The sequence below is a fragment of the Ziziphus jujuba genome, chromosome 6, assembly GCF_031755915.1.
Source record: "Ziziphus jujuba cultivar Dongzao chromosome 6, ASM3175591v1".
Lineage (NCBI taxonomy): Eukaryota > Viridiplantae > Streptophyta > Magnoliopsida > Rosales > Rhamnaceae > Ziziphus > Ziziphus jujuba.
In genome coordinates this window covers 6898274-6955701 of record NC_083384.1, presented here as the reverse complement: position 1 = coordinate 6955701, position 57428 = coordinate 6898274, and the positions used below count along the sequence as shown (strand labels likewise).

Genomic DNA, 57428 nt, shown 5'->3' with positions numbered 1-57428 from the left:
TTCACTTTTCTTTTTTTTTTAGATCTTTTAATCAATCTAATTTTATTTTAATAATAACAATCAATAAAAATATTAGTACACCAAAAATGAGATTTTTTTTTTTTTTATATAGTTAACAGGAGACTCATCAATAAGATTGTGGGTCGCCTGTTCTCTGTTCATTTTTTTTTTTTAATAAAATCAAAATAGGACCGTAACAAGAATTGAACTCAGAACCTCCTACACTCTCAAAAAATCACCACACCACCAAGTTAGTTTTTTTGTTCAAACATTTAAAAAAAAATAAAATCAAAATAGGACCATAAAAAAATTGAACCTGCTTAATATAGTGTTAGGCGATGAATTACTTAAAGAATGCATCGCCAAATAGATGAACAGGCGACGCATTGAAAAATACATCACCTATTCCTTTTTTTTTTTCAATTTTTTTGTTCAAACATTTAAAAAAAATAAAAATAAAAATAGGGACTTAAAAAGAATTGAACCCAAGACCTCCTACACTCTCAAGAAATCACCACACCACCAGACCAAATAACTTATATGTATTGATACAGCAAAAACTGGTTAATATAATGTCAGGCGACGCATTATTCAACAAATGTGTTGCCTGTTCTTTTTCTTTTTTCAATTTTTTTTATTAAACATTTAAAAAATAAAATAAAATCAAAATAGGGTCATAACAAGAATTGAATCCAAGACCTCCTATACTCTTAAAAAATCACCACACCACCAGGCTAAATGACTTGTATTTACTAATACAACAAAAACTAGTTAATATAGTGTTAGGCGACGCATTATTTAAAAAATGCATCACCAAATAGATGAACAGGCGAAGCATTCTTCAACAAATGCGTCGCCTGTTCTTTTTCTCTTCATTTTTTTTGTTTAAACATTTAAAAATAAATAAAATCAAAATAGGACCATAATAAGAATTGAACCCAAGACCTCGCCTGTTCTTTTTTTCTTCATTTTTTTTGTTTAAACATTTAAAAATAAATAAAATCAAAATTAGGTCATAACAAGAATTGAACCCAAGACCTGTACACTTTTAAAAAATCACCATACCACCAGGCCAAATGACTTGTATGTACCAATACAACAAAAACTGCTTCATATAGTTTTAGGCGACGCATTATTTAAAAAATGCATCGCTAAATAGATGAACGCATTCTTCAACAAATGGGTCACCTGTTCTTTTTTTTTTTCATTTTTTTTTGACGCATTCTTCAACAAAATCAAAATAGTGCCATAACAAGAATTGAATCCAGGACCTCCTACACTATCAAGAAATCACCACACCACCAGGCCAAATGACATATATGGATTGATACAGCAAAAACTAGTTAATATAGTGTTAGGCAACGCATTATGTTAAGAATGCATCGCCAAATAAATAAACAGGCGATGCATTTCATATAGTTTTAGGCGATGCATTATTTAAAAAATGCGTCGCTAAATAGATGAACGCATTCTTCAACAAATGGGTCACCTGTTTTTTTTTTTTTCATTTTTTTTTGACGCATTCTTCAACAAAATCAAAATAGAGCCATAACAAGAATTGAACCCAGGACCTCCTACACAAACAAGAAATCACCACACCACCAAGCCAAATGACATATATGGATTAATACAGCAAAAGTTAGTTAATATAGTATTAGGCGACGCATTATGTTAAGAATGCATAGCCAAATAGATGAACAGGTGACGCATTCTCCAACAAATGTGTCGCCTATTCTTTTTTTTTTAAAAAAAAAATTGAAAAAAAAAATAAAATCAAAATAGGACCATAACAAGAATTTAACCCAGGACCTCCTACATTCTCAAGAAATCACCAAACCACCAGGCCAAATGACATATATGTACTAATACAACAAAAACTCGTTAATATAGTGTTAGGCAACGCATTATGTTAAGAATGCGTCGCCAAATAGATGAACAGGCGATGCATTCTTCAACAAGTGTGTCGCCTATTCTTTTATTTTTTTTCAATTTTTTTGTTTAAACATTTAAAAAAAAGTAAAATCAAAATAGGGCCATAACAAGAAGTGAACCCAGGACTTCCTATACTCTCAAGAAATCACCACACCAGCAGGCCAAATGACTTATATATACTAATACAGCAAAAATTGGTTAATATAGTGTTAGGCGACACATTATTTAAACAATGCATCGCCAAATACATGAACAGGCAACGCATTCTTCAACAAATGCATCGCCTGTTCTTTTTTTTTTTCAATTTTTTTGTTCAAATATTTAAAAATAAATAAAATCAAAATAGGGCCATAACAAGAAAAATGACTTATTTGTACTAATACAGCAAAAACTGGTTAATATAGTGTTAGGCGACACATTATTTAAACAATGCATCGCCAAATACATGAACAGGCGATGCATTTTCAACAAATGCATCGCCTGTTCTTTTTTTTTTTTTTTCAATTTTTTTTAAACATTTAAAAAAAATAAAATCAAAATAGGGCCATAACAAGAATTGAACCAAGGACCTCCTACACTCTCAAAAAATCACCATGCCATCAGGCCAAATGACTTATATGTATTGATACAGCAAAAACTGGTTAATATAGTGTTAGGCGACACATTATTTAAACAATGCGTCGCTAAATACATGAACAGGCGACGCATTCTTCAACAAATGCGTCGCCTGTTCTTTTTTTTTTTTTTTCAATTTTTTTGTTTAAACATTTAAAAATAAAATAAAATCAAAATAGGACTATAACAAGAATTGAACCCAGAATCTCCTACACTCTCAAAAAATCACCACACCACCAGGCCAAATGACTTATATGTACTGATACAGCAAAAACTGGTTAATATAGTGTTAGGCGACACATTATTTAAACAATGCGTCGCCAAATACATGAACAGGCGATGCATTCTTCAACAAATGCATCGCCTGTTCTTTTTTTTCTTTTTTTTTTCAATTTTTTTTAAACATTTAAAAAAAATAAAATCAAAATAGGGCCATAACAAGAATTGAACCAAGGACCTCCTACACTCTCAAGAAATCACCATGCCACCAGGCCAAATGACTTATATGTATTGATACAGCAAAAACTGGTTAATATAGTATTAGGCGACGCATTATTTAAACAATGCGTCGCTAAATACATGAACAGGCGACGCATTCTTCAACAAATGCGTCGCCTGTTCTTTTTTTTTTTTTCAATTTTTTTATTTAAACATTTAAAAAAAAATAAAATCAAAATAGGACCATAACAAGAATTGAACCCAGAACCTCCTACACTCTCAAAAAATCACCATACCACCAGGCCAAATGACTTATATGTACTGATATAGGAAAAACTGGTTAATATAGTGTTAGGCGATGCATTATTTAAACACTGCGTCGCCAAATACATGAACAGGCGACGCATAACATTTAAAAAAAAAAAAAAAATCGCCATAACAAGAATTGAACCAAGACCTCCCACACTCTCAAGAAATCACCACACCATCAGACCAAATGACTTATATGTACTAATACAACAAAAACTAGTTAATATAGTGTTAGGCGATGCATTATTTAAACAAAATAGGACCATAACAAGAATTGAACCCAGGACCTCCTACACTCTCAAGAAATCACCAAACCACCAGGCCAAATGACATATATGTATTGATACAACAAAAACTCGTTAATATAGTGTTAGGCGATGCATTATGTTAAGAATGCGTCGCCAAATAGATGAACAAGCGACGCATTCTTCAACAAATGCGTCGCCTATTGTTTCTTTTTTTTTTCAATTTTTTTGTTTAAACATTTAAAAAATAAATAAAACCAAAATAGGGCCATAACAAGAATTGAACCCAGGGTCTCCTACACTCTCAAAAAATCATCACACCACCAAGCCAAATGACTTATATGTACTAATACAACAAAACTAACTAATATAGTGTTAGGCGACGCATTATTTTAACAATGCGTCGCCAAATAGATGAACGGGCGACACATTCTACAACAAATGCGTCACCTTTTTTTTTTTCAATTTTTTGTTTAAACATTTAAAAAAAAAATCAAAATAGGGTCATAACATGAACTGAACCTAGGACCTCCTATACTCTAAAGAAATCACCACACCACCAGGCCAAATCACTTGGATGTAATAATACAATAAGAACTAGCTAATATAGTTTTAGACAACACAGTCTTTTAAGAAAGAGTCGCTAAATAAAATAAAAGGCAATGCATTTGTAAACAACTGCGTTGCCATTTCACCCAATCAATTTTTAACTTTTTCAATTTGAAACTTATTTTTAGTAATTTTTTAGTTTTGCAAATATGCTTTTTTTTTTTTTTATTTGTAGGTGACCAATCAACAAAACTAATTAAAGATTAAAAAAAGAAAATGGAATAGGCGACGTGTTTTAATGGAATTGCGTTGCCTGTTCCTTCAATTATTTTTTATTTTTTATTTTTAAAAAGAAATTTAATAGATTTTCAATTTTTAAAAATAAGTAAACTATCAATGACCACAAACACATGAAAGTTAAGCTCATTTAACATACTTATCTAGATAAATTGGTCAATAAATGCTTGTTAAATTAGAATTATATATTCGGTACCCTATCTCAAATTAGGTCTTGAGATATTTGGTGTCTCATCTATACACATATATGTATAACTGAGAAGAGCATTGACAGAACTATTTTCTATTTTTAGATCAATGGAATTTATGTTCATTGGATTGCTATATGAATATATTTGTAGATGAACAATTAAAAAATTATTTAAAGATTATAAAGAAAATATAAAAAAATGAAACAGGCGATGCTTTTCAACCATAATACGTCGCTTGATCCCAAAATTCAAGAACAAGCGACCCTTCTTGAAGAGAATACGTCGCCTGTTCTCTCAATTAAAAAAAACAAAAATTTTGAAATACATACAAATTTTATAAAGCATAAAGGTGTACTTGAAAAACAGAAAAATAAATAGCAATTTTTGATATTTTGCTTTGCATTTTTAAGAAATATTTTCAGTTCTTATTTGTAGTTAAAAAATAAAAAATTAATCAAAGAAAAAAAATGCAATTGGGAGAAAAGGAGCGTTCTTGCCATTCTTTGAAAATTTTTGGCACGTTTTAAAATTTTTACGTGCTCCTTTGAATCCATTTTTTCTTTTTTAAAACTACATCAAGTACACTACCTAATCGATATTAGATTTGGAAGCAATCTAAGAGAGACTTGAAGAGTGAGATATTTCAGGTTTCATTTTTCATTTGCCTACGTTGTCGTCGGCCGAGAAGTTGGATTTCTCTATGTCACCCTCGTGATTTTTTGGTTTTTTTCTTTCTTTGTCTCCATTGTTTAGGTGAGTTCCTTTTTTCTTGACATGAGGTGGGTTGTTTTTTTTTTTTTTTTTTCATTTTAACTGCAGCTTAGGTTCCTTGGGTTTTATTAATCTTGCTTTTGTAGAAATTATGTTTGTGATATTGCTTAATATTATTTTGCTAAGTTCAACAAGTATTTTATGTTGAAGATCAACTTGATTCAAGATGGTCTATTATTTTAACTTCACCCCAAAATCGTACTTTTGTTGAAGAAGATGTTCTTGGAGATACAAAGATGGCTCACAATCCATTTGTCATATAGTTGCCAAATATCGATAAAAATGATAATGAGGATGAATGTGAGAGTGACTATGTTTGTAATGACTGTGAGGGGAGAAATGTGTCTCGTCGAATCTTAAGAACATTGGTAATATTCTTTAAATTTTCATTTACTAAATTACAAATTTAATAATGCTTAATATTTTATTTATTTTGCATAAGTTCTAATAACTTTTTTAATGTTTCCATATGCAGTATGAAGATGTAATATCGTCAACAAGAGGATGTCAACTTCCATCTCAATGAATATGCATTCATGGAAGTTTAATTAATATTAAATTTGTTATGAAAAATACAATAGCTTACAAATTATGTAAAAATATGTCAATGAGATGATATTTAATTTATTTGATAATTAATTTGTTATGACAGAATATTTATTTAAAATTTTTGTATTCTATTTATTTTGGATGAAGCTAGTTTTTGTTTTTTTGTATTTTAATTATTTTTATATTTTTACTATTTTAATCACTTTTCACAAAATTTAAAAAAAAATTTTAAAAAAAAAGAAGGGGCGACGCATTAACAAATAATGCGTCGCTAAAAATGTCAATGTGTCGTTAAATAGGCGACTCTATTAATGCATCGCCAAATAGGCGATTCTACTAATGCGTCGCTAAATAGTCAGTTTATTAATGCGTCGCTAAATAGGCGACTCTATTAATGCGTCGCTAAATAGTCAACTCTATTAATGAGTTGCTACAAGTCAATATGCATCGCTAAAAACTCAAAGATAGGCGATTCTCATACTGCATCGCTTGTTGTCTTATACATTTAGCGACAGGACGTTAGGCGACACCGTGCGATACATTGTTATTTATTTTGTGAGACGCATTTATTGCGTCATTTATCAACGAGATTCTAGTAGTGCTTTATTTCACATTTGATGTTTTCGTCAACTAGAGTATCATTTTATATGCAATGGATATAGTTCATTTTAACAATATATTAAATCTTCACAGGTTGAATTACTGGAGAAGCCTTGAGAAGAGACCAATTTATGGTCCTTCCCATCATTCTCAACATATTCATGCACAAAAGACATATTATGCACAAAAGATATATTAATTTTTTTACTTCCAACGTAACAATATAAATAATCGTTCTTGTTTTACAATTTATTTGAATTTGTTGCACTCGTTAATTAGGAATTTTTTATAACTTTTTTTGTCGTACTTTTGTATTTTTGAATTATATGCTTTATATGAAAGTGATGTTTGAATTAGAAACTTTAAAAGACTTATCAATGAATAGAAGGCTTTGGTTTCTAATTTTGCTTCAGTCTATTGTAATGTCAGTTATGCTATTTCTACAATGAATATTCGCCTTAAAGAAACAACATGCATTAAGTAGATGTACTTATCATAATAGTGTTACTAACATGTTTATTGCACTAGTATCTGCAGGAAACTGTTAATAAAGCTCCTAGTGGTGCTGATTCTGCATTTTAGAAGGCAGAGGATGTGGTTAGCAGCATGCTTGCCAAGGCCTTTATCTTTGGTAAACATATGGAGCCAACAAGTCAAACAACTTTCATGACAAACACCAGTCATCTTCAACGGCCTCAGCCAATGCTGGTTTCTTTTGGACCATTGGCTCACTGAGAAAATAAATGTTGGAACTTCATTGGTCAGTGAAAAAGTTCGAGAAGTGGAATAAGAAATTTAAGGGTTTTGGGAATAAAACTGAATTATCTTTGGGAGCTGCTTAGCAGATAGTTGGTGGTGCTGCAAGGAATAATGTTTTTATTGAAGCCTCTCGTGATACAGGTGCTTTCAACAAGGTTGTGAAAAAAGCCAGCCAGAAGAGAAAGGATAAAGTAGGAATGGTCAAAGGGGAAGAAAAGAGGGAAATGGTAAATAAAAATTCTGGAAGTTTAATCCCTTGCTATAGGCTTGTACTGTAAATACCCTTTTAACATCAACATTTAGTTTTAGTTTTCATTTAGTTTTTTTTTTTTTGGGTTTTTTGTTGTTCGTCCAACCTAAAAGTGTTGAGTTTAGGACATTTTTCCTCAAGCGGTTGGACATGTTTGTAGTTTGTCTAGACTTTTTTTGAGGTAACTTGATAATTCATCATCTAATGGATCTGCCAAAATATCTATATCAAGAGAATCTTTCATCATCTAATGGATCTGCCCAAATATCTATATCAAGAGAATCTTACTTCTTTATATTTATTCTTATTTTTATTTTTTGCTCAGAAGAGAATCTTACTTTTATTTAAACAGATGATAGACTCTAAGCAAATTGCAAAAATGTTTTTAAAATAAGAAAACGAATTTTGAGCAGCCAATTTTTAGTATTTCACAATCCACAATGTTGATTGGTTTCCAAATCTATGAGTATACATTGGTTTCCAAATCTTGAATTGTTACCTGATTGGCTTGGAAACTTAACGTCTCCTGAATCATTATCTATTTCAAGATGTCCCAAGTTGGCATGCCTACCGACTAGCATCCAACTCCTCACCAACTTACAAAGCTTGAAAATTTTATCATGCCCTAAATTAGTGGAAAGATGCAAAAAGTAATCAGGAGGAGACAGGCACAAGGTAGCCCCACATTCCAGATCACCATGTGTGAGTTCCAAGCTACCAACCGAAATAATAAGACACTGCAAATTGTTTCTTTGAGTTGAGGTATTCAAATATAACTCCCTTTCATGGTTTTCTTTCACGTTGTATTTGATTTTTTTTTTCAAGTACTGGAATATCATTATATGCAGTATATGTAGATCATTTAAACAATAATATTATATATTCCCATGTTGCCTTGCTAAAGAAACCGCAATCGGATAAACATTTGTTGTCCTTTTCTTCATTCTCGCCATATACACGCTCAGAGACATACCACCTGCTGCTTGGTTTACAAGATGATTTTACATACATATGCTAGTTGGTTTATGTCATCAGGGAGGTATAATAACTTTGGCGCCAGAGTATGAGCTGCCACCTGCTGCTTCTGCATCCACTTTAAGATTCTGTAGTGGAAAATTTAATTGCATACTTCAGGAACTGCCTCTTCAGCACCCTCTATAATAATGTTGAAGAATATTCAACATTGACTTGGGTCCCTAGAATTATCTATGATGTTTGATATACATGGACAACAAGTAAAGCTTTGGAACTGGTGAAGAAAATATCTAAGCTTGCAATGTGAAGCACCGACTTTGAGGAGAAATCCAGAAGCTTTGAGTAAGTGCCGCAACCGACATGGGCAAGCTATATAAAGAGAGGATGGGCTGCCCTGTAAAGTGAGCGACCTGAGTGAGCTCCAAGGAGGCTCTCGGTTAGTGTGAGTGAGAGCAAAGTTTTTGTAGAGTGCTGATATGTGTAAGTGGTGACCAAATATAGTGGATTAATGCGGGCCCGCTTTAGGATGTCCTAGGTGGCTGTAGCAACATGTGGTTATGCTATTTGTATGTAAAGGTCTTGTAAAATTATTAATATAATATAAGTGATTATTTTCCCTCAACAAATGTTATTAACCTGTTTGTTGCATTAGTATCTTTAGGAAATTGATAATAGATCTCCTCCCTGCAGGTTGTGCTGAATCTCCATTTAAGAAAGCAGATGATGTGATTAGCAGCATGCTTGCTATGGCCTTTATTTTAGGCAAGCATGCAGCCAACAAGACAGACAACTTTGACGACAAACATCAGCTATCTTCCACGACAGTCAAAGTTGCTTCTTTAGACATGGAAATTGGGTTCGCCGAGGAAATTAGCGTTGGAACTTCCTTGGTCATTAACATAAAGTTCACGAGGTGGAATAAGAAATTTCAGGCTTTGGGGAAAACAGAATTAGCTTTTGCAGCTGCTGGGCAGAAAGTTAGTAGTGGTTTAATGAAGGTCGTTTTTAGTGGAGCCTCTTGTGTTACAGGTCCTTTCAACAAGGTTCCAAAAGCAGCCAGTAGAAAGGCCGTAAGAATAAGGAGAAAGTTGAAATGGTTGAAAGGGCGCAAAAGAGGAAAATGATAGATTACAATGCTCAAGGTTTAATCCTGTGAAATGGACTTGTACCGTACCGTAAATACTTTTTTAACATTCATATTTTTTACAACTTGCTCTGTTTTTGTAGCATGAAAGTGTTCAGTTTAGGAAATGTTTCCTCAATCAGTGGGACATTGTTTCTTTTGTCAGTGTGGTTTGTCCTGCTTAAGGTCTTTGGTGCTCTATTGTTTGATTGTTAATGGTTATATTACTTCTTTCTTTAGATAAAAATCTGCAACTTTATGTTTAGGAAACTACAAGAACGTAGTCCACGAAAGGCATAAATTAATTTATCAGGTATTAGAAAAAGAAGATTAATTGAGAAAAAGAAGAGAAGAAAGATAAGCCTAAATTCTCCTAGCTTTACTACTATGCATTATCTGTGAAGTCCAGCCGCACCACCACTGCACCGACAGTGTGAAGACTGCACAGCCACCATCTTTGACAATAGCCATTGCTGCATTTAACACCGAAAATGGATTGCTCAACAATTGTGGGCTACTGTCAGAAGCTGTTGAAGATTGTGGCCATGCAACCGACTTTGTAAGCCTATAAATAGGCTCCATCCCGTTGCATGCAGGCAAGCCAAGAGAGCAAGCTCAATATTATCCCAAGTGAGGAATATTGAGAGAAAACTCCGAGAGAGAGAGTGTTTAAGTTCCAGAGAGAGCTTGAGAGAAGAGTGAGCAATTCCAGAGAGAATTTGACAGTGTAGAGAGAGGCTCCACGTGAGAATCTTCACGAGAGAAGTTTTTATTTTTGTATTCTATTTCCAAGAGAGTAATAGAATTCTTTTTTATTTTTCTTATCATATTTCTTCTCTAAAGTGGTCGGAGAACCACAACAAGTGGTATCAGAGCTCCAGGTCGAGAGCTTGGGTTCAAAATTTGAAGAAACAGAGCCACTGTTCTTCAGGTTGGTGTTTCGAAAAATTGCTCAAATAATTAATTTGACAATACCAGGTGAAAGTACCCGACGAGACGAGAACAACGAAGTTCACCGGAGAGAAACGCAGCGTCTCACGCGCCCGCACGCGCCGCCTGAAGTTTTCTGCAACAGTTCACGCGCCTCACGCGCCGCACGCGCCGTCTAGAGGTTGAAGACGACCACGTTAGCAGACACGTCAGCGCACCCAGCCATGTCATCTGCCACGCGATCCGACACGTCGTCAGCCACGTCATCTGACACGTCATCTGCCACGTGTTGACACGTCAACACAATCTGCCACGTCATCAGAAGTTTCTAAAATTACGGAACAGCCCCTGAATTGTTTGAAATTACAGATTGACCCCTGTAGTTTCTGTATTTACAGGTTGACCCAGAAGTTTTGTAAAATTACATTTTTACCCCAAAATTTCTGGTAATTATATTTTGATCCCGGAAGAGTCAAGTCCACCATTTTCGGCCGTTCCGGACACAACGGTTAACTCCGTTTTGCCAAATTCGGCTCCATTTTTGGTCAAGCCATAATGTCAATGGAAGAATCATCTTCAGGAGCTATGGTTAAGCTCACTGCCACAAATTATACACTTTGGAGACCTCGGATGGAAGATCTCCTCAATTGTAAGGATCTGTTTGATCCTATAGAAGCTAAAGGAGAAAACCCCGATCCTAGCAAAGAAGCAGAATGGAAGAAATTAAACAAGAAAACGATCGGTCAGATCAGGCAATGGATTGACCACAGTGTCTTCCATCATGTAGCGAAGGAAACGGATGCATATGCCCTCTGGACAAAATTGGAGGACATGTACCAGGCCAAGACTGCTCGGAACAAAGCCCTGTTGCTTAAGCGATTGGTAAATTTAAAATTACATAGTGGAACTTCTGTAGCCAAGCATACCAGTGAGTTCCAGAGCTTGGTAAATCAACTATCTGCTGTGGATTATCAACTAGGGGATGAGGATCAGGCCCTCCTACTTCTAAGCTCTCTTCCAGACAGTTGGGAGACATTGGTAGTCTCTCTCAGCAATTCGGCCCCGAATGGCAAACTTACTATGTCTATGGTTAAGGATGCCCTATTTAATGAAGAGGCCAGGAGAAAGGACATTGGCATGGATCAGTCACATGCCCTCATCACAGAAAGAGGAAGACAGCAAAGAGGTGGTCGAGATAGGGGGAAAGGCAGGAGCAAGAGCAGAGGCAGATCTACAGACGGCAGAAAATCATCGTATAAGTGCTATCATTGTGGCCTGGAGGGTCACATGAAGAAGAACTGCAGAAAGTTGTTGAGAGAGCAGAGACTCCAAGGTAATCAGCCGAAGAAGGATGGAGAGACACTAGTCACTGTTACAAGCGAAGTAGCGCTCTGCTCCACCGAAGTAAAGACATGCCTTCATATATCAACCCAAGATGTTGAGTGGGTAGTTGATACTGCAGCATCCTACCATGTCACTCCACACAGAGATTTCTTCAAAACGTACAAAGCAGGAGACTTTGGTACGGTAAAGATGGAAAATTCCAGTTTTGCAAAGATTATGGGAACTGGTGATATTCAGGTAAAAACGAATGTTGGTTGTACAATCACTTTGAAGGATGTCCGTCATGTTCCAAATCTTCTGCTTAATCTACTTTCGGGAGCAGCCTTAGACAAGCAAGGCTATGACAACTACTTCAGCAAAGGCACATGGAAAATGACGAAAGGTGCCATAGTTGTCGCCCGAGGACATATTTGTGGAATGCTGTACAAGACTCATGTGAAGATATGTGCAGATAGCCTCAATATTGCAGAAGGAGAGGCGTCTCAAAATCTGTGGCACCAGATACTCGGTCACATGAGTGAAAAAGGATTGTCCACTTTGGCAAGGAAGAAGCTTATCACTGTTTGCAAGGATGATGCACTAGATCCTTGTAGTCACTGCTTATTTGGTAAGCAACATAGAGTCTCCTTTAGTTCCTCTGCATTGAGAAGATCAGAGTTGCTTAGTCTGGTGCACTCTGATGTTTGTGGTCCCATAGAGGTGGAATCATTAGGAGGCAACAAGTATTTCCTGACCTTCATTGATGATGCTTCTCGGAAGGTGTGGGTATATTTCTTGAAGACAAAGGACCAGGTATTGGATTACTTCAAACTGTTTCATACCATGGTAGAGCGTGAAACAGGAAAGAAGCTGAAATGTCTCCGCTCAGATAATGGAGGCGAGTATACTTCCAAGGAGTTCGATGCCTACTGCAGAAGACACGGCATTCGACATGAGAAGACAGTCCCTCGCACCCCACAACATAATGGAATAGCCAAAAGAATGAACCGAACCATTATGGAAAAGGTCAGAAGTATGATCAGTATGGCTAAGCTGCCAAAGCCATTCTGGGGAGAAGCTGTTCGTGCCGCCTGCTATTTAATCAACAGATCACCGTCAGTACCGTTGAATTTTGAAATTCTGGAAAAAGTGTGGTCGGGTAAGATTCCCTCCTACTCTCATTTAAGAGTGTTTGGTTGTTTAGCTTATGCACATGTATCCAAGGAGCTCAGACAGAAGCTCGATGCAAGATCTACTCCATGCATCTTTATAGGATATGGAGATGAAGAATTCGGATACAGGTTATGGGACCCAAAAACAAAGAAGGTTATTAGAAGCAGGGATGTAGTATTCCATGAAAACCAGAAAATGGAAGACATTGAAAAGCCCAGAATGTCTCCTAATTGTAGTTCTAGTGCCGAGAATTTTTGTCCTAATCCAGCACCAGCACAAATAGCCACAGAGGATAATGAGGTGCATGAAGATATACCAGAAGCAGACCAGGAGGAAGAAGGGGATATTGAGCAGGGGGAGACTCAATCTTCTCAAGCAGCTGCAGGGCCATCACAGTGGTCAGATGATGGTACATCTCCTGAAACCAGTGGTTTACAAGTTCGAAGATCTGAGCGAGGCCGAATTCCATAAAAGAGATTTTCAGAATCTGAGTATATTCTGCTTACTGAAGAGGGGGAGCCAGAGAGTTTCCAGGAAGCTGTTTCTCATCAAGAGAAGGAAAAGTGGCTGCAAGCAATGCAAGATGAGATGGAATCCTTGCAGAAAAATCATACTTATGAGTTGGTTGAGCTTCCAACAGGAAAGAAGGCACTAAAAAATAAATGGGTGTTCAAGCTCAAGAAAGATGGCAGCGGAAAGGTGGTGAAACACAAAGCCCGATTGGTGGTCAAAGGATTTCTTCAGAAGAAAGGAATTGACTTTGATGAGATTTTTTCACCAGTGGTAAAAATGACTTCAATTCGAGTCATTTTTGGTTTAGTAGCAAGTCTAAACCTAGAGCTTGAACAGATGGATGTGAAGACAGCATTTCTTCACGGTGATTTACATGAAGAAATCTACATGGAGCAGCCAGAAGGATTTGAGGTTTCAGGGAAAGAAAACCTCGTATGCAAGCTAAAGAAGAGCTTGTATGGCCTCAAGCAAGCACCAAGACAATGGTATAAGAAGTTTGACTCGTTTATGGTGAGTCAAGGTTATAAAAGGACTGCAGCAGACCAGTGTGTTTATATTCAAAAATTTTCAGGTGGAAACTTCATTGCACTTTTGCTATATGTGGACAACATGTTGATCGTTGGACAAGATGCAATGAAGATTAGTCAGCTGAAGAAAGAATTGTCTAAGTCCTTTGATATGAAAGACTTAGGACCAGCTCAACAAATTTTGGGAATGCAAATAATCCGAGACAGGAAGAATAGAAGGTTATGGCTATCTCAAGAGAAGTATGTTGAACGGGTGATAAGGAGATTCAACATGGATAAAGCCAAACCAGTCAGCATTCCACTTGCAAATCATTTCAAGTTGAGTAAGAGATTGTGCCCCTCATCCAAAGAAGAGATAGAGGAGATGGCTTCAGTACTATATTCTTCAGTGGTAGGAAGTCTGATGTATGCAATGGTGTGTACCAGACCAGATATTGCTCATGCAGTAGGTGTTGTGAGTAGATTTCTTTCAAATCCTGGAAAGAAACACTGGGAAGCAGTCAAATGGATTCTTAGGTATCTTAAAGGTACATCGAAGCTGTGCTTGTGCTATGGGGGAGGTGCTCCAATCTTAGAAGGCTATACAGATGCAGATATGGCCGGAGACCCTGATAATAGAAAGTCTACATCAGGTTATCTCTACACTTTTGCGGGGGGAGCTGTGTCATGGCAGTCAAGATTGCAGAAGTGTGTTGCTTTATCCACTACTGAAGTAGAGTACATTGCCGCAGTGGAAGCGGGTAAGGAAATGTTGTGGTTAAAGCGTTTTCTCACAGAATTGGGCATCAAGCAAGAAGACTACAAGATACATTGTGATAACCAAAGTGCCATGGATTTGAGCAAAAACTCAATGCATCATTCCCGTACAAAGCACATTGATATCCGCTATCATTGGATACGCGAAGTAATAGATCAACAGTTGCTGAAACTGATGAAGATCCACACAAAAGAGAATCCAGCAGATATGCTAACAAAAGTTGTTGTTCAAGAGAAGCTGAAGCTATGCAGAGACATAGCCGGAATGGATGGCAGATGACCATCAGTTTAAATGCGGCTGGAGGGGGAGAATTGTGAAGTCCAGCCGCACCACCACTGCACCGACAGTGTGAAGACTGCACAGCCACCATCTTTGACAATAGCCATTGCTGCATTTAACACCGAAAATGTATTGCTCAACAATTGTGGGCTACTGTCAGAAGCTGTTGAAGATTGTGGCCATGCAACCGACTTTGTAAGCCTATAAATAGGCTCCATCCCATTGCATGCAAGCAAGCCAAGAGAGCAAGCTCAATATTATCCCAAGTGAGGAATATTGAGAGAAAACTCCGAGAGAGAGAGTGTTTAAGTTCCAGAGAGAGCTTGAGAGAAGAGTGAGCAATTCCAGAGAGAATTTGACAGTGTAGAGAGAGGTTCCACGTGAGAATCTCCACGAGAGAAGTTTTTATTTTTGTATTCTATTTCCAAGAGAGTAATAGAATTCTTTTTTATTTTTCTTATCATATTTCTTCTCTAAAGTGGTCGGAGAACCACAACATTATCCATACAAATTATGAAAAAACTTGAAAGGTTGAAATACAAAAGAGAGATTAGAAATATATATTTAAAGAAACCGTGGATTCAAGCAAACTGAAAAAGTGTTTCAAGGAAACAGTTTTAGTATTCCCCAAATCTACGATGTTCATGGCTTTTTCCTTTCAGACGATAATGGAAAAAGAGGTAAGGAAACAATGAGAATCATAAATGATACAGAAAAGAAGCTGCTTGGGATGACAAAATGCAGCTCCAATGAAATATGCAATTTCAGTTCCCTGTAAAGAAATCAAGATTAGCAAGAAGTAATTGCATTAAACTTTCTTCTTTTTGGATTTGAGCATCATAGGTCCAATAAATATGCATAAGCAATTAGGCACCACGCCAGCACACACAGGTATCAATATAGCATATTCTTGGAGCAAGAAGCTAGATGTCAACAACATGTTAATGTTACATCTGATATATGCAATATTTTCTCATTACCAAAAGGACCAAAAATTAGATCAGGATAGGAGGAAAATTAACCAGCATGATGTGGAACGATGTAGAAGAGTTATGGGGTAAGACATACTTTTTGACTTGTTAGGCTGATAAGGCAAACTCTTTTGCATCATAAGTTTAAAACTGTTAGGGGAAAATTAAATACTTCTAGATATTAATGACTTATACAACACAATTACATGGGCACAGCATAAAATATTCATACATGCAGCGGAACCCACACACATGATAACTTTTTAGACACTAACACATAAACACCTAGCATTATTTACTAACTCTAACATGAGAGCTCTCTCTCTTTATGAGCCTACTCTACTCAATTGAGTAGCTCATCAGGCATGGAAGCCAAAGGTTCCTTTTATACTTGCTATTGTCGGTTGCTTTAGTCGACTCTTACATCTTCTAGACTTCTCCACCATGCCTTGCTCTTATTCTCAATTTTAGATACTTTTTTCACAAATTCCAATGCTTTACTTGCCAATCAAGTATATCAAATATAATAGTTAATTCTAGAACCTTCTAAGTCAATATTGATCTTTCAATTCTGCCCCTCAATATTGACTTCCCATTCTTTCTTTTCTTCTTGAATGCTGATAAATTATCACATGCTTCCTTTGGTGTTTTGGCATCTCCAATAGGCTTCAATATTATCTCCTCCATGGTAGTCTTAATTGCCAACATGCCTTACCAGCTTTGATCTTCCACTTCATCAAAGCAGCGGCATTCACCAGGGACACATAATCTTGTTGCCTCGAACGAACTTCCAGAGATTCTATCCCTGCAAATAAGCCTCCATATGCAACGACCACATATATTGTAATCTATGCTATTGGGTTTTCACATACCTTCTATCTTTTGAAGGTCATCCATTGTGGTTTAGTGGTCCGCTCACGCACCAAACAAGCTTGGTTCCAAACAACAAGCTCCACAATCCCAGATTGTGCATGATCATACGAAGCTCCTCCAACAACGATTCTTGACCACCTTTTGCCACCGCAGTCCTAATTGTCTGCCATGCATCATTGCAATCCTTGATTGCCTCACAACTTCATGGTCCTTGACCATCCTCTGACATTGTGGTCTCTAACCGTTCACCATACGGTCTTTGACCATCTCCTCCAATATTGCGTTCGCCAATGCTCATGCTTTGGCTCCTAACAAACTCTTACATACCCCTCTTCTATACCAACCAAAACACCACAACTAACTTATTAGACCACTAAACTACTATTCCACTAGATTTAATTAGGCTCTGATACCAAATTGTTAGGGGAAAAATTAATCGCTTCTATGATATTAATGACTTACACAAAACAATTACATTGACATAATATAAAACACTAATACATGCAGGGGACCCACACACATGATAACCTTTTAGACACTAACACATGAACACCTAGCATTATTTACTAACTCTAACATGAGAGCTCTCTCTCTCTACGAGCCTACTCTACTCAATTGAGTAGCTCATCAGGCATGGAAGCCAAAGCTTCCTTTTATACTTGCTATTGTCTATTGCTTTAGCCAACTTTTACATCTTCTAGACTTCTCCACCATGCCTTGCTTTCATTCTCAATTTTAGATATTTTTTCACAAATTCCAATGCTTTGCTTGCCAACTAAGTATATTATAGCTGATACAACCAAAAGGTTTTGAAAGCAAAACTAATCCAGAGTACATGTGCAAGCTAAGGAAGGCACTTTATGGTTTAACACAAGCTCTGCGGGCATGGTACGGTAAAATTGCAGAGTTCCTCCTTCACAGTGGATATATAGTATCTTCTGCAAATCTAGTTTATTTGTGAAGACTGAAGGAACAAAACTAGCAATAATGCTAGTATATGTGGATGATTTAATTATCACAGGAGATCATGAAGAGGAAATCTCTCAAACAAAGAGAAATTTATGAGTTTGCTTCTATATGAAGGAACTTGGGGAATTAAAGCATTTCCTTGGACTCGAAGTTGACCGAACAGAGAAATGTTTATTTCTTGGTCAACAAAAGTATGCAAAGAATCTAGTATAAAAATTTGGAATGTTGGACTGTAAGCCAATATCAACTCCAATGGAGGTGAATGCTAAGCTATCTGCATATGAAGGAAAGGACTTGGAGGATGCTACTATGTACCAACAATTGGTAGGAAGTCTTATCTATTTAAAATTGACACGGCTAGATATTTCATTTGCAGTTGGAATTGTAAGTCGCTGTATGCAAAGTCCAAAGAAACCTCACTTGGAAGCAGTTCAACGAATATTAAGGGACGTTAAAGGCATTATACACATGGGGCTTCTGTATAAAAGAGGAGAAGAATGCAAGTTGCTTGGTTACTGTGATGCCGACTATGCCCGAGATTATGATACACAGCAATCAACTACTGAATACATATTCAGCCTTGGTTCAGGAGTAGTTTCTTGGTGCAGTAAAAGACAACCAACTGTATCTCTGTCAACTATAGAAATAGAATATAGAGCAGCTGCTATGGCAACCTAAAAGGGTACGTGATTAAGACAACTACTTGAAGATTTACATCAACAAATTGACTATACAGTACCCCTCCATTGTGATAACCAATCAGCAATACAATTGGTGAAAAATCCAGTATTTCATGCAAGGATAAAATATATAGAGATACATTATTATTTTATCAGAAAAAAATACTACTAGAAGAAATTAAAATGCAGCACATTAAAATGGAGAATCAAATACCAAACTTAGTTACTAAAGGATTCAATATTACCAAGCTTACAAATTTAAGAGAAATGCTCAACATGATAAATAGCAAATCAATCAATAAAGTCGATATTGAAGGGTAGTATTGATAAATATCAATGCCGACTCTTTCGAACAATTTACAATTGTCTTGATGTCTCTCAAGAGTGGTAAGCAGATGTGTCTAGGAATTGATTAAAAAGGAAAAAATATATAAATAAAATATTAATATAGAAGTCCAGAAGGATCCAAGCCACCGATTTTAACCTGTATAAATAGGTGAAAGGATGGGTCTTTTTCGTATCATGTCAAATAACAATAGAAAATAGAAAAAGAGAGAGTGAGTGCTTTAGGTGTGAGTGTGTGTCCTTTAACTGAGAAAAGTGTAAAAAGTGTTTTGTGTTGAGTCCTAGTGTGGGCCATCAAAATTAAGTGAGTGTGTATTAGTGTGTGTTGCTCATTTGTGTGAGTGAGTGTACAAATTTTTTATTAATTAATAAAAATTAATATTTTGGTTTACTCTATTAGTCCTTCGTCTCCAACAAAAACAACTTCGAAAATTCAGCAGTAATAAAGCTTAGGAAAAAAAGAATGCCGTTTTCCTTTATAATGGGGACCTATTCTACATTAATTAATATTGCCGTGTTCAATTTAGTCAAGGAGTGACCAAATTTAGAATCAGCTGCTTAGTTTGCCATACAGCTCATACCCTTAGAAATCTCTATTAGAACTATTAAAAATCGGTCTTTAAAAAATTTAATATATAACGAACAAACACCATAAGCAACCCATACTAGAGGAAGAAATAAGCAGCTTTCTTGATATTTTAAAGAACTTTCTTTGCATAGATTTCCGGAAATGTATGGAGGAAACTCTCTGTCTCTCTCTCTCTCTCTCTCTCTCTTGTGTTTTCTCTCACTCTTTCTCCCGGTTCCTTTTCTAACCAAGAAAGTGAGCCGTATATTCAAAGCAAGAAATCCTTTTCACACGCAAACCCAATAACTAAAAGACCACATGTCTTTTTATCACTGGACCAGTAATTTCTTGAATAAAACTTAATCACACCACATGACACCTGTCTAACTTATGAACTGTATAGCATCCTCTACTTTCTTTGGCTCGGAATTCAATTTACCATATTTCCCCAAGGAAAAAAAAAATTCAATTGACCACTTACAGGGACAACATGGCTGAAGCTGTAGTTACTGTTATGCTTGAGAATCTAAACTCCTTGATCCAAAAAAAGTTTGGATTGATTTGGGGTGTCAAAAAAGAGATGGAGAAGCTGTCTAGCATCCTTTTAACCATCTGTGCTGTGCTTGAAGATGCAGAGGAGAGGCAGTTAAGAGACAGGGCAATCAAGAATTGGCTGCAGAAACTTAAAGATGTTGCAGATGAGTTGGATGACATTTTGGATGAGTGTTCAATGGAGGCATCACTACTGGAGTACAAAAGGCAGAGCTCTATATCAACCCAAAAGGTAAGAGCTTCTTTCTTCTCCTGTTTCAACCCAAAAAATACTCTGTTTCGTTTCAGAATTGCAAAACAGATGAAAGATGTTTCAGATAGATTGGATGAAATTGCTAATGAGCGAATGAAATTTCACTTGCGTGAGGTTGTCCAGGAAAGACATCTCCAAGTAAGAGACAAACGCCAAACTGGCTCCATTGTTAATGAGAAACATGTGTATGGAAGAGATGAAGATAAAGATAAGATTGTGGAGTTTTTGGTAGATAATTCAAGAAGTTCCAAAGATCTGTCTGTCTATCCTATTGTGGGCATGGGGGGCATGGGAAAGACTACCCTTGCTCAGCTGGTGTTCAATGATGAAAGGGTTAGTAGGAGTTTTGATATTAAAATATGGGTATGTGTTTCTGAGGACTTTGATGTCAAAAGATTGATAAAAGCTATAATAGAATCTGCCTCTGAAAATGCTTGTGATGCTTTGGACATGGATCCTCTGCAGAAACGCCTCCAGAAGATGTTGGAAAGGAAGAAATTTTTAATTGTTTTGGATGATGTGTGGAATGAAGACCAAGAGCAATGGGAAGGATTAAGAAATGTAGTTGCTTGTGGACTAAATGGTTCTTCGATTGTAGTCACCACTCGTCTTAAAAAGGTTGCATTGATTATGGGAACAGTTCCAATGCATCAGCTGTCTGTTTTATCCGAAGATGATTGCTGGTTATTGTTCAAGCAACGCGCATTTGGTAATGAAAGTGAAGAGCGACCAAATCTTGTAAAAATTGGGAAGGAGATTGTGAAGAAATGCAAGGGAAATCCACTAGCTGCAAAGACTTTAGGAAGCTTAATGCGCTTCAAAAGTGAGGAAAATGAGTGGCTTTTCGTTATGGAAAGTGAACTTTGGAATCTTCCACAAGAAGAAACTTCCATCCTGCCAGCATTAAGACTAAGCTACTTTTATCGACCTACAGAATTACGGCGTTGTTTTGCTTATTGTGCCATATTTCCCAAGGATTTTGAAATAGAGAAGGAACAATTAATTCATCTTTGGATGGCTAATGACCTTATATCTGTAAAGGGAAACATGGAAGTAGAAGAGATTGGCAATGAGATATGTAAGGAATTATATTGGCGATCATTCTTTGAAGGTGTTCAGAGCAACAATGATGGATTTGACAACATTTATAGATTCAAGATGCATGATCTAGTGCATGATCTAGCTCAATGTATTATGAAGGACCAAGCACGTGTTGTAGAAATTGATTGCCCTGTTAATTTGTCAAGAGCTCGTCATGTGATATTTAATTACTCTGACCAATCATTTGACATGCTTTTTGCTTTTCACAATGTAGAATCCTTGCGTACTTTAATGTTGACAAGGCATTGTCCCTTCAGAATTGAAGCACGCAAGTTTCCTTGTCGCTTGTATTTTCCCTCTTTACGAGCTTTTGATGCAAAAAATTCTATGTTGACATCCATATCTTTTCTAACCAATACTTCCAAACATCTTCGGTATTTGAATATTTCACATACTTATATTAGAATCCTTCCCAAGTCAATTTGTTTTTTACAAAGTTTACAGACTTTGGATGTAAGTTGTTGTCTTAATCTTCAAAAGCTGCCCAAGCAAATGAGTCGCTTAAGAAGTCTTCGTCATCTTCATATTTTTGGTTGTTCTTTGTTGCGTCACATGCCTCCTAACATTGGGAAACTAACTTGCTTAAGAACTTTAAGCATTTTTATTGTTGCTGGGAGAAGAGGAAATGATGTAGATGAATTGGGAAATTTAAACCTTCATGGTAGTTTAAGTATCAAAAACCTTGAGGAAGTGAAAAGTCCAATGGAAGCCAAAAAAGCCAATCTAGCTGGAAAAATGAATCTGAAATGCTTGGAATTGTCATGGGACAGAAATGAAAAGTCTCAAGTGATCATAGAGCAGGTACTTGAATCTCTTGAACCTCCCCCAAGTATAAAATTTTTGGATATTTCAAATTTTGGAGGCAGGCATTTCCCTCAGTGGTTCAAGAATAGTGCAATCTATGAAAATTTAGTCAATATAGGTTTCACTGGTTGTAAAAACTGTATGGAACTTCCTACAGGCCTGGGGAAACTTCCATCTCTAACATCTCTTCGATTATCTGGTATGGATTTAGTGCGGTATGTAGATAATGAATACTATGGTGGAGAGCTAGAGGGAGGTTTCTTGCACTTACAACGTCTCTTGATTACTGACTCACCAAATTTAGAAAGGTTGTCCAAGGAGGAAAGAAGGACGGACTTTTCATGCCTATCTTCTTTGCACATTGAGAAATGCCCTAAATTGACATTACCCTGTCTTCGGTCAATCAAAGAATTGACAATATGGGGATGCAGTGAGGCACTGTTAAGAACAGTTTCAAATCTGCATACTCTAACATCACTTGAAATATGTGATAATGATGATTTGGCTTCCTTTCCTGATGGGTTCCCACAAAAACTTACCACTCTCCAGTCACTTACGATTAAAAGATTCAGCAAGCTTCAAGATTTGCAATCTGATATGCTAATTGGGTTAAGTTCTTTGGAAAGTTTAACTATTACTTCTTGCCATATGCTCGAGTGCTTTCCGGTGGAAATATTTCGAGGCTCATATAGTCTTAAAAGTATATATGTTGAAGATTGTATCAAGTTCAAAAGTTTGTCCACTAGTTTTGGAGACCTTACCGCCCTTGAGTTTTTGGAACTTAGAGGTTGTCCAGAGTTGGAAGCTTTCCCAAATGGTCTTAACAATCTTTCTTGCCTCAAAAGTCTGATGCTATCAGGGTACAGCACCTATCGAGATGATGGTTCACAAAATCTGAGTGTTCCTCATCCTAAGTTGACAACTTTGCCTGAGGCCTTACAGCATCTCCCTTCCCTCCAACATATGAGTATATGGGGGTTTCCAAATCTTGAATTGTTGCCTGACTGGCTTGGAAACTTAACATCTCTTCATTTATTCGATATATCTAATTGTCCAAAGTTGGAATGTCTACCAACAACTATCCAAGACCTCACCAACTTACATACCTTGGAAATTAGAAGTTGCCCTAAATTAGCAGAACGATGTGAAAAGGAAATTGGAGAGGACTGGCACAAGATAGCTCACGTTCCACGTGTTGCTGTATGGGATCTAAGCCACCAACGGCCAATACAAGAAGAGACTATGAATTGTTGCTTCAAGTTGAGGTATTTAAATAGAAGTCCCTTTATTTCACGTTTGATGTTTTCCTCACGTAGAGTATCATTTTTATGCAATGAATGTAGTTCATTATAGCAATATATTAAATCTTCACAGGTTGAATTACTGGAGAAGCCTTGAGAAGAGACCAATTTATGGTCCTTCCCATCATTCTCAAAATATTCATGCACACAGACTTACTAATTGTTTTACTTCCAAGGTAATAATCTAAACAATCGTTCTTTTTTAACAATTTACAAGAATTTGTCTTTTATAACTTTTTTTCCCCGTATTTTTGTATTTTTGAATTATATGCTTGATATGTGTGTCATATTTGAATTAGAAACTTTAAAAGACTTATCAATGAATAGAAGGCTTTTGTTTCTAATTTTACTTCAGTCTATTGTAATGTCAGTTATGCTATATTTACAATGAAAATTCGGCGTAAAGAAACAACATGCATTTAGTAGATGTACTTATCATAATAGTGTTAGTAACGTGTTTATTGCACTATTATCTGCAGGAAACTGTTAATAAAACTCCTGGCGATGCTGCTTCTGCATTTTAAAAGGCAGAGGATGTGGTTAGCAGCATGCTTGCTAAGGCCTTTTATCTTTGGTAAACATATGCAGCCAACCAGTCAAACAGCTTTCATGACAAACACCAGTCATCCTCGACAGCCTCAGCCAAAGCTGGATTCTTTTGGACCATTGGTTCACTGAGAAAATATGTGTCGGAACTTCATTGGTCAGTGACAAAGTTCGTGAACTGGAGTAAGAAATTTAAAAGTTTTGGGAATAAAACTGAATTATATTTGGCAGCTGCTCAGCAGATAGTTTAGTGGTGCAGCGGATAGTTCAGTGGTGCTGCAACAAAGAATGTTGTTATTGAAGCCTCTCGTGTTACAGGTGCTTTCAACAAGCTTATGAAAAAAGCCAGCCAGAAGAGAAAGGAGAAAGCGGGAATGGTCGAAGGGGAAGAAAAGAGGGAAATGGTAAATAAAAATGCTGAAAGTTTAATCCTGTCATATAGGCTTGTACCGTAAATACCCTTTTAACATCAATAAGTTTTATTTATTTGTTTATTTATTTTTATTTTTTGTTCTTCTAGCCTAAAAGTGTTAAAGAGTTTGGGGCATTTTTCCTCAACCGGTTGAACATGTTTGTAGTTTGCCTAGACTTTTTTTGAGGTAATTTGATAATCATCATCTAGTGGATCGCCAAAGTATCTATATCAAGAGAATCTTACTCCTTTATTTTTATTTTTATTATTAATTTATTTATTTATTTTTGACAAGAAAATAATCTTACTTACTATTCAAACAGATGGTGGACTCAAGCAAATTTCAAAAATGTTTTAAAATAAGGAAACAAATTTTGAACAGCCTACTTTTAGTATTCCACAATTCACAATGTAGATCTTTTTTCCCCCCTTTCAGATGATAATAAACAAAAAGAGGATAGAAAACAACGAGAACCGGAAATAATACAGCAAAGAAACTGCTTCAGACGATACATTGTAGCTCACATCAAAATTTATAATTTCAGTTCATTGTCAAGAAATCAAATTGGCAAAAATTAATTGCATCAAGCTTTCTTTTTTTTGGATTTGAGCATCACAGATCCAATAAATATGCATAAGAAGCAGAGAAGCACCACACCCGCAAATACAGGTATTAATATAGCATATTCTTGGGGTAGGAAATATTGTTGGATGAAGTGATCACTGTCTACAAATGGCTGAAACATCACATAAGAAACTAGATGTCAACAGCATGTTAATGAAGTATTTGATAGATGCAACATTTTTTCATTAAGAAAAAGACTACAAATTATATCTGAATAGAAGACAAAACTGACCAGGATGATGACCCAAAATGTATAATAAGTGAATATAGAAAGACTTGTAAGAGTTAATAGCAACCCAACTGCTCTGTCTGCTAATTCCATCTGATGCTAAGCTCTTCCACTGCCTGTTAACACAAGTGAATTCAGGTACGTATACGGTAGCAAACACTTGGAATAAACATTTACAAGTGAATAACATGCATCATATGCACAGGACAACCAAAAGCCATCCATCTTCCCTTAACTTTTGTTTGGTCACAAATAATAGGAACATGGTTTCTTGTATTGAAACCAACTCATGGTTGTATCTCAATCACATGGCATGCAGAACATTTCACTGAAAAGAGTAAATCTCCCATATTAGAGTTTCTTACAATTCCAATTCCAAGCAACCAAAACATCCTCTAGGAAATTAAAATTCAGAGTAATAACAGCACAAAATGCACATAGAATTATTATTAAGAATAACAAGGGGAAACAGAACTGGTGAGCACGAAAGGTGGAAAAAGAATCAAGCCATAACAGAAGAACTACAGCTGAGCGACCAAGGAGACTCAAGATAGATATAAGATTTGCTTCCTGGTAACTATCAATAACAAGGGGAAATAGAATTGATGTGCAAAGGTGAAAAGAGAAGCAGGCCATAACAGAAGAACTACATCTGAGCGACCAAGGAGACTTACGATGAATATAAGATTTGCTTCCTGGTAACTATCAATGCCCAAAACTAATACTGAGCTCATTCAGGCTTTTGACAACAGTTCAAGCATCTAACCAAATTGATATACTCCTTTACGTTGGCCCAAAACTCAAAAATTCTGAACTATTCTTAGAAGTTCTATACCATTCATAAACCATTGATTTGCTTCACATTCATCAGTAAACAAACAAGGGAAAATTACTTTAACCTCCCTTCCATTTGCAAAACTGCGCATACGCCTTTGAATTTCCAGAAGTTGCAAAACTTTCCCCTAAATTCCATTTCCATTTCCTTCTCTAAATTTTCATATGTAAATTGAATGCACTTACAATCAATTACACAAAGTCATTTCTTCAAAAATTCCAAAACAATTTCTATTAATTAGTTAAAAACCATCTTTCTCTAAAGGCTAACCTACGCAGATTTCCTCTCTACGGTCATCACCAGACAAAAATTTAGAGCTCGACAAACTCAACATAATTCATGGGATTGCAGCAGAAATTCTCAATGACTTTGAAAATCTACTTTATCAGAAGAATAGAAACATCTCAGTTTTACATGACCTCAATTCTACGCAAGACACAGCTCAATACAAAGAGTAATCAAATGGGTACACATAAATTCTCTCAAGTTTTCCATTTTATTGTTTTTCCCACAATTTCCATCAGATGTCCCTTGATTTTACAGTTTTCACTGCCATGAGCAGAACAACGAAAACAGGAAGACTTTGCAATGAACCCAAGGCAAAAAACAAAGCTTTGAGCTTTCAAACCGAGATAACCAAACAAATCATTTAAAGCAAAAAGAAAAGAAAAAAAAAATTCATTCATGATTCATCACCTGCGTTTCCAAAGCGAAGCTCTGCGTAGCGGTCCAGTTAGAAAGAGAAAAGTGACAAGATGGGAAACAGAGAAAGTGGGTATCCTACCTGACCCAAACAAATTGTATTATTGAAATACAAACAATTATATTATTAAATAGTTTAATATCTTTTAATAAAATATTAAATAGTCATATTATCTTTCCCTTTGCAAGCTTGGTAAATTTGGGATTTTTTTTTTTTTGTTTAATATTTACAAATATATATTCTATAAATTTAAGGAATTATGACAGCACTTTCTTTGATATTTTAGGCTTTTTTTCTTTAATTCCGCATCTAAATTTGAATTAATTATGTGTAGCGTGAAAAAAGATGTAGCACAGAAAGAAAAAAAAATTAATGAAAAAACCCAATATATTTCGAAGATTAAAAAGTATTTCAAAAAAAAAAATACAAAGGGAAAATGTGAACAAGTCGAATCTCAACTAATATTCTACAGGTTTGGTTAAAATTATTTTATAAGTTTTTGACTCAGTTAATTAGCCACGGATAAAAAATAATAATAATAAAAAAAATTAAAAAAATAAGATTCCGCTAAGGATATCTTGTGCAAATTTGCATTTGAAATTATCACTAGAGGAATATATATATATATATATATATATATATATATATTTAGAACAAACCATCAAATTGGAAATATTTATTAACAATTTTTGTAATGCCATGTTTTCATTAAAAAAAAAAAAACAAAAAATTAAATAACCCCATCAAAAGAATCAAAAGTTGCTTGGAGCAGAGAAGGAAAATCCACGTTAAAAAGACGAGTAAATTACAAGGCTAGTTCAAGACTAAAAAAGCCATCCGGACTCTCCCTATTCAACCTCATCTTCATGTAAAGGCCAACCAATGAGCCATGGCTTTTCTGTAGTCTATAAATATAATATTGTATGCTTCGTGGTTAAGTGACCTGAAGAGCCTCATCAACTTCAAGTAAATATCACCATTGCCTGTAACTTGCCAGGATGAGAGCAAGGTCAATTATTGTTCTGTGATAAGATATTCTGATATTGACCATCCAGCTGAGTTGGTTTGCCTTTTCCTTTCAAGTGAAAGGAGTCATCAACTATCTCCAGGGCTGCACCCCGCTCTGCAGGGCTTGTGAAGGTCCCCATGAAGGATTTGAAAAGATCACCCAGATCAATGTAGCCAGAGTTTCGCTCTTCAGAAGCAGGAATGCTATCATTATCATAATAGAAACTCTACCTCAGTCTGGATCTTCTATTTTCTTTCTCTTTATTCGTTGTGGGAAAGGAATTGACCTCCTTAAATTGTATTATTAAGTCGAAACAGCATCCATAGATTGGTTTTCTGTCCAAGCATCAGCAGTGCAATCCAGTTATACTTGGCTCCATGTTTAACCAAGGAGAGAGGTAACTAACTCCCTTTTCACAAGGCAAAAGCCACTGACTCAACATCATTTGTTCAAAAGAATGATGCCCTTCCCTCAGTAAGCATCTATTCCAATCAAAAACAGTCAAGTGCAAACTTAATGAAGTATAGCAACTAATAACTCTATGAGAAATTTAAGATTGCAAAGTCAAGCTGCACTACAGTCTAAATCCAGACTATGTTATATAAAGCTCCTAAGGTTTAATTATCTTCTACAACATACAAGAAAATAACGAGTTGTGTCAATCATATAACTAATAAATACGTATATAAATTAATAATTTAGAAACTAATTCTTGCTCAGTGTATTTATTCTGCAATGAACTAATAATGCCTTATGAGAAGCTCAATGTATCTATTCTGCAACGAATTAATAATACCTTTTGAGAAGCTCTGCTCTTTCTGGCCTCATCAGCACATTCACACATAACAATACTCCATACTTTGTAGTGCATGTAAAGCATCCTTTCAAGACAAGGAATCTTATTGTACACAATAGTCGATAGATATACCATCCCCAACAAAAAGTAGATCACAAATCTTTTTATCAACAGGGACGATATCATGAGGATGGCCATCAATCTGCAGTTTCTTCTTTTCCTTCCTAAAAATTTCAACTTCATTAACTCTACCACTTTTTGAGAGACCAGATAATAGAACATTGTATGTGCCTAAGGAAGGAAGAATTCCTTTCCCTTTCATGGTTTCAAAAATTTTAAGTCCTTTATCAACAGCCCCAGCAGAGAAGTAAGCTCCAATCAAAGCGGTGTAAGTTGCAGTGCACTTGTGATCATCAGGAAATAAATTAAAAATTCTCATTGCAAATATGGGCCTTCTAGCGCACCCAAGTCTATATATCAAAATTGTAGCAGCATATATTCCAAGGGAATGACCGGCTCTAATCATTTCCTCTACAACATCCATCACCTTTGTAAATGATTTTGCTCTGACCAAAGCTCCTACCAATGCCAGGTATGAATTTCTCTCAATAATTAGACCTATTTTCACACTGTATTCAAATGCCAATAAAGCATCATGAAGTCTACAATGATCACAATTTACCTTAATAATGGTTGAGATGATTGCAGAATTCAATTTTATATTTTTATTTATGATTTCAGCAAGTAAGCAATTAACAGCAGCAAGATTTTCCTTTCTCAAGAGAATCAATATGAGGCCCTCATCTAAAGTAAAAGAGGCAGCAGCAGGGGTCTTTCCAAAATCACCATCCGTACTGCCAGGTTCATTGGAAAAATGAGGATTAACTTGTCTAAGAAGAGAATCACTCTCGCCAGAAACTTTTAAAATTTCACATGCTTCTAAAAAGACAGGGTAACGAAGCACAATGTGGTTTTCCTTCATATATTGGAGAATTTGAGTCATTGCCCATGTCGCCCCAGATTCACACAACTTCTTAATCAGAATATTGCAGGCAGCTTTATCTGGTTGTACTCCAGCTTCTTGCATCTTATCAAAAATCTCAAGGGCTTCTTTACATTTTCCTGAAAAACCGTCATAAGTAGAGTGCCCTTTATCCTATCCATTTATTTTGATTGGCGAAAGCAAGCAGCAAAAGTGCACATGCATAGAAAAGAAATTTATATGTTCTTAGTTCACTTATTGTAATACTAACTATAGGACAGTCACCAAGGACAGAGTATAACAAAATTCATTAATATATTAAAAAAACCAAATTTCAAGCAATAAGCATAGCCTAGAACCAAATATATGCAAATATATGTACTTTTTGCACCTATAATATAACTCACCAACGTTTTAAATAGAGGAAAATGGCATATATAGTAAAGACGAAAATGTGAATTCAAATTCAATGCTTAGAAATAAAAATAGTTGAGTACTGAAACAAAATGCCTTCTGTGTTTTGAAGTAGCATACAACTTGCATACAAACATATCTTTTGTAATAAATCACAGTCAAATTTGGAGGATAAACCATAATAACTTCAAAAATAGCACTGAATAATGAAAGATAAATGAAAAAAGGAGATAAGAACTAATATAAAGCAATAAAAAGCATAAATTGCTAGGAAAATCACAAAAGCACCAATCAAGCAATGTATATTCACTCTACCCCATTTGTAAATATCATAAGCAAACTTAAAAACAGTACAATAGGTATACCAACTGGACTAGCACTTACCAGACCCAATAAGGTATTCCATTAAAACAGTATAAGTATGGCAATTTAGAGAACACCCAGATTGAAGCATCTCCTTGTATGCATCAATGGCTTTCTCCACTCTATTACTGTTGAATAAAATTTTCATATAAGCTGTATAGGAAACAACTGTTGGTTTACAGCCATTAGCTTTCATCTGTTCCCACACTTCCATCGCTCCATCAACGTCTCCAGAGCTGTAAATCCAGTGCATCAGTGAAGTATAAGTAACAGCATCAATCTCTATTTCCCTCTCTTGCATTTGTTTAAAAACAAAGTTCATGGATGAAATTCTCCCAGCCTCTCCAAAAATATCAATCATTGTGGTGTAAGTGAATTGATCGTGCTTGAACCCTTTCAATCGATCAGCCCAGTTGAAAAAAAGCCACGCCTTCTCCATTGGCGGATGGGTTTTCAAAATCTGATTAACAGTGTAAGAATCCCATCTTACAGGGAGCCCCTGAAGCTGGTCTTGGGCAGAATCCCATGTTGAATATCTTAGAATTTTATATATTTTTCCAATGGTATCCCTCATATAAACTTTTGGGTCCACAGCCTCCTTTGCAATTGTTTTGGGATACTTCCTACTCTTCCTTCCTAGAAATGGTTTAATGGACTTATTTTGTTTAAAATGGTCAAAGGAATGGACAAATTTGATAGAATTCTTCACTAAACTGTTACTGAAAGTAGCTGGAGAAACTAAAATCTTCTGAGAATTCCTTGAAAACCATAAGAACTGGACAGAAAAAAGAAAGATTTAGTTAGAAACCTTTGCTATTTTTGTCAACGTAAAAAAGACTTGACAATCTCTAGAGTTCAAGAAACTTCCAAAGAACATGTCTAAAAGTGTGTAAGAACCACTAAGCAAACTGTATCCATTATAGTGAAATTCTAGCTCAAAATAAATAGACAAATAAATCCCAAGGGAAAATGAAAATTGCAAACACACAAAACATGAAAAGCAAACTGATAAATTCATGTTTTACGATTATAGAAATGGAAAACTAAAAAGATCCCATTTTTTAAAAAAAAATAATCTGAAAATGATAATAATACCGTATAACTTAACCAAAATTGAGGCTTCCAATATATATATATATATATATAGGGACAAATAGAACCCATACCAGGGAATTCTTGGCCATGCGAATGTGACGGAAGCAATCGACAATTTACAGCTCCACAAAGAAATGGGTTTTTGTAGTTGTGGAATAGAGGAAGGCTAAAAGGTTTGCTTCTATATTTTGCTGGGTCTCAAACAACTACGGAACACGATAACAGTGGCTTTTTGAGGTCGCCGGAAAATGCGATCTCCGGTGATAGTTGGGGCAGTCCAGTTCTGGCGGCTTAGAAAGCGCCAGAATTCAATTTTCTTCATGAATGCCAGCTACGGACTCCTGAGACTCGGAGGACCAACTCACACCCACAGCAATGAATTTATTTATTTATTTATTTTTCCTTAATAATGATTTTTTTTTTTTTTTTAAGATTTTAAACCTAATTGGTTTCGTTAAAATCTATCTCCCTAATTTATCAAAAAATAAAAATATATTGCAAGCAAATAAATATATAACCAAGTACAATATTTATACTTCAATAATAAAAAAAAAGGGAGTATATTTCTATTTATGAAATTTATTTTTTTCCAACGTGAAAATTGTTAATAATTACTTTGTCATTGAATTTTTTTGCATATAATTTTAACAATTTCTTATTATTTTACTCTTCCTTTCATTAAGTTTTGGTACTGGTATTCGAACTTCCTTTTCCTTTATTGAGTTGTTTACGTCCTCAGGATAATTAGCTCTTATTTTTTAGCGTTCTTGCATCTTTGAATTACGTTTTCTTTACAAGTTACGCCTTTCGCCCAAAAAAAAAAAAAAGAATAAAATAAAAAAGAATAAAACAAACAAATAAAAAAGAATTTCCATTATATTGTTTCGTTTTACTTTTCGTTTTTTTTTTTTCTAATATCGGACATTACAATCCAAAACCAAGTATATATATGTGTGTATATATATATATATTTACATAGCCAACTTAAGTAAGATTTTTAATTATTTTTCAGTCTGTATATAATACCAAAAATTTAAATTTAAATTATATTTATTAAATAAGATTTTAATATTAATTATTGGATTTGAATTTTGATATAATTTATTTTTTTTAAATTTTAATATATCACTAAATTAATATTTGAGTTTTTTTTTTAAAATAAAATTTTAATATGTTACTAAATCAATATTTGACAATTTTTCTTATAAGATTTTAATATATTACTATATTAATACATGATCATTTTTTAAATTTTAAATTTTAATCTTTGATATAATTCAATAATTATCAAAAATAAATTTTAGTTTAATAAAATAAAATGGACTTTATTTGAAACTACTTATATATTTACATATAAACTATTTGATAAATTCTTGTTAAAAAGTATAAGAAGAAGAAATGGAACAAAACATATGCAGCAAACATCCATCATTCGAGCAAAATATACTAAAAGCTTACTACAGAAAGTCAAGTTATTCGAAGATACCTAAAAAGACAATTTGGATAAGTTTAAAAAATAAAAAATAAAAATAAAAAATAAAAAAGAATCTGTGTCAGAAAAACATAACTAACAGAAGTCAGATATGTCATCAACATGTATAAAAATATACCCAACATTCATTCTTCGACTCCATAGAAAACAACGAGTAGAAGAACATCATTCTTTCACTTGATCAGTTTTGCAGCATCCACTGCCCAATATCCCTCCGAATGACTCCACCCTCAAACCCACCTCTGGTATAGTTCAATCTTCTTACAGCTTCAGGTCCATTGATGAACAAGTTCCTATACTGGGTCATTTTAACAGCAGCGGGCGTTGGTAGTCTCATCATCATTGCAATGCCATGAAAGGGTTTATTATTCCACAAACTCTTCAACCTGGTAGATTGAAGCCTATCAGATAAACGATTTCTTAATGTGTGGATGCTCCCATGAGTTTTCAGTTGGGAGGAAATTTTGGTTGCCTGCTGCTTTGTCCAACTCATGCTTGAGCTAGCACTGGGTGATGGCATTGCAAGGGGATGAACCTGTATCTGATCTGACGATTTCATCCATTGTAGAATCCAGTTCCCAAAATTTTGACGAACTTCTTTGTCTTTCTCCTGTATGTTCCGCTGAATCTTGACTACTGCATCAAATACAGTGCGTGTTCGACTTTGAATAGGAAAGGGAAAAACAAGAAAGCACGGAAAAGAACGAAATTAGTTGTGGTTACAGCACTCAGCAAACTAATAGGAATAACTACTAAGAGTCAAACAAATACATTAACTGTAAAAGCAAGAAAAACAAATTGGCTAATACAAATAAAGGAAAGCTCGCAGATCATCGTTCTCATATCACACAGCAAAAGGTATTGGAATTTTAAGTACATTTCATATGCACTTATCCAAACACTTCCAAACAATACAGACACGGCCATAGATGTAAAAATATTTGCAGAATAAAAGAAAAGATGTTTAAAATAAAAACTTAATCTGAGAAGTGAGAATGGTATATAGAAAACATGTTAGTGGAGTCCCAGACTCGGGTCATTGACAAGTTCAGTTACCATAAGGAACTTTCTCAAAAAAATGAAAGAGCTTATATTATGTCTGTAGAGAAAAACAATAATACGAATTTAAAGAAACAATTCCCACTTAAAAAATGCTGTAAGCTTGAAACTATTATGTAATTTTATATCCACAAAATCCCTAAAAAAAGTCTTTAGATGATTGAGCCTAAATACATTCAAGAGTGATTTAGGAATGAAGTTATCAACTTTATTTTACTACCAACAAAACTTGTGCCTAAGTTGTTAATGGATCAAAAAAAAAAAATAGCGCCTGCAAGGATGAACAGCCCATCGACCAAAGCATGCCCGGATTAACTATACCCCCAGAAGGACCAACACAAGTAGAACTATTTCGAGTTCTGTGAACATTTAATTGCTTTGCCGGGCTCATTCACTGCCATGGCCTAAAGTAAACTTTGTCATTCATTTAACCAAATATAAATTCTAGATTAGGTAGTGATTTTACAAATAAATGGATGAAAAAGGCCAAAAAATATGCCATGCAGAGCATTATAATAAGAGAAATAAGGAAATTTCCTTGGTATATGAAAGTTTAGGCTAATGCGTTGAAGATCTCATCCACCAGAAAGAAAGCTTTTTTTTTTTAACTTTTTTTTTTTTTTAATTTTATTTTTAATGTTAAACTCATTTGCCAAAAATTATGCAGCATATTCATTACTTGATCATGAACAGAGTACTGTGGATTCATAATGAATTTATCAGTCTTTCACAAATCCATTTAGGCGCTTCTAAAGGCCCAAGAAGAAATGCATAAAAATAAATCCCATTCTTAATTGGTAATTCAATTTTTCTATCCACGACAATAAATCCCCAAAAAAAAAAAAAAAAAACTGGTTATTGATGAGTAAAGAAATCACACAACCACAATGCATTTAATATTCCTGAAGAAAGAAAACCGATATGATACGAAACAATAAAACAAATAACATACACAAATAAAAAAAGAAGGATACCTTTGGACAAATTGACGGGTCTTGGGATACTTAGGACTGATGAGGCGCCGCTGAAGCCTGAGCGAGAGTCTGTGAGTTCGTTTCAGGCCCAAGAAATACGAAGTCGCCAACGCGATCTCCCACAGCACCATTCTCTCTCTCTCTCTATCTCTATCTGTGTGTCTTTGTGCGTTGAAGGTGTTTGTGTTTTGGTCTCTGAAAGCTGTTTACGTTCTGCCCAAGTAAACGAGGCAAGCCATTTCGTTTTTTTAATCAAGTTTTGGATCTTAAAGCCGCTAGGAATTTCCAAGCGTTGACCGGGTCGCTAGCGATCACAGTCGTCATCATGACCGTTGGACTTTCCCATCGAATTGATAATGACCGTTTGTTGCACTTACATGTTTGAACCTTCAGCGATTACCTTAGGATGCTTCTAAATGCACCAACGAAGTTTCTCTTCGCACCCATCATTTTCCATGTGCATCCTGTAAATTACAAATATCAATTAACATTGCCTACTCTTAACCATACCATTAATCAAAACCTAATTCTACAACAATTTTATCAAGACTTTTAGATAAGATGTTATCATTTTACTAATTAATATATTAATTATAATTTAATTATGTATAATAAATCTGTGAAAGAATAAACATAATTACAATATTAATATATGGTTTAGCATAAGCCAATCAAATTACAATAATGAAATTTAATTTTTCAACATGAAACTCATTAATAATTATTTTTTCATAGAAAAAATGTTTTATAGTTTTAACAATATGATTTTTCTTTACCTTTCATTAATTTTTGGTATTAGTTGGTATTTATTTATTTATTTATTTATTTTCTTAATCTTTGTGATAGAGTTGTTCAAAAACGAACCATCCTTTGTCCGTAAGATTCTGGCACTTTTTTTCAGTCCTATAACATGGTTTATTTTTTTATTTTTGTAAGCCTTTGCATATGGCTTAAAAATCTCTTCTTAGTGCAAATATTTTACTACCAAATAAATGGAGTCTGAACACATTATACTACGAGGCTAAAGCAGCTCATAGGGATGCATTTGGGGGTTAATCACATATCAATTAGTATACTATAAGATTTATAGCCTTGAGATGTTTAGACATCCTTGTATGCATTGGAAAAACTCTTCAATCTCTATTTCCACATTGTCTATAGGTAAACCATCCTCCAAACAAACCTGAATCTTCCTCTTTTGTCAAGTTGCAAAGAAATGCTGTCATTCTCAGAATCATCACTCTCGAGCAAACCATTATCTTCCATGTCTGACGTGTTACTGAAACTCTCAATCTTCTTCTTCTTTCCCCTGTAACCTATAAGGCTCTGAACTTTTTTCCTTCCATAGATCCAAAGGGCATTTCTCTATCAGCTCCAAACCTTCATACACTTCTGTCAAGAAGGGACTAAGCTCTCTTCCCCCTCTCCGAAACAAATAAAAAAAAAAAAATACCCATATGCTTCAGGAGAAGTCTCATAAACTTTTGGGCATCACAAGTTCCCTTCGAAAGTGAATGAGATGGTCAGTAACCAATCTCTTCTCAATAATAAAGCTAAACAGCTCATGCATTACAGCTACTGCCCTCTTGTCAAATTCTAGTGAGCCAGCTTTCGGTCCTCCTTTGTCTCTGGCATCTGCATAAGGAGATCAATAACATCTTTTCTGGAAGTGCTCGATTTTTCCTCCATATCTATATACGTTGCTGTAATTGGGAGGGAACTTCAAAGGAAAAGGAAGTGAAAGCAATCCTGAGGTATGAGCAGGGGACCCATTTATCATCCCCATTGCCTTCGTCTTTAACTCTGTTATAGCCCAAGCAGGTTTCCAATTAACAAGTTTCAAATACTCATTCCCATCCTCATTTTTCACCACCTTTAAAGTGTTGGGGATACTTGTGAAGCCAGCTAGTCTGAAAATCAACCGGCAGGCCAAAATCTCACCTAAAATGGGCAATCTTATCCAAAAGAAGCAATTTATCAACAGATATCATTAGAAACCCGGTAACATATTCAGCAGCATTATCCTGGTTTTCCTCAAGAATCCTCTGCTTTTCTTCCAACAGGTCCTCAGTTAGCTTTATCATCCCACACCATAAAACCACACTACGATCCTTATGCAACTCGAACGGTTAAGGTGATTTCCTAATGAAATTAGAGGCCTGACTGGAATTATCATTTCTGTCTCTTTCTTCAGAATCTCCATCAAGAAGACTACTTTGGAGGCCATCTTCCACTTCTCTGTTACAATTTCAAGATCATGAGCGCTCTTCATCTTGCTCCTATCATGTACCCTTTTACTGGTGGTCATGGCGATTGTTCTCTGTGCCAGTTTCTTTTCACAAAAATGTTAGAAGACAACGTTAACTCAAAATGGGTAATGCTAACCAGCATTCAGACAGAACTAGTTAACTGGGATACCGATTCATATCGAATGTAAAAAAATATAACTAATACAACAAAACATATGAAGTAAATATTTATCCTTGTATTAAAAAAGGTCAAAAGCTTACTCTGGAAAGTTGTTCAAATAAATATACAAAGACAGCCAATTTATCTGTGTGAGGAAAAAAATAAGAGGGGGGGGGGGGGGGGGGGGGGGGGGGGGGGGAAGGAAAAAAAAAGAAAAGAAAAAGAAAACCAGATGTCAGAATGTCGGGCAACATGCTTAAAAAATATAACCAACATTCATTCTTCGACTCTATAGGAAACTATAAGTAATTTCCGTTATATTGTTTTGCTCTACTATTATTATTATCATCATCATCATCATCATCATCACAATCCAAAAATAAGTTTATACATATATTTACATATAAACTACTTGATAATTTTCTAATAAAATGAGAAAATAAATAGAACAAAACATATGAAGCAAATATTCATCTTTCTACTAAAAAACGTTAAAAACTTACTCCAGAAAGTTGTTAGAAAGTATATATACAAAGACTATTTGGATAAGAAACCAAAAATAGAAAAAATCCTTAACTGAAGCCAGAATATTAGCAACATGCTAAAACAAATACATTTAACACTCATCTTTCGACATCGACCAAAAAAAAAAAAAAAAAAAAAAATCATTCTTGGAATCCAAAACAGCAAGTAGAACATATTTCTTTCACTGGTTCATTTTCGCTGCAATCCACTGCCTAATATCCTTCCGAATGACTCCTCCGTCAAGCCCACCTCTGTTATAGTTCAATGTTCTTACAGCTTCAGGTCTATTGATGAACAAGTTCTTAGACTGGGTCATTGTACCAGCAGTAGGCTTTGGTAGTCTCATTGTCATTGAAATGCCAGGATAGGGTCTATTATTCCACAAACTCTTCAACCTGGTAAATAGATGCCCATCACATACCAGATTTCTGAATGTCTGGGTGCTCGAATGAGTTTCCAGTTTGAAGGAAATACTGGTTTCCTGATTTGTCCAGCTCATGCTTGAGCCAGCACTTGGTGGTAGTGCAGGAGGATGAACCCGGATCTGATATGAAGGTTTCATCCAACTTGGAATCCAGTTCCCAGAACTCCAACCAACTTCTTTGGCTTTCTCCTGTAGTATGTTCCGCTGAACCTTGAACGCTACATTGAATTCACGTCCTCGTCTTTGATTAGGAAAGGGAAAAATCTTACTCTTTATTCTTGAATATGCAACCCCGGTCAGAAAACTAAAAGGAATAACTCTTAGGAGTCAGACTAATGCAATAACTACAAAAGCAAGAAACAATTGGCTAATACTAACAAAGGAAAGCTCACAGAGCATCATTCTCATATCACACAACAAACTAACTTATAGGTATTGGAATTTTAAATACATTTTGATATGCACTTATCCAAACAACTTCAACCAATACAGAAACTGCCATAGACATAAAAACACTTTGAGGACAAAAGAAAAAGATGTCCAAAATAAATGTACTTAAGCCGAGAAAGTGAGAAGGCTCTCTAGAAGGACAGTTTTTGTGGTGTCCCGGCAGTCGGGTCATTGACAAGTTCAGTTACCATGAATAAATTTCTCAAACAACGAAAAAGCTTGCATTTTGTTTGTAGAGGAACAATAATATAAATATAAACGAATAACTCTGACTTAATGGGTTGCTGTAAGATTGAAAATGTTGAGTAATTATATATACTCACAATCCTTAAAAAAGTCATTACATGATTGAGCCTAAACAAATACGTACAATTCAAGAGAGTGATTTAGGAATGAATTTATCAACTCTATTTAACTAACAAAAAAACTTTTGCCTTCTTTCTTTCCACCAAAACATTGAGTCACAACAACTAACTCTGACTAACTATACCCCCACAAGGACCAACCACAATAGAACTTCGAGTTCTGTGAAAACTTTAAATATTGCATTGAAGGGCTCATTTACTACCATGGCCTAAAGGAAACTTTGTCATCCGTTTGAGCAAATATAGATTCTAGATTAGGTAGTGATTACAAATGAATAAAAAAGGCCAAAAACTATGCGATGCAGAGCATTGTAATCAGACACATAAGGAAATTTCATTGGTATATGAAACTAGAGGCGAATGCATTGCAGATCTAATCCACCAGAAAGGACGCTTTAACAGCTTATTCAACACTTGATCATGGAGATAGTACTGTGGATTTTAGTATATTTATCATTCTACCATTTTAAATATAGTATAGAAATTTCAACTGGTAATGCAAATTGGTTCTTGATGAATATGTGTGTTGAATCATATGCAATATTATCATTCACGATCACAATGCATTTATATCTAAAGAAAGAAAAGCCATACGAAACAATTAGCAATCACATACATTCAATAGCTTCAAACAACAATATCCCAAAATCAATACGCTCAAGAAAGCAAAGCAATTAATAGAAGGAAAAAAAAAAGAAAAAAAAAAAAAAAGATTACCCTTGAAGAAATCGACGGCCACCGGGATACTTAGGGCTTGTGATGCGTGGCACAAGAGTGAGAGAAAGTCTGTGGGTTTGTCTCAGCCCCAAGAAATACGCAGTGACCAGCGCGATCTCCCACAGCACCATTCTCTCTCTCTCTCTCTCTCTCTCTCTCTCACACACACACACACACACTGTGAGGTGTTTGTATTTTGGTCACTAAAAGTTTGTTTACGTTCTTCACAAGTAAACGAGGCAAAAGCTTTTGGAGATTACAGGCGTCGTCTAGACCGTTCGATTTTCCCATTGGATTGATCACGACTGTTTGTTGTAATTCGTTAGGATGCTTCTAAATGCACCAGAAAGTTTCTCTGCGCACCTATTTTTCTTGTCTATCATGCCTGAAAATATCAATTACAAGTATCAATAACATTTTCATACTCTTTTTTTTTTTTTTTAAATAACATTGTCATACTTAAAGAATACTATTAAATTAAAGGATAATGCTAGCGGTATAAGAGGCTTTTAAAATGTTTATCAAGTAATTAAGTGTTATTCATTTATCGGTTGAAAAGATTAATATAACATAATTATAAATAAATGAACTTTGAAAAAGTAAACGGAGTTAAGTATAAACCAATTAATCAAATTAAGATTAAAAAATTAATTTAATTTTTCAATATGAAAATTGTTATTAATTACTTTTTAAGAAATTTTCATATTTTAACAAATTGTTTTTCTCTTATCTTTAGTTATCGTTTTTGGAATTAATCAATTACTATTTATTATAATAATATTTATTATTATTATTTGTACCTTGAGATTTTTAATACTTGTTTTTAGTTCTGCTACATTGTTAAATCACATTTTATGTACAAATTAAAACGGACAAAAATGACTTGTCATTAATTTTCTTTTACTTTTCTATCAATCATTATAATCCCAAAATAAGTTCATATTTATATATGAACTATAATTTTATAAATTCGTGAAAATAATAAAATAAATATAACAAATAAATATGAAGTAAATGATCGGGAAAAAAAAAAAAAACACATATATATATATATATATATATATACATACACACACTTGTATTTCGAAACGTCAAAAACTTACTCCAGAAAGTTGTCCAAAGAAATATACAAAAAGAACCTTCCTTTTGAGGATGCCCAGGAACAACTCCTAGGTCAATTAAGGAACAAAGACAGATAAATATCTGTGTGAAAAAAAGTAAAAATAAAAATAAAAATGTCAGCAACATGCTTAAAAAATACAACCAAAATTCATGCTTCGGCTCCATTAGAAAGCAGCAAGTACAGATCCATCTATCTTTCACTTCTTCAGTTTTGCAGCATCCACTGCCTAATATCATTCCGAATGACAACTCCTCTGAACCCACCTCCGGGGTGGTTCAATGTTCTTACAGTTTCAGGACCACTGGTGAACAAGTGCCTATACTGAGTCATTGTACCAGCAGCAGGCTTTGGTGGTCTCGTCATCATTGAAATGGTAGGAAAGGGCTTACTATTCCACAAACTCTTCGAGCTGGTAAATAGATGCCTATCAGATTCCCGATTTCTAGATGTGTGGATGCTTCCATTTCTTTTCAGTTGGGAGGAATTGTTGGTTGCCTGCTTTGTCCTGCTTATGCTTGAGCTAGCATTGGGTGGTTTTCCAGGGGGATGAACCCGTATCTGAGCTGAAGGTTTCATCCGATCAAGCCAGCGTAGAATCCAGTTCCCGAGATTCCGACCAACTTCTATGTCTCTCTCCTGTATATTACGGTGAACCTTGAGGGCTACATCAAAAACAGCACGTGTTCGTCTTTGAATAGGAAAGGGAAAAACAAGGAAACATAGAAAACAGAAATCAAATGTGGTTACAGTCACAAACTAAAAGGAATAACTATCAAGAGTCAGCTAATGCAATAACCATTAAAGCAATTAAAAAAGGAAACTTGGTTAATACTAATAGAGAAAAGCTCATCAGTCATCATTCTCATATCACACAGCAAACTGCCTTGTTGGTCTTGGAACTTTAAATAAATTTGTTTGACATACAGTGACGTTGTACCAAAAATAAAAAAATAAAAAAAATGGAGCTATTAATAATCTTCTATCCGTACACTTCAACCAATACAGAAACGGTCATATACACCATACATTTCAGAAATGAATATAAGAAAAGATGTCCAAAACAAATCTACTTGAACTTGAGCCGAGTGAGAATGGTCTATAAAAAATACAATTTCTGGGGAGTCCCAACACTAGGACCATCGACAAGTACAGTTACGATAAGGAACTTTCTGAAACAATGGAAGAGCTACATGTTTGTAGAGGAAACAAGAGTACAAATATGGTTATACAATTCAGACTAAAGAAATGTTGTAAGATTGAAGCTGTTTTGTTATTATATATCCATAAAATCCCTAAAAAAGTCATTATATGTTCAAGCCTAAACACCCTAGAGTGATCAAGGAATAAATTTATCAACTTTATTAAACTAACAACAAAGGTTTTGCCTTAGATTTTCATGACTTAAAAGAATGAGAACAGCCCCTAAAAGTATGAACGCCCCTTCAACCAAAACATGGTGTCACAACTATCCTTGATCAACTACATGGCCTAAAAGACGCCTTGTCATTCATGTAAGAAAATATAAATTCTAGATTAGGTACTGATAGCAAATGAACGAAAAGGCCAAAAACTATGGCATGCAGGGCATTATAATAAGACAAATAAGGAATTCCTTGATATATGAACCTTTAGGAGAATGCATCGCAGATCTAATCCACCAGAAGGGAAGCTTTTATTTTTTAAATGTCAACTCATATTTTCCATAAATGAGCATATTCATTACTTGATCATGAAGAGAGTACTGTGGACAGCAGTGAATTCATCATTGTACTTAAAATATATTATGGAAACTTCAATTGGAAATGTAAATTATATAATGCCTTCTTAAGAGCTTTTAAGGATCAAGAAAAAATAATATGAATCCAAAAAATTTTCCAAAATACTTCAACATTTATTGGTCAAAACTATATCCCCGCCACATCCCACTTTCTTTTCCTGCATTTTTTTTTTTTTTTGGGGTTTTATTCGTTTAGTTTAATCTTTTTGATTGATAATTGATCCTAAAATCCAACCCATTCTCAGATCATCCTTTCAGCACCCGAGACACCCATCTAAGACCCAAGACTAGACTATGGCGCAATTTTCGCAGACTCGTTCTTAAATCTAACATTACAAAACTTATTTTCTACACCCCCAAAAACAAAAAAAACAAAAAAAAAATTAAAAAAAAAAAGTCTACGGTCAGTGTTGCCGGAGAAAAATCCATAAAAAAGCAACCAAGAATTAAGAAATACATGAAAAATGTTTATACCAATTGATACTAATTGTTCATGAGCATAGAGATCAAATCATATGCAATATTATCAGAACCACAATGCATATATATTCCTCAAGAAACTCTATAAAAAAGCGATAAAAAAAAAAAAAAAACCAAATCACATACACAATTTGAATCTAATGATCATTCAATAGCTGCAAATGATATGCACAAATCAATTCCATCAAGAAAGCAAGCAAAGAACATGAAAAAAAAAAAAAAAAAAAAAAAGAATAAAGAAATACCCGTGGACAAATTGACGGACCCTGGAATGCTTAGGGCTAATGAGGCGTCGCTGAATCCTGAGAGCGAGTCTGTAAGTTCGCTTCAACCCCAAAAAATACGCAGTTCCCAACGTGATCTCCCACAGCACCATTTTCTCGCTCTTTCTCTCTCTGCGTGAGTTGAAGGTGTTTGTATTTTGGTCCCTGAACGCTTTTTTATTTATTTTTTTTTTTTTTCCTAATCAAATAACCTTCGCGGTTTACGTTCCTGGCAAGTTGAGGAGACAAAGTTATTCCCCATTCTTTAGCCCAGCCCCAGGCTTTGTATTTTGGTGCCGCCAGAAATTTCCAAGCGGTGACCGGTCAGGTTTGTTTTTCCCCCTTCTTTTTTTTTTTTTTTTTTTTTTTTTTTTGTGTTTTTTGGGGCTAGCGTCACCAATCACAGGCGTCATGGTGACCGTTGGATTTTCCCATGGGATTGATCAAGGCCGTTTGTTGCATTTACACGTAGAAACTTCCGGAATTAGTTAGATGAGCTCGTTAGGTTCGCTGCTTCTAAATGCTCCTTGCACCCATTTTCCATGTGACCAATTAAAAAATATTTGAATTTCCCCTACCATGTTTCATACTCTAATTAAATTAACACTAAATAAACTCCCACTTATTTTGGTTTTGTTCAGGTTATCTTTTATAAATCCATTATTATTTTCATACACCTATCACATACTTTTTAATAAGCAGCATTTTCATCTATGATTTGAGTAATGAAAATTATTATATTGTTTTTATTTAATTTTTCTTTTACATTGAAATTTCAATATGAATATATATATATATATATATATATTTACAACAAAAATTCAACTATACCAATCTTGATAAATATAAGTCATTTTGTTTTATTTATTTAAACAGAAAAGACTACTTCAACATTGACACTGCTTTAATAAAATTAGTGACTTACACGTCTCAAAATGTTTTTAACCAATCCTATTAGATGCTTGTGAATCTCCATCCCTGTGGAGAGATTCACATCCCTGTGGACCAAAAAGAGCACTTGAACTTCAGATGAAAGTCGAATCAGTTGCTCAATTGTAAACCATGTATTTAGGTGTGGCACTGAACTTTTGGTAACCCTTGATGACTTTGTTCACCGCCTCAAGGAAGTCTTTCTCTGTTACAGTCTTTCGTCGTGCCCGGATCGCATACATTCCAGCTTCTGTGCATACACTCCTTATATCAGCTCCTGTACATCAGGGAAAAAAAAAATGAAACCAACGTTTGAAAAAACGCAAACTAATAAAGTTGTACTTAATGTAGCAAACACGTTGGAAAAGGAAGAATTACGGAGCCATGACAAATGATAGCATAACCAACATGTAGAAGAGTATGCTGAATATATTATCAGTAATCGAACTAACAGAGACAAGCAATATGCATGATGGACATATCTGTCAATTTATAGCATTAGAGATTCTATCATAAACAAGTGTTCTTACCAGTTGAATTTGGGCAAAGCCGAGCCAGAAGTTCAAACCGAATATCTCTTTCACAGTTCATTGTTCGTGTATGGATCTTAAATATTTGTGTCCTACTCTCCAAATCAGGGAGTCCAAACTCAACCTTTCGATCTAAGCGTCCAGGGCGTAATAAGGCTGGGTCTAGCGTATCAGGCCTTAAAAAGGGTCCAACAAAAGCTCAAAGATAAGCAGGGAGGATATTGAAAGGTGCATATGCACCCTAAAAGATTTTTCTAATCCCATCTTAAAAGCTAAAATATTAGATGTATGAATTCACCTGTTTGTTGCCATTAAAACTTTGATATTTCCACGAGCATCAAACCCATCAAGCTGATTCACAATTTCAAGCATTGTGCGTTGCACCTCATTGTCCCCACCCACACCATCATCAAACCGTGCCCCTCCTATGGCATCAATTTCATCAAAGAAGACAATACATGCCTTTTTTGATCGTGCCATCTACAATAGATAACCTCACCAATTAGATATGAAAATGGTAATGCACAACTGAGAGGACAAATTTTAGGTGACTGGATATGCAGCAAAATTCTTACCTGAAATAGCTCACGAACCATTCGAGCCCCCTCACCAACATATTTCTGGACAAGCTCACTTCCAATAACACGAATAAAACAAGCATCGGTTCTATTAGCTACAGCTCTAGCTAAAAGTGTTTTGCCTGTTCCTGGAGGACCATAACAGAGAACACCCTTAGGAGGATCAATTCCAAGCTTCACAAATTTTTCAGGATGAAGCATGGGAAGTTCAACCACCTAATACAAAATATATTATAATCAGCATTGCATATCTGCACACCATAACTAGTTGCTATTTCTAAGCCCATATTATTAAATACCCGCACATGGCATTATTAACACATGATACTAAATAAAGCAAGAAGTGAAAAAAAACTTATGCAGTACACACTTCTCGCATCTTTTCAATCTGCTCCTTACATCCACCAACATCATTATATGTCACATCTGGTTTCTCTTCAACTGTCATCATAGTGACACTTGGATCAATTTTTGGAGGCAAGGGAATCTGAATCTGATATTTGTTTCTATCAACCCTGCAGTAATAGTATAACGGTAAAAAAATGAACATGAAACAGTACGAGGTAATAATACAAGCACCTTAAGCATACTTGTTGAATCTACTTAAAAAGCAACACGTAGAAATTATAGTGTAAACATGCTCAGTGGCTAGAAAATTAATATTAAAGCTGAATCCACACAGTTAACATATGAAAAACCTACCCCACACGCATGCCTTCTTCTACATCAGTTGGTGAAACTTTGTCACCCAGCCCTACAACAAACTATGATTTAGAAAACAAAAGTTTATTAGATCAGACAGCGGAAGGTATGAGAATGACAACATGGCCAAAAGGACAACCATCATTCCAACTTGGATTGTTTCAAGGTAATATCATTGGAATCAGACATAAAAATCTAAATGCATCTGGCAATATCATGCTGCAAAAATTTTTAAACTGAAAGGCTAATATCTTGTGGCAAGATACTACTGTCCCACATGGTCGCTATTCCTTGAAACAAAATAAACAGAGAAGAGCCAATACTAGTCCTTGTAGCTTTCTAGCTTTGTTTGCATGTCGCTAATCACCAAGTCAAAAGTATTACAATTAGTTGAGCAAAGGAGAAGGAAATATTTATTATAATGAAAACCATAAAAAATAAAATCATACCTTTGCAATTTGCTTAACATTTATAACATATTTGGCATCTTCAGAGTTTGGATTAATGATCTTTGTGCATCGTGCCACCTGGTTGACAGATCTAGTCAGTTCCACATATCACATTATACAAAAAGCAGACACAATACACCTGAAAGTGTTCAAAAATACCACACCTGAAGAGGCTGCTCCTCCTGCATCATTTGCTTATCAGAAACAAGATCCCACTGGCTGGGAGCAGCTAAGCCAGTGTCAGACTCTTTTATACCTGCAGAACAACCAAAATTAGCATGAAATTTTTGAAAGAATATTCACGGGCAGCTCATGAAATTAATACATAAAGAGAACAAAGTTGATAGGTGGAGAGTAAGGTCTCAAACAAGAATGTCTCATTCACCAGTAAGAAAAAAAGTTGTATAGCCAAAAAAAAAATAATAATAAAAATCCAAACATAGTTGCATTTGGCTATCTAATTGTGCATGTATTTGAACATAAATAAAGTAGAAAGATCAGATTACACAATGGCAATATAAAAAGAGGAAAAGAAGACATACCACATAAATCATTGACCTTTTTAGCCATTTGCTTAATTTCTTTCTCCACATTCTTGATAAGAGTAGAGTAAGGTCCCAAACCCTGCATGACAGATTAAATCAGAAAATGAAAACGCAAAAAGTCTGCATTTATTCATCCCACTGAAGCATGCAGTGACAATCAGCGCAATAACAACAACCAATAAACAAGCAGTATGACAAGAAAAACGATAAATATATGAACATTAAATGCACAAAAAACCAATCAGAAGACAAAAGCAATGAAGGGAAATTAACAGCTTAAGAAAATTTACAGTTTATATGTTGCTCATCCAAGATCGGTGAGTTGTTCTCCATGTACACAATCTATCCAAAACAAAGATTGCCCATAGCAAGTATTTGGTGGAAAGTCAAATGAGCAAAAACAAGTAATTGCACATTAATCAGGAACTTCAACAACAACACAACAACAACCAAAAAAAAAAAAAAAAAAAAGAAAAAGAAGAAAAAGCTCTAATCATCAGAACTATAGGATCTAATTTAATCAATTAATAAGACATCCGACTTGGCAAACGAATTTCCTAGCATCTCGAGCAAAGCAGAGCTAGAAAGCAACCACACTTTACACATTTCTTCGACATTTATTTTCACTTAAATTCCAACAACAACATCACAATTAGAAGCAAAATCCCATTAGCAATCATGACCAAAAGCTATTACAATGTGGGAATCGATATTGCACATTCTAAAATCCAATCTTTCTTCTGCTTAACTGTCTGCTCCTATTTCTATTAACCCCAAATAACTTCACCAAAACACACACACACACACAAAAACAAAAAAAAAAAAAGGAATATAGCTAAAAATCAAATCCGAAAAACAAATCCAGAAATATAATATAGACCTAGACCCAGTATTGATAAAGAAAGACCTTATCGAAATACAGCCTCACGAAATTAAAATAATTAAAAAAAAATGGTAAACCGATTCAGGGGAAAAGAACAAAAGGAGAAAGAGCACAAGTTGAGCGAGAATATATCAGAACTGGGATTTATGAAAAGCAAAAGAAAGGAGGATTTTGAACTTAATGAAGCTTACATAAGTCTTGAGGAGGGCGATATCATCCTCGTCCAGAGGCCTAGGGTTCTTCTCGTCCTTTATCTCATCTTCTGGTTCTGGCGCCATTAAAACTCTCTTGCTCTGCTCTGTTTAGCTCTCTCTCTGTATCTTTTCTTTACTCGCTTTCTGATTTTTTTGGATCCAAATTACCAGCTTCCTTCTTTGAGTACCAGAGAGCGGCCTTGTTCAACAAGATATTTTACAAAAATCTACTTGTTTATTACTTCGATTAATTAATTAATTATTTTTTTCCTATTTTCCTTTAACAAACTGTGTGACTAGTATTTAAAATAAAATAAAATCCTCAGTGAATAACACCTTATACTTCTTTGGTCCAGCTCAAACGGACCTTAATGTAGAGTTCCAAATGAAGGCCCAAAAAGAAAAAGCCCATAAATCATCTAAAAACACTATTTGCACAACCCAATTACCAACATACCTCTCAAATGGACTTAAATTTTCTTGATTTATCAAGTGTAGAAACATATTAAAGCTTTATTGAAAAAAAATAAAAAAGAAACATAATAAAGCGCATCAATACGGTGAATAAATCTTTTTACAACTTTTTTCGGGAAATACATTTTTATTTCTATTTTACATAAGATGCATATATATTGAAGATGCTTGTACAAAATGGTAGAAGCGTCCCTAATAATGGTCGAACGAAAGTGTTACCAAAAGCATGGTTGATATTGATATTCTTTTTGATAATTTAGTTGAAATTGATCTTTGATTACAACAAATTGATACAATTGAACCAAATTTTAACTGATTTGGTGCATATCTAGAAAATAATAAATAAGTAAATATAGGGATTTATATGGTAGTTTGGATTGCTGAAAAGTGGGTTTTTCCGAATTGAAATTATTATTATTACAGGGGACACATCTTACATTATTTATTCACATCGACATATATAGTTAGTTCTGAATTTGCTTTCAGTGATGAAAAAGGTGAATTATTGATGAATATACAATGGAGTTCTTTAATTTCATAGTTCTTTGACGTATGGGACAAATCCAAGCTTTTGCATAGTGAGGAAGGCTTTTTTTTTAATTTTTAATTTGTTTTTTATAAAGCACAATTATTTGGAACTTTTAATTTTATACGTACAAAATTGAAAATATATTTTTTTATTTTTCAAGCCCATGAAGTGAAAATTGTTTCCAAATCAAATGCAAATTCCAAAGTCCACAAAAAGAAATAAAAATAATATTTAAATGCAAACTAAATTTGTCTTTCAGTAGCAAAGGGCCAGCTGCATATAAATCAATATATACACGCGCCACAATTAAGTTTCTTGATGGTTGGACCCACATTCTAAATTTACCGACAAGTAGTGCGCACCCTAACGTATCTCTGAAATCGCAATCAGAAAGGAGCGCCACGAATCAATCATAAATTTCATAAATAATAAAAAATAAAAAAAAGGAAAAGACTGGAAAAAGGAAGTCTTATTTTACAATCCCAGACAGTGAACAGCTGCACCACACTAATCACTCTCTCTCTCTCTCTCTCTCTCTCTTTCTCTCTCTAACATACACCATGCAAAGGCAGTCTCTGGGCTCACCTAACTCGAAGCTCCATAGCCATGGCGGAGCTAAGGAAGAGTCTCTCATAGTGGAAGATGACCCCAAGCGCAAGGACCTCTTGGTCTCTTCTTCATCCATTTCCCCCGATTACGAAGACGATCACAAAGCAACAAAGCGTCACCGCCTCTCCACCTCACCGCCTCCTATCAAGCCTGACAAGTTCATCCACCTCATCCCTATCCTCACTCTCATCTGCTTCCTCATCCTCTATCTCTGCTCCCACAGCCCTACCCAATCTGGTACCTCTCAATCTCTCACTCTCTCCGTTTCTCCGTTTTTGTTTTTTAAGTCAATTTTAATCCTAATCGTCCGTATGGTTTGCTGCTTTTTTTTCTTTTTTCGCTTCAGATTTGGCTCACTTTAAGGGATTCAAATGGCCTGCGAAGCGTTTAGGTATAATGCAGATAGCGATTTCTAAAAACTGTTTTTTTGAACTTTTTTTTTTTTTTTTTTTCTGAAATGGCATTCTCTGGTTTTGTTTCTTTGTGATTGTAGAAGACTCTGCTGGAAACGAAATCGGCGATATAGACCGATTCATGGAGCTCCCGAAAGGCGATGTTTTGGCGATTCGTGGCATGAGGAACTTGCAAGGGATCAAAAAACCCGCCCCGAAATATCGCAACCACCGAAAACTCGCCGATTTTTAAGCCGCATTTTCCGGTTCCTCTCCTTTTCCGTCCTCTGTACTACTCTTCTTCGTTCTCTCTTCGTCTTCTCTATCTCTACCAACCCAACTCTGAGTTGGCACGTTCGAGTCCAACTCACGCGTGGGAATTCCCGCGTGCGCCACTTGTGCCGTATTCTTTTCGCACGTGTACATTCATTTATATGATGGATTTTGTTATTCTGTTTTTTTTTTTTTTGTGAAAAAAAAAAAAAAAAAACTTTGGAAAGCACAGAATAATACAAATAGGATATTTTTGTGTATATAAATATTTATTTTATATCGCGATTGCGGTACGCTAAAGTGAGCCTGGCAAGGCGTGCTAACGGGCGCCTGGTGATAGGAAAACAGCTGGATGTTCGTACTAAAAAAGACCGTTACTGCACCTTGAGTTTCGGGTTTGGAGATATGCCAGCCTGGGGAAAAGTTTGCACCGTGGGTGGGTATCAGATACTTCTAGCATCCAGGGTTCCCGATGTTTTTCTCTTTAATTGTGCCCCCTAAGTTGCACAGGATTTCCGTCCTTCTGGGCTTTATCTGTTTCCAAGTCATTGAATAAAATGTTTTATCTTATCGTAGAAGATAAAATGGATTAATTTGAATAATGATAGAAAAGTATAGTGGGACATTTCTTTTTTGGGTGTCAATAGCAATCATTGGTTTATATTGAGTTATCATTATTATGATATTTTGTTTAATTTATAATTAGTAACAGGTATCTTACACGTGTCGTAAAATGGGAGTAGATAATACGGAGAAGCTTATACAACAAAATTGTCGGTGTGTCACGGAAAAAGGCTCATGATTATTTATTTATTTTATTTATTTTTACGGGGTTTGTGAGAAAAATAGGAGAAAAAGGAAAAGGGAAATAAAAAGGAAAAATGTGGTGGTGGGAGAAGGTAATCACGTGGGAAGGCTATGATGACAGGTCTCATCATGGGATTCCAACACAACAAACATAAATGGGGTACGTCACAGTGAAAGTGTCACCAACTCACCATCTAACTTTTTACGTGGATGGTTCATGATTAGGTTTGTATTTCTCTTTTTTCTATTATTGTTATTTTTTAATTTCTAATTTTTGACTTTTCCTTTTATATCTTTGTAAGGTGTAAGACGATTACGTACGTGGGTCCCCTTAATTTTATTATTATTAGTAATCATGGGTCCACTATGGAAAAATAAATGGGGACAAATGTCTGGATAAACTTTTGAGAAGTGGGGAAAGATTGGAAATAGAGATGGAGATCCAAATCAAATGAATTGCATGATTTTGGGTTAGTAACGTAGGTGGCTCAACATGGTTTGATGATGGATGGTTTTGTAATTCCATGATTGGATAGGTTTCTATTAATTACGAAATTGATATGCCATTTGACTCTGATTTTCATTCTGTGGTTAATTTTAATCTAATTGTGTAATGACACGTAGTTCAAATAACTTTCAGCATTTGACATGGATTAAAAACATGCAGGAAAAGTATGCTTTATAAGTTTTTTAATTTGATAATTTGAATTGAATTATGTAAAATATATGAAATTTGAAACCCCTAACCAGTACTCATAATGTATCTAGTGGCCAAAACCATTTTTTCTTCTAGTGCAAAGTTCAAATTTCCACTCCTCCCACGCTATAACCTAACTTCGGAGGGGATATTACAAGATTGTTAATTTTTAATTTGTTCTAGAAGAAAAAAAAAAAATTTGGTTCTTTGTCTTCCAAAACATTCCTCTTAGATTTCAAAAGTATGCTTAACTCCTAAGCTTTCTAAAGTAAGACTTGATAAATTAAAATTAATAATTGAAGGAATAATTAATAATGGTTTATGCATCATTCAATCCAACTACATGTTATAAACAAGTATTTTTCTAAAATTTATAATTTAAATGGTGATGTAGATATGGTAGAATAATACAACAAGCATCCAAAATAAACAGAAAATTAAAAAAGGAGAAAAAAAAAATATTGGTGGTCCCTTGGATCACATGTGGAGCTTAAAGACATTAGCTCGTGAACAACTTGCAGACTGTCTTTGCTTGGTGGAGCCTGTATGGGGTATGAATATAAGTTAATAGGCAGGAAATTGGTTGATTCATTAATATATACCAACAAGCTGATAAAGGTTTTGTTTTGTATTAACTTATTTTTCCTTTTCTTTCATTTGTCAAAAAGGAATAGTCCTAAAGTGGAGCTTTCAACTGGTTTAGAACTTAGAATCCAAGGCACGTTTTATAAAGTAGTTAATTTGTAAAACTTTCGTAGTAATTACAAGTAATAATAATCAAGAATTTATAACAAAAATACATTTTAAAATTCATATAAAAGGTATTTACAGTACAAGTCTATATCATAGGATCAACCAATTGAAGCAAATGCTTTAGAATACCAGATAAATGAACTTGACCACAATCATTCTAGCTACCACTCATTTTCTCAGATAAACCTCTTGAAAACAACTGCTTTTTCTAATCAAAGTTGGTTGGCTAGTAGTGATGCATCATTGCATCTTTGCCTAAGATAAAGCCATCAGCAAGTATGCTGCTGAGTGCTGAACATATCCTCTGCCTTCTGAAAATGCAGAAATCAGCAACACCACTAAGAGCTTTATTATTGGTTTCCTTAAGATACAAGTGCAATAAACAGGTTAAAATCTCAAAAATCCTGGTAACCCCTACATCTATTCAATGCATGTTTAGATTGGCGTTGAATTTGGCTAGAAATTTTATACTATAGGTTTTTCCCTATCTGGTTAATCATATGCATAGCTTCACTAGATAATTTATGTACTTCATTTTTCATGTACTTCTGTAAATCAACATAGTAGAAGAAAAAGTAAAATACATATAGTTTTCAGTTTAACATATATAGAGACTTCAATGTACCTGTGAAAATGCTAAATTGATTGCATAATGATATCTACTTGAGAATCCAATAATGAGAAAGAAAAACATAAATGCCCTTTTATTTATTTAATTACATGAATTTGAAGCAAGAATTTGCAGTCTCTTGTTTCACCTAGTCACTAGTATTCTGTTTATGGATGTGTGGAATGTGGGCTATATATCTTGTGCCGGTTGTTTCCTGATTTCTTTTCACATTGCTCCACTAACTTCGGACAGCTTGAGATACCCAATCTTTGTAAGTTGGTAAGTGTTGGATACTTGTAGTTGTAAGTAGAATATGACAACTTGGGACATTTTGAAATAGATAATGATACAATATATTTTAAGTTTCCAAGCCAGTCAGGAAACAATTCAAGATTTGGAAGTTTGGACACATACATATATTGGAAGGAAAGGAGATGCTGTAAGGCCTCAGGCTCAGCTGCCAACTTAAGAGGATCGACATTGAGATTTTGAGAAGCACAATAATCTTGATGGAGAATGTCTGATAGGCTCAAATGTTTTGAGGGAATAAAGATTATTAGGACCATTTGGGAAAGCCTCCAATCAAGAAGGTCCAAAAGACTCGAGGGCAGTGAGGTCTTCAAAGGGAATAAACAATTTTAAGGTTTAATTTGTTTTGCATCAACTTCTTATGTTTCTTTTTATTTTTTTAATATTTGTTAAAAGGAATGGTTTTAAAGTGGAGCCCTCATCTAGGTTAGAATCTAAGGCACGCTTGCGAAAGGTGTCTAGTAATTACTTGTAATAATAGCAGAGGTTCTCGCTTTGACCAGTTTGAACAACAAATATGAAGTTTTATACCAACTAGCAAATATATATAGAATGAAAACTTTCATCTATATAACATATTCTTTAATCAAATCGTTGAACTGAGTTGAAAAATAAATTCAACATAAGTTGCAATTTATATTATTAGGATTTTTCATTCAATCTCTCCCACAACTTTATCTACACAACTTAGGAATAAACCAAAACATACAAATATATAAGAGTCCAAAGTATTGAATAATGGGGGGAAAAAAAAAATTAAAAAGACTAGGTACATTATAATATAAGTGATTTTTTTTCCCTTTTTTGCAATTTAAATTTAAACTGGATAAAAGCAGTTATAAATATCAATTTAAGGTTTCCATTCTCACCTGAAATCCCAATTGGTAACACAGCAGCTATCGCACAAGTACATGCGTAAAGTGGGATATCTTGTACCAGTCCTCCCCTGTTCCCCTTTGAAATCTTGTGACTAATTTAGGACAAAATGTAATTAACAGAGTTTGTAAGGAGGTGAATTTTTGGATGCATGCTGGTGGAGATGCCAATTTGGACAATAAGAAATATATTATGAATGAAGAATTTTATGGTTTCGAAGCCAATCAGGCAATGGTGGACGATTTGGAAAGCCTGGTCTGAGCATAAATTTGGCCATGTCAAAGTGCAACTCTTTAAGGTTGGTGAATCTTTCAATCGGGAGGCATGTGGATAGAGTTGAGATTTTGTAGCATCCCATCAGGAAGTGAAGCCAAATCATAATTGTCATATATTTCAAGTGATGAACGAGTATGAAGATTGGAAACTGATTTCAGCATTGCCTCCTTGCTTCCAAATACTTTCAATTCTCTGATTGACTTAAGAGGATGTAAGGCCAATCTAGAGCAGTTGCGAATGCACAAGGAAAACAGACTTGGAAATACCTCACTATTTTCCTCCTCCCTAGACAGCCTTTCCAAATTTGGCAGGTCAATAATCAACAGATGTCTCAAGTGCAAGAAGCCTCCGTCTAGCTCTTCGTTATAGGTTTCATTATGGATACAGTGCAGACAATCCATGCGGGATACTGTAACAGAACTTAGGAATGGTAGTTTCCCCAAGGCTGTAGGAAGTTCAACACAGTTTTTGCAACCGAAGAAACCAATACTGACCACATTTTCAAATGTTGTATTCCTCAACCGATGTGGGAAATGCATACATTTATAATTGTCAATCTCCAAAAAATCTCAAACTTGAGGTAGGTTCAAGAGCTTCAAGACACGTTCAGTGATCTCCTGGGACTCGTCAGATTCATTTATGTCCAAAGACAAGTGCAGGCTTTTGAGATTATTTATTTCCTTCAAATCGGCTTTTTTAGCATGCACTGGACATTTTGCCTTCTCAAGATGTTGGATACTTAGATTACCACCAAGATTTAAGCTTCCCAATTCATCTATGTAACATCCTTTTCTTCCATCCACAATGAAAAAGCTTAAAGTTCTTAAGCAAGTTAGTTTCCCAATGTTGGAAGGTGTTTCACATGGTGAAGAGCAACCATCAATGTAAAGGTGACAAAGATTTCTTAAGCGACTTGTATGCTTGGGTAGATTTTGAAGACTAATACAATCTCTTACATTCAAAGTTTGAAGGTTTTGCAAGAGACAAAGTTGACTCAGGAAGGATTTTTAAGTTTGTTTTTGCAAAATTTAGATACCTTAGATGTTTCGGAATATGGGTTTGATAAGATATGGATGTTAACATGGAGTTTTTAGCATCAAAAGCTCGTAAATAAGGAAAATGCAAACAACCAGAAGACTCTTGCGGTTCTGTGCTGTAAAAACCATGTCTGTTTAGGATTAAGGAACGCAAGGATACTAGCTTATGAAATGCAGAAAGCATGTTAAACGATTGGTAAGAGTAATTACAAGTCACGTAGCGAAAAAAATGTTAAACGATTTGTAATTACTTTTATGAAAGCAAGTTAAACGATTTGTAATAACACATTGGATAATAAAATAAAGGTAAAAAACGGTAGCTAAACAAAGTTCAAGGAATCCGCTGATGCATAATTTTGTTCAAAATATTTAACTTCTACTATTTTTTCTTTATTATTGTGAAGTATTCCAAAACACATATTTTTCTATGCATTTTGTTACTGTGGTTTAGCAGACCAAATCTGGTTTTGTCTTATTTCCCATTGGGGAGAGCATCTTTTAAATCCACTGACCACTCTTAGAAATGTATGATACTTAAATGCTAAGTCGCTAACTGGATAATTCGAGTCCCCAAAAAATTGTTTCAACATCCCAAATGACCTTGAAGCACGCTAACAAAGCAGCCTCCAGATGTTTTTCTCAGTTAAGCAGCCTCCAAATTTGTCACTAACCATGAAAGTACCAACAACTTTCCTTCCATTATTTTATTTTATTTTATTTTTTTCTGAATGGTAAAAAGAAGCAACTTTGATTGAGTCTTAAGGCAACTGGTGTTTGTTATCAAAGTTGTTTGCCTTGTTGATTTTGTCTTTGCCTAAGATAAAGTCCCTAGCAAGCATATTGCTGAACACATCCTATGCCTTGTGAAATGCAAATCGGCAACAGCAGGAGCTTTATTATCAGTTTCCTGCAGATACGGGTACAATAAACAGCTTAGTAACATTATAATTGTCAGTATGAAATGGAAATTTCCATTAGAGAATCTTAAAGGAAATGCTGAAAGTAGCAGGTGGAAGCTCATACCATGGAGCCAGAGTTATCCTGACAGACATATCCACCATTTCATCTTCCCTTTCCTGATGACATTAATTTTAAACTGAAACTAGTCAGCATAAAACAGTAAGTGTGTAAACTTCTCCGAGATACATGTTTTATATTGTCTCTAACAATCATTGCCATCCCTTATAATCTCAGGAAAAATAGCCATCACAACTAGTGATGATCACCATAGCGAAAATGGTGAAGATGATGATACATAGGACTCGATATGTCTACCTACAATTTCTGCATTGATTCGATATATATATATATGTATATATATATATGTATGTATAGGAGAAGATTTAAGGCAACAATTTGCAAGATCTTCTTATGCCAGTCAGTTGC

General features: G+C 35.0%; 9 protein-coding genes and 2 pseudogenes across 13 annotated transcripts; 4 read left to right on the top strand and 7 right to left on the bottom strand.

Annotated features, from left to right (window-relative positions):
• The first annotated feature begins 7135 nt into the window (after positions 1-7135).
• LOC125418923 (binding partner of ACD11 1-like) lies at positions 7136-9636 on the top strand (annotated as a pseudogene).
• An 8504-nt stretch (positions 9637-18140) lies between these two features.
• Positions 18141-18596, top strand: LOC132803969 (uncharacterized mitochondrial protein AtMg00810-like). The gene has a single exon (XM_060817837.1). It carries the CDS (start codon positions 18141-18143, stop codon positions 18594-18596), a length of 456 nt encoding a protein of 151 aa, XP_060673820.1.
• Positions 18597-19623: 1027 nt separating this feature from the next.
• On the top strand, positions 19624-24739 carry LOC107431171 (putative disease resistance protein RGA3). Of its 3 annotated transcripts, none has more exons than XM_060818006.1 (3): positions 19624-20295; positions 20440-23486; positions 24002-24739. In XM_060818006.1, the coding sequence occupies exons 1-3, from the start codon at positions 20002-20004 to the stop codon at positions 24198-24200; spliced, it is 3540 nt and encodes a 1179-aa protein (XP_060673989.1). In that variant the 5' UTR covers positions 19624-20001; the 3' UTR covers positions 24201-24739. The 3 variants fall into 3 exon arrangements, with proteins under 3 accessions (XP_060673989.1, XP_048320318.2, XP_048320319.2); XM_048464361.2 differs by adding an exon at positions 23596-23698 and having other exon boundaries at positions 19624-23486; positions 24002-24184; XM_048464362.2 differs by having other exon boundaries at positions 19624-23486.
• A 222-nt stretch (positions 24740-24961) lies between these two features.
• Positions 24962-27010, bottom strand: LOC107431178 (dolichol-phosphate mannose synthase subunit 2). The gene is made up of 3 exons (XM_016042061.4): positions 26866-27010; positions 25338-25450; positions 24962-25217 (listed from the first exon to the last, which is right to left on the bottom strand). Exons 2-3 carry the CDS (start codon positions 25425-25427, stop codon positions 25065-25067), a joined length of 243 nt encoding a protein of 80 aa, XP_015897547.1. The 5' UTR covers positions 25428-25450; positions 26866-27010; the 3' UTR covers positions 24962-25064.
• A 518-nt stretch (positions 27011-27528) lies between these two features.
• Positions 27529-32037, bottom strand: LOC107431169 (pentatricopeptide repeat-containing protein At2g01390). Of its 3 annotated transcripts, none has more exons than XR_007238051.2 (4): positions 31603-32037; positions 30458-31211; positions 28678-29799; positions 27529-28216 (listed from the first exon to the last, which is right to left on the bottom strand). XR_007238051.2 is itself a non-coding variant. In XM_048464180.2 (3 exons), the coding sequence occupies exons 1-3, from the start codon at positions 31618-31620 to the stop codon at positions 28781-28783; spliced, it is 1791 nt and encodes a 596-aa protein (XP_048320137.2). In that variant the 5' UTR covers positions 31621-32037; the 3' UTR covers positions 27529-28780. The 3 variants fall into 3 exon arrangements, 1 of the variants encoding a protein (XP_048320137.2); XR_007238050.2 differs by having other exon boundaries at positions 27529-28363; positions 31603-32036; XM_048464180.2 differs by having other exon boundaries at positions 27529-29799.
• Positions 32038-32944: 907 nt separating this feature from the next.
• Positions 32945-35481, bottom strand: LOC107431174 (uncharacterized). The gene is made up of 2 exons (XM_048464086.2): positions 35057-35481; positions 32945-33685 (listed from the first exon to the last, which is right to left on the bottom strand). The coding sequence occupies exons 1-2, from the start codon at positions 35185-35187 to the stop codon at positions 33205-33207; spliced, it is 612 nt and encodes a 203-aa protein (XP_048320043.2). The 5' UTR covers positions 35188-35481; the 3' UTR covers positions 32945-33204.
• A 398-nt stretch (positions 35482-35879) lies between these two features.
• LOC125418251 (protein WHAT'S THIS FACTOR 1 homolog, chloroplastic-like) lies at positions 35880-37614 on the bottom strand (annotated as a pseudogene).
• A 309-nt stretch (positions 37615-37923) lies between these two features.
• LOC107431201 (uncharacterized) lies at positions 37924-40144 on the bottom strand. Its single transcript, XM_016042081.4, has 2 exons — positions 39947-40144; positions 37924-38718 (listed from the first exon to the last, which is right to left on the bottom strand). Exons 1-2 carry the CDS (start codon positions 40075-40077, stop codon positions 38172-38174), a joined length of 678 nt encoding a protein of 225 aa, XP_015897567.3. The 5' UTR covers positions 40078-40144; the 3' UTR covers positions 37924-38171.
• An 853-nt stretch (positions 40145-40997) lies between these two features.
• LOC107431203 (uncharacterized) lies at positions 40998-44266 on the bottom strand. The gene is made up of 2 exons (XM_016042082.4): positions 43572-44266; positions 40998-41757 (listed from the first exon to the last, which is right to left on the bottom strand). The coding sequence occupies exons 1-2, from the start codon at positions 43700-43702 to the stop codon at positions 41274-41276; spliced, it is 615 nt and encodes a 204-aa protein (XP_015897568.3). The 5' UTR covers positions 43703-44266; the 3' UTR covers positions 40998-41273.
• A 143-nt stretch (positions 44267-44409) lies between these two features.
• On the bottom strand, positions 44410-48656 carry LOC107431200 (26S proteasome regulatory subunit 7). The gene is made up of 10 exons (XM_016042080.4): positions 48398-48656; positions 47321-47402; positions 46943-47034; positions 46779-46856; positions 46330-46391; positions 45998-46142; positions 45625-45843; positions 45348-45529; positions 45050-45225; positions 44410-44796 (listed from the first exon to the last, which is right to left on the bottom strand). Exons 1-10 carry the CDS (start codon positions 48482-48484, stop codon positions 44639-44641), a joined length of 1281 nt encoding a protein of 426 aa, XP_015897566.3. The 5' UTR covers positions 48485-48656; the 3' UTR covers positions 44410-44638.
• Positions 48657-49791: 1135 nt separating this feature from the next.
• Positions 49792-51360, top strand: LOC107431167 (uncharacterized). The gene is made up of 3 exons (XM_016042048.4): positions 49792-50249; positions 50359-50403; positions 50506-51360. The coding sequence occupies exons 1-3, from the start codon at positions 49964-49966 to the stop codon at positions 50655-50657; spliced, it is 483 nt and encodes a 160-aa protein (XP_015897534.3). The 5' UTR covers positions 49792-49963; the 3' UTR covers positions 50658-51360.
• The last annotated feature ends 6068 nt before the right edge of the window (positions 51361-57428 follow it).

Excerpts from the sequence above, each read along its gene's own strand:
- LOC132803969 (XM_060817837.1), top strand. The coding sequence starts at position 18,141 with ATGTTGGACTGTAAGCCAATATCAACTCCAATGGAGGTGAATGCTAAG.
- LOC107431171 (XM_048464362.2), top strand. The coding sequence starts at position 20,002 with ATGGCTGAAGCTGTAGTTACTGTTATGCTTGAGAATCTAAACTCCTTG. Across the intron at positions 23,487-24,001 it reads AATTGTTGCTTCAAGTTGAG|GAAACTGTTAATAAAACTCC; the intron begins GTATTTAAATAG and ends TATTATCTGCAG.
- LOC107431178 (XM_016042061.4), bottom strand. The coding sequence starts at position 25,427 with ATGGAATTAGCAGACAGAGCAGTTGGGTTGCTATTAACTCTTACAAGT. Across the intron at positions 25,218-25,337 it reads CATTTTGGGTCATCATCCTG|CCATTTGTAGACAGTGATCA; the intron begins GTCAGTTTTGTC and ends GTGATGTTTCAG.
- LOC107431169 (XM_048464180.2), bottom strand. Across the intron at positions 29,800-30,457 it reads GGAATACCTTATTGGGTCTG|GAAAATGTAAAGAAGCCCTT; the intron begins GTAAGTGCTAGT and ends ACGGTTTTTCAG.
- LOC107431174 (XM_048464086.2), bottom strand. The coding sequence starts at position 35,187 with ATGGTGCTGTGGGAGATCGCGTTGGCGACTTCGTATTTCTTGGGCCTG. Across the intron at positions 33,686-35,056 it reads ACCCGTCAATTTGTCCAAAG|TCGAACACGCACTGTATTTG; the intron begins GTATCCTTCTTT and ends TCCTATTCAAAG.
- LOC107431201 (XM_016042081.4), bottom strand. The coding sequence starts at position 40,077 with ATGGTGCTGTGGGAGATCGCGCTGGTCACTGCGTATTTCTTGGGGCTG. Across the intron at positions 38,719-39,946 it reads GGCCGTCGATTTCTTCAAGG|TTTTCTGACCGGGGTTGCAT; the intron begins GTAATCTTTTTT and ends TATTCCTTTTAG.
- LOC107431203 (XM_016042082.4), bottom strand. The coding sequence starts at position 43,702 with ATGGTGCTGTGGGAGATCACGTTGGGAACTGCGTATTTTTTGGGGTTG. Across the intron at positions 41,758-43,571 it reads GTCCGTCAATTTGTCCACGG|ACGAACACGTGCTGTTTTTG; the intron begins GTATTTCTTTAT and ends TCCTATTCAAAG.
- LOC107431200 (XM_016042080.4), bottom strand. The coding sequence starts at position 48,484 with ATGGCGCCAGAACCAGAAGATGAGATAAAGGACGAGAAGAACCCTAGG. Across the intron at positions 46,857-46,942 it reads AGGAGGAGCAGCCTCTTCAG|GTGGCACGATGCACAAAGAT; the intron begins GTGTGGTATTTT and ends TCTGTCAACCAG. Across the intron at positions 46,143-46,329 it reads GAAGAAGGCATGCGTGTGGG|GGTTGATAGAAACAAATATC; the intron begins GTAGGTTTTTCA and ends CTATTACTGCAG.
- LOC107431167 (XM_016042048.4), top strand. The coding sequence starts at position 49,964 with ATGCAAAGGCAGTCTCTGGGCTCACCTAACTCGAAGCTCCATAGCCAT. Across the intron at positions 50,250-50,358 it reads CCACAGCCCTACCCAATCTG|ATTTGGCTCACTTTAAGGGA; the intron begins GTACCTCTCAAT and ends TTTTCGCTTCAG. Across the intron at positions 50,404-50,505 it reads ATGGCCTGCGAAGCGTTTAG|AAGACTCTGCTGGAAACGAA; the intron begins GTATAATGCAGA and ends TTGTGATTGTAG.